This window comes from Neomonachus schauinslandi, chromosome 6, assembly GCF_002201575.2.
Source record: "Neomonachus schauinslandi chromosome 6, ASM220157v2, whole genome shotgun sequence".
In the NCBI taxonomy this organism is placed as follows: domain Eukaryota; kingdom Metazoa; phylum Chordata; class Mammalia; order Carnivora; family Phocidae; genus Neomonachus; species Neomonachus schauinslandi.
In genome coordinates, this window is record NC_058408.1 from 116,905,072 (window position 1) to 116,967,997 (window position 62,926).

Sequence of the window (62,926 nt, forward strand, 5' to 3'; positions counted from 1 at the left end):
GGCAGTGTCAAGGTCAAGGTCTCACTGTGCAGCACGCCAACTGCCTGCATTGTCCCCTCGGCTGCAGCCAGGCTGGGTACAGAGCTTCGAGGTCACGCTCACTGTGGTCATCTTTCTGCTGTGGCCCCAGCTTAGTCATGACGGCTCTAACAGTCAGCTGTGCCAAGTGTGGGCCCACTGCTAACTCACAGAGATGCCACACAAATTAGAACAAGGCAGCCGTTCTTCACAATACTTTCCTGCCATCTACTGGAAAACTGTTATAATAATAAACAGATCCACCCCAACTATGAATTTGAGTAGCACCTCCCTTGGAGTTTTCCAACAATCTTTTGCTCAATTTAAGCAGTGGCCCTGAGTTCAGGATATACAGAAGGGGAAGCAACTAACTCACAGGAGTTCCAGAAGATATCATGGAAGTGACAAAAAGATCTCTCTTCCACAACTTTCTAGAACCTGTCAGAAAGGAGGCAGAAGGGAGAAGGGAAGCAAGAGATCTCATTGCTGTTCTTATCCAATCTCTGCAGAATTAGACAGGAACTCTGCCCTACGCTGAAGGCATTCTGCAAGCAGAAAGCCTTTCTCAGGTAAATGGGAGTTCCACAAACTTGCCTCGGACTCCGGAGAGACTGAGAAGAGAACAGATCATCAGCATCTGATGATTTGAGCACCTTTCTAAGGGGCTGCGGTGCACACAGCACTGAGGTTCTCTTAATTTTGAAAGGACTCTGAGCTGAGGGCCCGGAGAACCTGAGTAAGGCTGAGCTTTTCTACTGCCTCGGTGACCTTGAGTGAGCACCTGGCCTCCTCCTGCCTCGGTTTCTTGGTACTTTCAGTAAGAATAACACTACTAATGATGCTATCTCACAGAGGTCATGTGACAGTGGTATGACCACCCTTTGCACGGCATTATAATTAGAATGTACAATCTTGTGACCAAAAGGCTGGAGTGAGAACGGGGAGTGAATGGAAAAGGTCTGGTTCTACTTATATTAAGTGTAATCGAAAAACCAGGAAACACTGCAAGATAGGAGATAACATGACTCCAGGCTTTCAGGACCTAGCAACATATCCCCAGGTGTTCAAATGAAAAAGGAAAAGGGTCAGAGACTGAGACCAAGGCATATTTGCAAAGACTATAAGGTCCATCATCTCTAATTTAAAACCAAAACCTTTGCTATTTACTCTAGGGGAGCAGGGAAGAAAGAAACAGGGGGTGATCTGTTTCACCCTGCCCCCAAGACTCCTGACATTGCCAGCACTCTCAGGCAAGGAGAGAAGCCAGGTCAAAAGTTCCCACAGCAAAACAGGTGTGGGCACAGCGAAGGCTCAGGAAACCCAAGGAGTACGTCAGATGGAACCTGAGGGGGCCTGGGATGCAGAGAGCCCATGTTAGGCCTGGGGTGGGGAGCGAGCATAAAGTGCAAACATCAGACCCAGATCTGGTAACAAAACTGTCCAAGGAGGAGCCAGGGGATCCCCGTGTTGTGACAGCTGCACGGAGGCAGCTCAGCACTGAGGATGCCTGTGTGGGGACAATGGGTCCTTTGTGGGTGCAAGGCAGGGGGGCAGGGCAAGGGGGCTAGGGAGCCCCTCCAGTACTCTCCAGGACCCCGGGAAGGGAATGCTGCATGGGAAGGGTTGAGTATTACAGTTTACCAAACCCCGTGTCTACCATGAACTGACAAGGCCCTTGACCAGCTTTAAAACCAGTTACCATTTCCTCATCCACACACCATGACTAACCTTCCATGTTGAAGCTACTGTCTGGAAACACGGGGTTTCTCTGGGCCTGGCATGTTGTAGAGACTGCCTCCTTAAGGCCCAGAAGAGCACTCAGCATAACACGCATGGCACACAGAACATAGACCATGTCCAATTGCACTCTAACCTGAATTAGGAAGGCAGGAGCCCCCGTGGGTTCACCAGCCAGTGCCTTCTACAATTACCTCAAGAGACTCAAAGCCGGACCCAGCCTCTCCTCCTCCCTTCATCTCTCATTGCTCCCATCTCTCACCACCCTTCACCACCAGCAGCTACCATGAGTCATGTCCACAGGGCACAGCTGCCCTTGGCCTCCATGACTCTGTCCACAGGGAGTAGGCACTGTGTCCTGTGCTGCTCACCACCAGCACAAAATCCTCCCCACTCCCAAGACCCCACCATAATCTGAGCCCAGCTTGTAAGTTTTGGGGAATTTGAAGAACTTGGAATAAGCCACGGGAAGTATAACAGAGAATAACTTAGAAGTAATCCCATATCTGTCCCCTAACAGACACTGTCTACCTCACTCAAGACCCTCTGTATGGCCAGAGGTGACCATCCCCCAGAATAGTAAGGCCATGCTTTGACCTCCACTTGCCACTCTTCTGGGAAATTTCTCAATGTGTTCAAAATTCAGACACTGGGGATACCTGGATCTGCTGAGAGACCCCAAGTCCCATGTCCTGCCCTAGAAGCCACCACTTCCCAGGATGATTAACAACAAAGGCCCATTCTCTTTAAGAGAAACCCCCTCCACTCAAGGTTGAGCCTTGGGGCCTTGACCTGACAATCCCTCCTGAGGCACAGAGGATGGAGTGAAGGTACGGATGATGATAATGCTTGGACAGAAGTGCTCTTGTGGCCCAAGGACCTTTCCTTCCCCAGATAGATGGACACAGATTCACCCAATGCTTTGAGGAAAGAGAGTCACCTGTGGAATCAAAAAATAAAGATGATACAAACTTAGCTTCTTACTTTAAAGGTACCATCCAGGTATGAAACCAAAGATTTGAAAGGCAATGAAGCAGAAAGATACAGAGGTTTGTTATCTCCCACCACAACCATCTTCATCTAAGTGCACCCATATATGTAACATGAGAAGCAAAGGACATATCTTCTTTATATATAACCTACTGTCTGTGTGTCTGTGTGTGTCAGAGTTCTCAGTGTGTGTATGTGTGTGTGTCTGTATGTGTCTGTGTGTGTCTCTGTGTCTTTGTGTCTGTATCTGTGTGTGTGTGTGTGTGCACATGTGAGTGTGTATGCACCCTCCAAGCTGGGTGGTGGAAGAAACTGATGGGAAAGGAAGCATGAGGCTCATGAGAAAGACACACTCTCTCCCCTTCCCTCCATGGGCTAACTACAGGGCAGGTGGGTGATAGACACACAGCAGACTGTACTTGAAGTCTGACAATCTGATCAGAACTGAAACCTGAAATCAGGACAGCAGCAGCGATCCTCTTAGAGAGGCGTATGTCCTCCAGCCTCAGGGGAGTAGTGGGTCTGGGTACATCTAGGCATCAGAGGACCCAAAATAGCCCTACCTGACCCACCTGAAAGGCATGAGAGGCCGCCCCTAAGTTCACAGGGGACCAAGTGGGACTTGGAAGTTAGATAACCCAGGTGGATCTACTCAGAGTCTTGAAACTGGAATGTGGGAAATTGCATCAAAGAACCCACTTAGACAGCCTCCACTGAGGCCCAGGGGATATTCTGCTACTATCTCAGCTGACCTCTCTGTCCCAGGGAGCCAAGGGACCATAGACATCTTTCCCAGAGCCCTGCCTAGCCCATCTGTGGGTGGCCCAAGAGGACATAAAATATAAATTGGAAATAGGCAGGGATCAGCAGAAACCCCAGAGAGAAGAGGCCCAGGAGGCCCCAAGGCCTTAGAAGAGGCTGGCCACCCCGTGGTACCAGGTGGGTGGTTGTGCCAAGCCATGTGCTCCCTAGGTATAATCAGTCCAAGGATACAGTGAGTGGGAACCAGTGTGTTTTAAATCTAAAAATGGTTGAGCAATCACCAAGTCAGCAGAGTTAAGCAGGAAGCGGTTGATTCATCTGTATCAGGCATAAAAGAGAAAGAAACTAGGCTGGAATCAGAGGAAATAATGTCAGTGACATTTCTTTTATACCGGAGTCTGACTGAGAGCTTTGGACCACAACAAAGGCATTTCCAGCCCTCTGCAAGTCGGCTTAACCAGCACCCTGAGTAAGTCCCCACTGAGAGGCTGCACCAGGCAGAATCCACCTCCCCTGCCCTCCCTGAAGGCCTGTCCCCGCCCGTTGTGGGGTTGTCACACCAGCCTGACAGATGTCCAAAGCAAAGGAGAGAAAGCAAGTTCCATCCAATCCACATGATTGTAATCTATGCTACTGCTTTTAAGGGATTCCTTCGGGCTGGAATGATTCGTGTGGAGTGAAAGTCAATAAACTTCAGACCATAAAACAGAGATCAAGCTGCTCCAAACTTTTCCACGATTTTGCAATGTGAAGTTCAGCGCAGTCGGGAAAAGTTCCTAAGCGTGCCTGCACTGCCCCCTGCTGGAAACTTCCGGCACCAACGCGCCACGCCAAGGGCTGTCGGGGCGCCCCGTGAGCGCTCAGAGACGTCCAGGCATCTGCGCTTCCCCCATAATTCCTCTATCTTCACAAAACACTTCCTAGGAGGCCTTCTAAGTAGCACCGTCCTGAATTCTTAGGTTTCGCTGCATCCGGGCGAACTGCCCTGGGATCCCCAGCCGGGCCTGCGGACTACAGAACCCAGACCAGCCCGCTGACTGTGGGTGCCAAGCCTGGGCCATGGGAAGGCTCACGGAGGTGACACGTGTCTCCATGCCAGGACATGCGGTTTGCTGCCATTGCAGTCCCCCGTTAGCTGTCCCCTCTGCCATCAGCTGGCACATCTGAAGAAGCGCCTTCCATGGCAGGGAAGGGGACCCCTACATGAAAGGCTTCTGAGCCCAGGAAGTTACTGGGCCCAGCTTACAAAGAGGACCCAAAATCTCTAATTGGGCAGGAGTGCCTCCTGAGGCGGAGGGGCAGCAGTGAAGCCACACAGAGAGAGAGTAGTGTAAAAGTGTCATAATCAGAAAAAACAAACCTTCAGAAAGCTACCCAACATTAAATACCACATTTGAAACCTCCTAAATGTCCAACAATGTGGGAATGGTTATAATTAATAATAGCCATTTAACTGAGGGGACAATTTTTATCTACTAGTATGACCACATTGTGCCTTTAAAATGCATCCCAAAAAACCCAGAAATATTCAAGGTGATTTTCTGTTTGATAGAATTAGTAACAAATTGCTCCTCTGTATTTTTCCACATTCTTCTATTACAAGTTGTATTGTTCTTATAATCCTAAAAACATCTTTACTTTTAAAAAGAATATTTGGAAATAAGACAGGATACATGAAGGAATAAGTTCCCCAAGAAGACACGCAGGTTAGTGTCCTCGCCCTTGGGCAAAAAGAGCACTCCATCCGCTTCCAAGGTGGCGGCAGGTGGCCCACGTGATGCCTGCTCTGACAGCCGCAGTACAGGGGGCTCCGGCCTGCCGGGTCTCACTTCCTCTGAAACAGAACAGGATGCTGTCTGCTGAGGAGAGGATTGCTGGCTGAGAAGAGGACAGCAGACCTGAAAGTGGAGCCTGAGGAGTGGCCGAGAGAGCTAAAAGGGGACAGAGAAGGGACAGGGAGTCTCGTGGTCAGAGGTACGAACCTGGGGCTGGATGGCAGGGGCTGGCCGCCCCACCTCCCTGGCTTCAGGCCTATGGGCAAGCTCTTTAGCATGGCTCCCCTGACTGTTTAGGTCTGCCTTAATTTTTCTTAGCAGTATTTTGTAACTTGTAGTATAGAGATTTTGTATGTGTTTTGTTAGATTTCTTCCTAGGTATTTTATGTTTTGATGCTATTGTAAAAAATACTTTTAATTCATTTTCTAGTTATTTGTTGCTGTTATGTATGAATACAATTAACTGCTTATTGGCTTTGTGTCCTGTAACCTTACCAAATTCAAGTATTATTCTAGTAGCTTTATTTTTAGATTCCATAGGATTTTCTACATATACAACGATGTCAGTGACTAATGACAGTTTCACTACTTCTTTTCCAATCTGTATGCTTTGGCTACGCTGGGGGTTAGAATAAAGATGGGAAGCATCTTTGGGATTATTGAACAAATATTTATTCACTAACTAAATATTCACTGACTACAAACTACATGTATAACACAACTCAATAATGAAGGGGGTTCACAGACGCACTTGGTCAAGATCTTGTTCTCGTTCTAGGACCCCTGGGTAACATGAAACCCTTAGGTTCACAAAGAGCTTTATGTTTTTCACAAAGTGAAACGTAACTACCAGAAGTAACCTTCACAGCTCCATGACAGAGGCAAAGTTGTTGTCATTATTTGAGGTACTTAAAATGGTCTGCCCAAAGTTGCAGAATAACGGATCTATGCCGGGTGTGTGATTTTTATATTTGTACACTTCCCACCATTGGGCCAAAGATGGTCCTTGGAAGTTACTTAATGATAAAAACCCTGAAGCTGAAAAGGAACTTTGATGAACCTCTTTTCTAATTTAGCACTGCTACTCTAGAAGGATTGTTTGTCCTCTTGAGGCATAGACATGATCAGAGCCAGTTAATTATGCCCCTCTGGGTTTCTGAAGCCCTTTCAACACGCAGAAGAGAGGCAAAGTCCCACCTTCTCTGGCGCTCCTCAACTGGACTTTAACAACAGTCTGACCTAGCATCTATTTCCTGTTCAGCCATCTACTGCTTTTTCTCCTGGAAACTATACCAACTTACCAATTCATGCTATAAATTCCGTGTTTTTTGCTTTCCCCACAGGACCCTAGGATTCTCATTTTGATGTTCCCTCCAATGGAGGGTGAGCAAACCAGAATCTTCTTGATCCCTTCCAAACACTAGCATTTAAGATTCAAGCAGTCTTGCTCCCTGGGGTGTGTCAACAAAATAAACAGCCCAGAACTCTTCCAGGACTTCCCAGGAAAGAGAGGGAAAAAGAAATTAAAAACTACTCTGCCCTCTTGTGGTCATGAGAGAGATCAAAAACACCAAAATACGAAATTTCCCAAAAGTACTTAAGTTACAATTAATATTTGCTTATAATTTTATAAGATAAATTATACTTTTACCATAAATTATATATCTGTAAACTTTACAAAATAAATTATATCTTTTTAATAATTTAATAATGAATTGTATCTATTACTCTTCTTTTTTTTTTTTTTTTTTTTAAGTAGGCTCCAATGCAGGGCTCAAACTCACAACCCTGAGATCAGGACCTGAGCTGAGATCAAGAATCAGATGCTTAACTGACTGAGCCACCCAGGTGCGCCCCTATTCTTTCTAAATTATAGTTATTGTTTGTACATATTGATTGTTTTTCTTGATCAGATTTTTTAGTGAGCTGTCTTTTTAAGGTTCATAATTTTCAGTTTTTATTTTCTAATTTGTTTTATCCTTTTATTAATATTATTTCTGTCTTATACTTCTTTGAATTCCTTTTGAAGAAACGATATTGAATGCTTTCTTTTGCTTTTTTCTTTAGTGATGATAAAAACGCTGAATTTTCTCTTGAATATTGTTTTGATAAAAATTACACATTTTTATATGTAGTATTGTTATTTAAAAAACAGCATGTCGCTATATTCTTTAATTTCCCACTGTAGCTGATTATTGTTTGAGAGAGAATTGAGCACATTTTAAATGGCACAATTTTGTAATTCCTATTGAAACATTTATTGTTACTAGTTTTGCTATATTTGGGGCAGTCTTTATAGCCTGTAAGATTTTTCTTAAATTTTGTAATGTATTAGATGTCTTTATGTTGTAATGAATTATAACACTTTGTAAAAATTTCAGGCACTGGCAAGTTTCTAAGACTCAGATTCTATCGATTAATTCTCTTTTATTGTTTTGTAATATATACCTACATTGTGCCAGCTTGACTTAATATTAATTGATAATGGTAAAATCAAGTTTCCAAATAGCATATTTTGTCAAATACTCCTTAACTCTAAATGTTATATCTTTATGTCAAAAAGTAACAAAGTTCATAAACTTTTTAAAACATTGTCTTTAATATAATCAGAATTTTTGTTAAATGCTACATATATATAGCCAATTTCTGTTGACTAAACAATGCTTTTTTAATATTAATATTAATGTCAGTGCTGTGTTCATATCTGATTAAAGCCTTTCTGGGGTATTTTGTTTCAGGTGCCCTGACTGCTGTGCAGTGCACATCCTGTCAAGACAACCCAGTGAGTTGGAAGAAGCAAAGTGCTTGGAATAAGAACTGGGCAGAATCCCAAAGTGGCCACTTACTGGTTGTGAGACCCTGGATACGTAATGGACACCTCTCTAAGGTAGAGGGAATGCCACTGCCTGCTACATAGGATTGTTGTGAGGATCAAATTATATGTAACATACATAAATGTCTACTGAGACACATCTGTTTCTGAGAGCATCAGACTCAGGGCTGTTCTGAAGCCCATTCTTGATAGCCTTTGTGTAGTCACCATGGCTTAGGATTTATTGGGGACCTAACATTCACAATGAATTGTAATTTTTAGGCAAATCAACATTTAGGAATCTATCCTGGAAATCCAGGGGGAAAAAAATCCGGGTCACACATTGTGGGGTGGTGGAGAAGCAAGAGTGGAGGTGGCAGATCCAATAAATAGGAGTAAAACGGGGAGGACAGAGTTTGATGGAATGTGGGAGGTGAGGGGGGAGCCTCTTTGCCATCAGAGGCTGCATACTGTGAACATTCCCAATCCAAGCCCAATTTTTTAGACTTGTCTATTTCTTGTCTTTAGATGAGTGAACGTATTCCCATTTGCTTCCATCCTTTACTAAGGTGAAGCAGGAAAACAGCCCAGTTTTGATCCCACGGTTGTTATCCTGTAACAACAAACTGTATCGGCCTCATTTAAAATATCTTAAAATAGCAATAAACACACAAAACTATTTGCCATTTAGGTAAGCAGAAGACTAACGATTTTTGGCTTCTCTCAATCCACTTTCTCATTCCTTCCTATTCTTTCATTATTTAGTCTGTGATCTTAAATGCTGGTTTAAAATAATACTATCTTGGAGGTGGGTCAGGAGGTGAGTGAAACAGGTGATGAGGATTAAGGAGTGCACTTGTCATGATGAGCTCCAGGCGTTGTATGGAAGTGTCGAATCACTATACTGTACACCTGAAACTAATATAACACTGTTGACTGGGGCATTTAAAATTTAAGTTTTTTAAATTGAAAATTTTTTTAATGTTTTAAATTGAAATTTTTTTAATATTTTAAAATAAAATAAAATACTATCTTCTCTCCTAATATGTGTGTGTGTTGTTGTTGTTGTTGTTGTTGCATCCATTTCTCTTGGTCCACCAGATTTGTTAATAATATACCCTTACCTGTTGGGGTTTGGTGACTTTCTTTAATCTCCAATTCCTTCAAGTAATTTTTTTCTTTGTTTGGGTTTTGGTGGGGTTTTTTGTTTGGTTTTGGTTTTGGTTTTTTAGAGAGAGAGAGAGCACACACGTTCAGGGGGTGGAGGCAGAGGGAGAGGGAGAGAGAGAATCTTAAGCAGACTTCAAGCCCAGCACAGCGCTGGACACGGGGTTTGATCTCACAACCCTGAGATCAAGACCTGAATCAAAATGAGGAGTCAGAGGCTTAACCGACTAAGCCCCCCAGGCACCCCAAACTTCAAGTAGTTTTGAGGCCCACCAAGAGCTTTTTACCTCCCAATAAGACTGATGGTTCTGTTGTGTTACTTAGTTCATATGGTGTCTCCCACAGAAAGTAGACCCAAGACAAAGACTTAAGGGCAAGTAATTTGAGAAACACAGTTAGGTAGTGGGAATATGAGCCAGGAAAGGAAGGAAAATCAATCAAGGGTGCATGAAAGAGTGGGGTATCACTGTGGGCAAATGGGGTACAAGCCTGCTGGGGCCCTCTGAGAAAATATAGAACATACTCAGAATTGCCCAACTGAGAAGGGAGCAAGCTGGGATATTTCTCCATGAACTCCTATTCCTCATTGGTTAAAGGTGATTCCTAAAAGCACTAAATCCCCATCACTTGAGGCCTACCACACTCAAAGAGCCAGGCAAATTCCTACGGCCAAAGAAAGTCCTCAGGCAAAGAACTCAGATTCTTGAGGTAAGGAACCTTCCACATATGGGAACATTGTCCACTAAAACTTAAGAAGAACTCAAGATATAAGAGTGTTTATTTGGGGTCCATCACATAGACATGATTAACTGCCCAGGTAGCTGATCTCAATCTCCATGTGACCCAAAGCTCCCACCCTATGTCATACTATTACTACCTGGAGTGTCCAGGCTCTATCCTAAGACTATCTAGTGTGGCAGCCCACACTGTAAATCACATTTTTAGACTACCCAGTGTAATCTAAAGCCTCCATGCTGATGAAGACCCTCCTATCAAGCATGAAATTCTCTTTCCCTCTGACCCTCTCCCAACTTGTACTATTAATTAATTAGTTAATTAATTAAAACCATCAGTTGCATTTTTTACTTATTTTAAAATAAATAAGTTACTTCAGTTAGCAAATAAAAATAAAGCTAATGTTTAAATTTTGCTTGGAAAGAAAAATGAGTAAGAAGGAAAAAAAGAAGAAAGGGAAGCAGATTATTTGTATGTCCTTACATTTATCTTGCATTTTAATAGTGGTAGTAGTGATGATGGTAGTCATCACTACCAACAGATTTTATTTTCTTCTTTAAAATGGGGAAGTGTCACAAATAGAAGGAAATTAATGAGACACAACTAAATGCAACATGGGACCCTGGACAGACCCAGGAACAGAAAATGAACACTAGGGGTAAAACTGGTGAAATTTCAGTAAGGTCAGTCATTTACTATTAAGTATTACCCTTGGGTATTGTACCAATGTTAATTTCCTGGTTTTCATTGTTGTTATAATTCTCTCAGTTGTTACTATTAGGGAAAGCTGGGTGAAAGATGAATGTGAAAACCCCTTTACTGTTCTTGCAACTTTTCTGTTAGTCTAAAATTATTTCAAATTAGAAGTTCAGGGTGCCTGGGTGGCTCAGTCGGTTAAGTCCGACACTTGATCTCAGCTCAGGTCTTGATCTCAGGGTCGTGAGTTCAGGCCCGGCATTGGGCTCCATACTGGGTGTGTAGCCTACTTAAAAAAGAAAAAGTTAAAAGAAAAAAGTTTAAAATGATCTATCTCTGTTTACTCAAGGATTATCTAAAATAATCATTTTAATCTTTTTGGAGTTCAACCAACTCTTTGATGAAAAGTAAGTCCTATCTGTTCCAAAAGTTCACTTATGCCATTTTGCAAGTTCAGAGACCCATGTGGTGCATATCCATGGGCCCCCAGTGAAGAACCCTGGCTCCCAGGGCTGTAGCTGGGACTTGGGTATAGCAGGAAGTGACGTGCAACAGATATGCTGAGCAGGAACAACTTCTAGCTCTCACCTGCAGCCCCGTTCATGCCTTCATCATCTGGCTGCCCAGCAGGCCTTCCTACAAAATGGGCTGACATCATGCTCCCCCTTAACATCTCCTCAGAAGGGTCATTATGACAGGACTACACTCACCCACACAACAAAGGGCACCTCCTCTTTCTGGGCCAAGCAGCACCATAAATATATCCTAAAGGGATCCCGAAAGGCAGCCCCACTAAGTGCACCAAACAGAATAATCAGCTCTGGGCATTAGAGCCTCAGCAGGAAAGGAAGTCCTGGCCCCTAGCGCTGGAAATAGATGCAAATATATACTAAGTGTGGGGCATGAATCCCCACTCCAAACTTCCCCTCCCATCTTCTGCTTTGTAAGCAACTCCACCAAAAAACTGAATGAAGAAAGGTGTAACCAGTTACATGGTAGAAATAAATGGCAAGAATAAAAATCTGTCTGAACCCTGCACAAATAGTTTCCACAGAGATGAATGATTTAGATTTGAATAGCTGCAAGAGTTAAAAAGTTACAAAAGCTAAGATGCACACACTAGACATTATTAATGCCAAATTATTAGTATCAGGTAAGAATAATGAGATCAAACACAAGACATATTTGCTCAAAGGGACAGAGCAGCTGCAGAGAACAGGAATGGCTTGTCCAAGGAGAGGCCAGGATGACTTGCAGCCCTGGGAATTAGCTAGCAAGTCAAGAGACACTTGGATGGCTATAGCTCAGAATTCAACCTTTCCAAAGAATTGCACTAACACACAGATCCCTTTCTTTCTGGTAGATCCAGCTCCTCAAGTCTGGCCACTGGGCAAAAAGGCCTGAGAGACAGCCAGCTTTCTGCCAAGCACTGGCCTCCATGATGGACATAGTGGGATGGTTTTAGAGGGATGGGAAGGCTGGGTAGTTCAGTGAATGTACAGAATAGTGGTATGGAAGACATAAATGTTGAAAATGACTAAATGGGCTTGCATTTCTGACAGGGACTAAAATAAACAGACTTGAAACATAATGAAAATTGTTCTGATAAACTCTTCCAGGAGGGCAGATTCTACCACTCTAGACCCAAAGACTGTCCAGAACTATGGCAGCAAGTGAAGGACTAGAGCTTTCCTTGAGCATCATGCCATCTCATGGAAACTTCTGGGGCAGCAACTCCCTTCAAAGAAACCAGAAGTCCTTACCAAGTCAATAATTCACTTTACAAACTTAGATGCTGTGGCTTTCATTCCACATTTAGGATACAGTTATTTGATTTTTTTTTTTCCTGGAGAAAATATTCTAGATGTAATATGCACATTTTTAGGACTTTTTGATACACATTACCAAAAGTCTAATCAGAATGACTGTCTCAATTTACACATGGATGAAAATGTCCATTACCCTAGTCCCTTCCACAATTTTTGCCATTCAGTAGTTAGGGAAAAAAATTTCCTGTTTCTCCTGGCATTTTAAAAAGATTAATAGCAAATCTGAGTATTTTCTTTAATTCTATTTTTTTCTTTTGTGAGTTGCTGTCCTTTGCCAAATTTCTATTGAAATGTTTTTGTATGTTATCTTTAAATATGACAGTTATAATATTTTCCCAGCTTGTCATATGTTAACTTCATAAATGGTGTTGACACACAGAAGTGTTGGATTTTAATGCAGTCAAATCCAGCAATCTTATTCTTTATTGTTTCTACCTTTGTTATCATGGTTAGGAAAGCCATTCCTATGCCAAGATTATAAAAGTATTAAGCCATACATTCTTCTGGGCCTTTTGTGGATCTGGGTTTTACATTTTACATTTAATCTATCTAGAGGCTATCTTGGCTACAGTAAGGTAAACATTTAAATTTATTTCTTTCCCAAATGGTTAGCCTTTTGTCATAACACCATTTATTGAATTATCTGTCCTTGCCTAATGTTTTGAAATACATGCAAAGTGGAGGAATAGTGCTTTGGCAATTTTTCAAATCTACACTACTGACACCATCACCCTGCCCCCCCCCACCTCCTGTTGAGTGTGGGCCTTAAATTGCTGGTGGTGGTTGAAGACTGGGCCCCATTTAGGATCTGGGTGAAGGCTGCTCAATGTCTGTCTAGGGAGCATTAGGTCTCATCAACTGCTGCCCTGCTTTCTCCCCATGTCGATTCAATATGCCCACTTTCCTGAGACCCCTTAAGAGAATTTATGCATATTTGTGTGAGAAAAGTAACTACAAGTCCCCTTTTACAGCCACCTTTTCCCACCAAAGCTTTGTCATCTACTTGTCCTAATGTCCACAGCTGATCCTGACCTCAACAGAACCAATATGCCCGGAATGACTTCTAGGCACCTTGTGCTGTTTACCAGCAGGAGAAATGACTCCTGGGGTTTGGGAGGTGACACACACAGCCCTACTGACACAGCCTTGGGAGAGAAGAGAGCAGAGACACTCATACAGCACTCACGAGGATTGGCCTTTGCTGTGTGCTTCCTGGGCTTTGAGAAAGTAAAAGTATCTGGCTGTTCAGCAAGGAGAGAGAGAATAGTGATTGTGCCCCGTCCCCCTGGTGTCCTACCCCTTTCTCTCCCTGACTCTGGAACGAATGACAGAAGGAGGCACCACAGGGAGCTCCGCAGTGGTGCTGAGGGGGCTTTGGGGGGAGAGGGGGGCATCAGATCAGTTTCCACTGCACACTCACGGACCTCTCTGTGAGGCAGCTGCCAGCCCAGGTTTTAAGAAAGGTGGTGTGTTTGTTTCCCAGCTAGACTCTCAGCTCCCTTCCTAGAAGGGAGTGTGTCTTGTTCACATTTATGTCCCCAAACCCAGCACAGTACCTGACACTTAAAACGGGCTCAGCACATACAGATTCAATTGAACTTAAGTAATGATGTGTTATTAGTAATAGTAATGACTAACATTTAAGAACCAACTTATTACTTACACTTCGTATACTCTGTGAAATTAATTTTTTTGTTCTGTTTTGCTTAACAAGTGGCTGTCGGGTAGAGGACAAGGACAGAGCAAGAGGAATTTTGCTTTATGAAGCCCTCTATTCAAGAGGCCAAACCAATCTCCAAGTGAGAGCTCTGGAGCAGGGAGCCTGAAGAGAAGTACAGTGAGCAAAAGAGCCCCAGGAAAAAGGACAGCAATGGTGATTCTAAGGAGGAAGGAGCCCCAGGCAACAGTAGCCTCAGTCATCAGGAACTTTAAAGCCATTCTTCCCTGTCCAAATTCCCTCTCGGGGAGAGGCCAGCATCCTATAAAAATGCCTTTGAAGGAGGCTGAGGGCATTTTTAAAGAATCTTTATCTTACAGATGCTCAAAAGCAACCTTACCCCCTTGCATTATCGCACAACAGGACTAAGGCCTTGACCACCTGTGTTTGAGTGGCTCCTCAGTGATGCCCCATAAAAAAAGAGCTCTTGCCCCATGTGCTGAGTGATTTTCAGGGCTTACAGTTTCTCCACGTTTCAATCACATCTCCAGTTAAGAAGAAAAATTTAATTTGTTACCCTAGAAAATACTGTTTTCTCTCCATAATTCATAGGGTACATGAAGAACGACTTTTTCTGGGTTCACTCACATATCTGCCTTTACTCTGAAGGAATAGAATGGGGGTCGCCTGGCCAGAACCCTGGCTCTCCCAAGAAACTCACCTGTCCTGTCACCTGACCATACCACCAGGGTAAGAAGGGCTCACCACCAGGGTAAGAAGCCTAACCAGAGCCCCGCAACTAGCCAGCTAGTCAGAGGTGGAACCGACGTGCAAATTCAAAACAAGTATCTTAGTAAAGAGATCTGAAAGGAATAGCTCTACACCAGACAAAAGTATCCTCCTCCCAGCCCCTCGAAATTCTCTGGTTGTGTCAAATTCTTCCCCACAGTCTCTGCTTGAAAGATTTGCTCCTAGCTTCAGAGCCTTAACTACAGAACACTAAGTCTTTGCTCAAGCAGCGGCTCAACACATAACCCCTAAGCACCCAAGGCTTTTCTCCCCCAAGACTTTGTTTCCTTCCACGAAACCCTCAAGAACCCTGGATTCCCGATTTCCTGGCCCAGCGGATTGCTTTACCAGGCTGCTGCTATTCCAGACCTAGCTAATCTGAGCCGCAGCGTGGCTCCCTCACTCCCCGGACTACGTCCGCGGGCAAGGGCGCCTCCGCCTAGAAGCCGAAGGGGATTCGACAGAGGGCCCCGCCCGGTCGTGACCCTCAGAGCCCGAGCAGCAGCGCGCGCCGCGGAACTACGTTTCCCACAGTGCTCCGAGAAGCCCGGACGGCCAAGGCCCGGGACCCGGCGGGCGGGCTCGCGCGCAGCCTCTTGGGAGTTGTAGTTCGACCCGCTCACGCCGGCGCTGCTGTGGGCTCGGCGCCGGCCTTTGTCTGTCTGCGGGCGCGCGCCGCTGCGGTGAGTGAGGCCGCCGGCCGGGTCAGTGAGCCCGGCTAGGCGGGGCCGCGTGAGCGGGCCGCCGCCTCCGGGCGCTCCGTGGCCCCCGCGGCCCTGAGCAGGCCTGGCTGGCCTGAGCCCCGAGGGAGGCCACCCGCGAGGGGAGAGGCGAGCGGCCCGCAGAGAAGGGTCCAGCTGGACCGGAGAGCGGGGTGCTGAGGTCCAGCACGCAGGGCGGGCCCGGGGGAGCCTGAGGCGGGAGGGTAGAGTGTGCCCGGGGGAGCAGGGGCCCCTCCGACCGCCGCTCCGCAGGACAGAGCATGGGGGAAGGCCCCGCACCCTGGAGATGCGGGAGGGGGAGGCCACAGGCAGGTGTGCCCAGGGGCCTGCAGTGAGGATTTCACAACACGGTCGGGGGTGAAAATTCGATCTCTCTAGGGAGGGGGAATGGGAGAAAGGGCAGACTTGTCAGGGTGGAGAATGGAAGAAAGGACAAAATGGATTCAGATATGTGGAGAAAATAATCACCCCTACCCTCATCTCCTAAACCTGAGACTGTCGCCCAAGGGGTTCCAGAGACAGCAAAGTTTACCCCCTCTGCTAGGGCTCTCCTGAGGACTCTCAGCTTTAAGGCCTTCAGTCTCTAGGTCGTATCAGAGATTCTTCACATTTGGTTCTTTTATTCTCCCAAGAGCTGCCTGAAACGACAGTGTTGTTAACCTATTTAGTTCGTAGGGAAATAGAGCCAGGGCTGTTGGTTAGTTGTCCAAGGTTGTATGGGGGTAGGGGAGATTAAAGGCAAGAATCCAAGTCTCTCCAGACCTAATTCTGAGTTTTTCCAAAGGATAAATAGCCTCTCTGATAGGAAAAGCAATTTTCTATTACTAAAGCCACTTCAAAATCTTCAGGAAATTATTTCCTCAGATTTATGACCTAGGGAGAAAAATAAAACAATCTCGCTTTATTAACCAAGGCAGTTCCTGAGACACAGCTGAGTTGTTACTTGTTGGAAGATCTCATAGCATGTGGAGAGGCAGAGCTATAAATTCTGCCCACTTATTCTGACCAAACTATTTGCTGGATTCCCCAGGGACCGAGTCCAAACTTGGCAGCAGGTTTCATGCACTTTCAGGGACTCTTGATGGATGTGCAGTTGTGGAGGAGTAACACCTTGAACTAACAAATTACCTGTAGCCTCCTGGCAGTCTCATAGAAGAGTCCTTTGTAGCTTCTACTCCAAATTGGAGGTGACACCTCCAGATACAAGTTTAAAATGCCTCTTCAGTCAAAACAAATGTGGCAGAAGGTACAGTTGTCAAGACCAAGTGCTTACGTTAACAAAACAATTGTAGCATCATCCTGCTATTTCATTAAATCAGGAGGCCAGCATTTTGATGAGACATATTTGAGGGAAATAAAGATTATGCACTGAACCACTGCATAAAGTGTACGAATTTTAATAATTAGGGACCTAAAGTAAGAAGAAAATACTCAAAAAAATGTGGAAAAAATAATATGGAGCAAGAGGATTCCTAGGATCTTGAAGAGTAGTAAAGTCTGGTCAAGCACTGTTACATTCTGTCCCATTTTATAAAAATTCTCACCAGCTCTTTAGTGAAAAGAAATTAGAGAATTGTCTAGTTTAAGGGCATAGACTCTGGATCTCAAAAGTCTTGAATTTGATCCTTTGCCCACCCTGGACTCCTTATTGGCTCTGAGAATTTGGGCAGGTTACTTATCCTAGTTGGAGTGCCTTGGGCTTGGTTTCTGAAGAAGGTCTTCGTTTTCCAAGAATTGACAAGTATTTACACTTAGAATTGGTATTCTCATATCTTGAAGAATAGGAGAGGGGTGGGTCTGGATCTGGAGCCTCCTAAATATTGTTCAAAGGTAAACATATGAGAACTCTTGTCCTTATAACCTACGGAGAGCTGGAGGGGGAGAGCTGAAGCCATTTTCATCATAGAACAAATCATGAAGGCTGAAATGTTGGGTTTTTAAATTCTGAATTCCTTTGGAGGTTTGAAGGATAAAAGAGCAAGTGGTTAGGTGGGGGAAGGAAGTGGAAGATCCCAATCACATGCCAAGGCTAAGGTATAAACAGGAGTGACCATTATCTTGGGATTGGCAGGAAGAGATATATGTGTTCTCTGCTTTCCCACCTCATGTTTCCACCTTGACTCACTTATGTGTGGTCATGGTACCATCACTAAAACTTTGCAGTTACATTATAGGTGACTAAGATATACATCACACAATCCAGATTTCTTCCATTTACTCATACCCCAAAGTGGAGCTTCTGTTGAGTTTATCCTTCTCACTTATCAATTCTCCTGCCTTTTCCTGTTTGTTTTTGTTGTTCTGTTTTTTGTTGTTTTTTCCTCCTCAGGTGTTCAAGAATAGCCCATGGAAGAATCATATGAAGAAGTGGTGATTAAGGTCATACAGCAGGCGTGGACATGTTTGGATTTCCAACAGCTACCCTGCTGGACTGTCATGGAAGATATGCGCAGAATGTAGCATTTTTCAGTGAGTGAGTCGGTTGATCACTGAGATGCCCTAGTGTCCCTGTACTCAAGCACTGGTCAGCAGGCTGAGGAAGCAGAGGAGACATTCCTTTGGAGGAGTTCACCATTCCTGGGGGTTACAGGGGAAGCCTGCAAGCTAGAATTAGAAATAGCAGTAGAAACAGAGCAAGAGAATGATCTTGATATGGAGATAGTTTTGAGGTAGTCTCTGAGAAAATGAATGAGCAGCTTTACATCTCGGCACAATCACTGAATAAGGGTAAGGCAAGAGAAAATCTTCCTAGGATGACTCCAAGAAAACTGTTAATAGTGATGAATGGACCCATAATTAAAGTGCAGTAGGATGCAGGGCAATATGGATGCAGGGCAATATGGAAAACGCTGTCAGCATCTGCACAGAAAGTGTTTGAGAGTAACTTCCAAACCAAAATTGATTTCAGTTTCACCATAGCTTAGTAGACTGAAATAGCATGGATATTAAAGGGGAAAGTTCCTTGGATCAGATTCTATAATTATCCTAGCTTGATCTGTGGTATCAGACAAATTATTTAACTTCCTTGAGCTCCAGGCTCTTCATCTGTAAAATGGGACAATAAACTCTACCTTGCAGGGTTACTGGGACTAGAGATAATAGATGTAATGTACCAAAGATTCTGATGTATATTTTCTGATGTCATGGAGCTTACTCTACTATCAGGAAAACAGATTGGTGCAGAGATGGATTTCTCATGTATTGGTCTCTTCAGGGCCCTGTACCTACTTTTATACTTTTTCTTAATGGAGTGCCTCCAAAATTTTAAAGTTTTAGGCCCTACACAACCTGGATCCATACCTGTTTTAGAGTCAGATAAAACTTGGGTATGGGGCTCTATTTGATCCTATATATAGTTTTCTTCGTTTTTTGAGCCTGTTTTCTGATCTATAAAATGAAGATAATCATGTCTACCTTACCAGATTCTTTGGGAGGCTAAATTAAATTTAGAGGCAGTATAATACTGTGGAGCATGCCTGCATTTGCATCCCAACTCTGCACTTAGCTAACGACAAGATCTGTGACAACCTCCCTATGCTCTCACTTCCTTATTTGTAGCAATCTCATAGAATTGTTTTCAGGATTAAATTACCTATGCAAATTTCATAGTATAATGTCTGGCACATAATAAGCATTCAAAGCGTTGTTTCTTTTTTCCCTATTCTTCTCACTCAGCATATTGGTGCATCTTACATGACTTCCCTCTCATTTTACCAGATGTGATGACAGAAGCCCACCACAAATATGATCACTCTGAGGCCACAGGATCCTCAAGCTGGGATTTCCAGAATTCTTTCAGAAGAGAGAAGCTGGAACAAAAATCCCCAGATTCTAAGACACTACAGGAAGATTCACCTGGAGTGAGACAGAGGGTCTATGAGTGTCAGGAATGTGGAAAATCCTTCAGGCAAAAGGGTAGTCTAACCTTGCATGAGAGAATCCACACTGGTCAAAAGCCCTTTGAGTGTACCCATTGTGGAAAAAGCTTCAGGGCCAAAGGCAATCTTGTTACACATCAGCGAATACACACAGGAGAGAAGCCCTATCAGTGCAAGGAGTGTGGGAAAAGCTTTAGTCAACGAGGTAGTCTGGCTGTTCATGAAAGACTCCATACTGGACAGAAACCCTATGAGTGTGCTATTTGTCAGAGAAGCTTCAGGAATCAAAGTAACCTTGCTGTTCATAGAAGAGTTCACAGTGGTGAAAAGCCCTATAGATGTGATCAGTGTGGAAAAGCCTTCAGTCAGAAAGGAAGCTTAATTGTTCACATCAGAGTCCACACAGGCCTGAAACCCTATGCCTGCACACAGTGCAGGAAGAGTTTCCACACCAGGGGCAATTGTATCCTGCATGGCAAAATCCACACAGGAGAGACACCCTATCTGTGTGGCCAGTGTGGGAAAAGCTTCACTCAGAGAGGGAGTCTGGCTGTGCACCAGCGAAGCTGCTCACAAAGACTCACCCTTTGACCACCCTCTTCAAAGGAAGTTCTCTTTATGAATTAAAAGTTAAAAAACCCTCAGATCAAGCAACCTATCCAATTCTATGGAATGAATGGAGACTTTCAGAAAGACCATCATTGGGTAGGGAAAACTGACTTTTCTCCTTTCCCCCAAATGAGTATGAAAAATAAATGTCTTGTTTATTATCATTATCACATATGTTTCATAATTTGTCAATTTATTTTGACCTAAGTTCCCAAAGTATCTCCATTAATCTAGTGCATACTTGGGAGATTGTTCTATGTATAACAGATACAGATTTTAAATCTGTAGCTGACATCGTTAGTTTTTGTTTTTTAAATCAACCCTTCATGAATCCCAAGGTCTTTTCTTTACATATTCAAAGCAATCTTGTATTGGATTCAAGAAGGGAAGAATTCATCCCAAAGAGCTTGGTAGCAAATCTCTATCATCTAGAGGTAAATTACATCAAAGGTCTTAGGGTACAGAAATGCTTTAGAAATACTATGGGTTTGAATAGTGATATAATATTGCTCCCAAAGATACCCTGATACCATATGAGGATATATACAAGAATGTTGATATCATCCCGATTCAAAATAGTCATAAATTGGACAAAACCCAAAATATCCAACAATAGGTAAGGTAATATATGGTGGTATGTTCATATGACTCAGCAATAAAAAATAACATACAACTGATACATGCAATAATATGAAGAATCTCAGAACTTTACGTTGAGTGAAAGAACACACGCACACCAGGAAAAACTAATCTAATAGAATAGAACTAATAGAATTCAGATAGTGGCTAACTATGAACAGAGGGAACTGGGTAAGGACTGACTTAAAAAGGGCACAAGGCAATCTTATAGAGTGAAAACATGCTCTATACCTTATTTCAGGTGGTGGATGCATGGGTCTGTACAATTGTCAAAATTCATTGAACTCAACAGTTAAGAGTCTATGCATTTTCTTATCTGTATGGTATACTTCAGTAACAATGAGGCAGTTTAAAAATACTGCACACAAGTTCTTTAACACTTATCTCATGAAGAGATGGGGGTCTGTCACCTCCACTTGAGTTTGGGTAGGCTTGTGGCTGCTTCACACACAAAAAAACAACTGATGCTATATGATTTCCAAGAATAGGTCTGAAGAGCTCTTTAAAGGTGTGAAAAGTTTCTGCATGATAATCTTGAGACACTTATTCTGGAGAAAATCAGCTGCAATGTAAAAAGTCTATCTTGAGGCCACTATGATGGACAAGCTGTATATAAGTGCTCTAGTTGACAGCTTCAGCTGAGCAACAGACAGCCAGCATCAACTACCAGCCATGTGAGTGAGTTATTGTAGATATCCAGCCAAGTGCAACCTTCAGATGACTGGAGCCCCATATGACATCTGTCCAAAACTGTATGAGAGACCCCCAAGTAAGAACAGCCTTCCAAATTCCTAACACACAAAGTCATTAGAGAAATCAAAAGTTAAGGTTTTATATCACTAAATATTTGTTATTATACAGCAATAATAGAACATAATATATTTTCTAAAAGGATAAGATACTGTGAAAAGAAAAGGAAAAATCTGGGAGAACAACTCGAGATTTACTTACTGATTAAACCAAAACAGGAAATTGATTCATGATTCATCAGAAAGCTTAAGATTTAAAAGTAAACATTTCTTTTGACAAAACAGAAGGCAAGGTATAGATTAGTTAACCCAAATACAAGTTACGTGAAGTAAATGCTGGTCTCCAGCAGTCCTGCTCTGTAAGAAATTTATTAGATAGATACTTCAGTAACAATGAGGCAGTTTAAAAACACTTCCCACAAGTTCTTTAACACTAATCTCATGAAAAGACGGAGATCTGTTTCGCCTCCACTTGAATCTGGGTAGGCTGTGACTGCTTCAGACACAAAAAACAGAACTGATGGTACATGACTTCCATGAATAGGTCTGAAGAGCTCTTTAAAGGTGTGAAGTTTCTGCATGATTAGATAGATACATACATACATATCTATATATAGGTATCTTAGAAACCTGGTTCTGCAGAAATGAGTAAAGAGTAAATAGGTCAGAAAATATAAAAGATCTTTAAAATTATTCTTCCTATTTTTTATACATATATTATTAAATTTCTTTAAAGATTATTGGCTGCTTCTATTAAAGTAACAACAAAACAGAGCTAATTTAAGAGGACAATGTAGGAAGATCCTGGGTTCACACAGATACAACCTAATCTACAGCTACCTATGGAACAATTTCCTCTAAAAAAAACAAAAACAAAAACCTAAAAACTTGCTGAGTGACTCCTACAGATAACACAAATAAGAAAAAACTCATACTGAAGCTGGTAGGAGAGGCTGAGACAATTGACATAAATCCTACCCCGGGTCCAGCCAACCCACAATCAGGAGGGAAACAACCTGGAGCTTCTTTCTGAGGAGCAAAGAGTTTGAGCCCCACATTGGCTACTCCAAAGTTTTAAGACTTGAGACATGAGTCTCCAAAACAACTAGCTTTGAAAACCAAGAGGATTCATTCATGAGACCCACAAGGCTAGAGTGAACTGAAAAACAGCTCTTAAGGAGTTCTCATGCTTGGACTCACCCCAGGGACCAGCACAGGAGCAGCCAATTGAGAGGCACTCAGACTTCGTGTCAAAGAAGCTTATTTTCTTAAAGTGATGGCCTGAGGCACAGGCATCTTAATTTAACACACACCTAGGGGCCTTGCATCTCGAGGGATGGAAGATGGCTGGCACCATCTATCCATTCTCCCTCTGCCTCACTTCAGCTCACTGGTATCTCCCAGAAAAGAGCTTATACCCTCCTCTGGCACACCAATTCTTGCAGCTGTGGCCCAGGGGAACAACTCTAGTCACCTGGCTCTGGTAGCTAGCCAATGGGGCTTATGCTCAGGGGTGCACAGGACTGTAACCAATGGAGAAATAAGTTCTTAACTGGCTACCACCCTCAAAGCACAACAAGAGACAACAGACCAAGGCACTCAGTCTTTCTATGAAAGAGGCCTATTAGCTTATCTCCACAGCTGTGGCCTGAAGGGCAGGATTCTAATTAAACATCCAAGTGAGGGCACACTATAATTCTCTCCGGAGACCTCAGAGGGCAGTCATTATCTTCATTCTCCCTCTGCTGTGCTCCACAGTATTTCCCAGAAACATGCTTCCCACAGTCTCTGGTATGCTGGTTTTTATGGGTGCCATCCAGAGGACACCCCTTAGATTGTCTTTCTCTGGTGACCAACAGGGCTTGTGTTCCTGTATCCCATGGGACTGTAACAAACAGACAATTCTTGGCTGGCTACCAACCCTAAGGCACTGTGCAGAGAGGGGACTGAAACACACCCCCAGTCTTTCTGGGAAAGAGACCTATTTGCTTGTCCTGGAACATCAGCCTGAGGGGCAGGCTTCTGGTTTGGCACACAACTAGGTTCCTACTGAGATACACTAAGGGATGGGTGCCAGTGGATGCCATGTTCACACTTTCTCTCTGCCTCACTCCAGGTCACTAGTATCTCCCAGAAGGAAACTTGTATACTTGCCTGGCTCTTAAATATAAGTGACTGCCACCCAGGGGACACTTCTAAAGCATCTAGCTTTGGTGGCCAGTGGGACTTACACTTGTGGCCCCACAGGACTATATATATTTGCATAAGTTAGAAGCTACTGCTTGAGCTGAACCTAAGTGCTCATTGATATCCTACTCTTTGGGACACTGACAGGTCTTACCACACCATCAGCTACTAGGAGTCACTAAAATAAAATAGGCTACTTGGACAATCATGAAGGCTTTAGAGAAAACCAAGAGTTAGGGCAGGGTTGAATGATAAGGTTCATCTAGTTCACAAGTCCACTTCATCAGAACTGGGAAAGGTGGCTGTTTTATCCAGTGCACAGAAACCAACACAGAGAGATGAAAATGAAGAAACAGAGGAATATGTTCCAAATGAAAGAACAAGATAAAACCTCAGAAAAAAAGTCCTTAATGAGACAGAGATAAGTGATTTACCTAATAAAGAGTTCAAAATAATGGTCATAAAGATGCTCACTGAACTTGGGAGAAGAATTCATGAACACAGTGAGAACTTCAAAAAAAGGTACAGAAAATATAAAAAGGAACAAAATAGAAGTCACAGAGATGAAGAATACAAGTGAATGGAAAAATATTGTAGAGGGGTTAAACAGCAGACTAGACAAAGCAGAAGAAAGACTGTGAACTTGAAAACAAGGCAGTAGAACTCACCCAATCAAAGTAGCAAAAGGAGAAAAGAATGAGAAACAGTGAAGGTACCTTAAGGAACTTATGGGACAACATCATGTGGACCAATGTTCACATTATAGGGGTTCTAGAAGGAGAACAAAAAGAGACAGACAATTTACTGGAAGAAATAATGTCTAGAAACTTCCCTAACCTAGGGAAGGAAACATATATCCAGAACCAGGGATCCCAGAGTTCCAAATAAAATGAACACAAAAAGACTCACACCAAGACACATTATAATTAAAGGGTCAAAAGTAAAAGACAAGGAGAGAATCGTAAAAACAACAAGACAAAAACAACTTGTTACATTAAAGGAACCCCCCCATAAAGGTATCAACAGAAACTTTGTATACCAGAAGGAGGTAGCTTGGTATATTCAAAGTACTGAAAGAAAAAAAACTGCCAACCAAGACTATCCTACCCAGAAAAAGGAAAAAAAAAAGTCCTTCATAATTGAAAGCGGGATAAAAAGTTTTTCAAACAAAAAAAAAAGTTTTCCAGACAAGCAAAAGCTAAAAGGAGTTCATTATCACTAGACCAGCCTTACAAGAAATGTTAAAGGGACTTCTTTAAGCTGAAAAAAAAAAACAGACACTAATTAGTAACAGGAAAACATGAAAGTATAAATCTCATCAATAAGGTAAATAAATACATAGTAAAATTTAGAAAAATCTAATGTTGTAAATGTGGTGGATTAATTGATTATAAAGCAAGTATGAAGGCTAACAGACAAAAGTAGTAAGAATACTATAACTACAATAATTAGTTAAGGGATACACAAAATAAAAAGGTATAAAATGTGACATCAAAAACAAAATGTGGGAGGAGTGAGCAAAATGCAGAGCTTTAGAATACATTCAAACTTAGGTTACTGGGGCGCCTGGGTGGCTCAGTTGTTAAGCATCTGCCTTCGGCTCAGGTCATGATCTCAGGGTCCTGGGATTGAGGCCCACATCAGGCTCCTGGCTCAGCAGGGAGCCTGCTTCTCCTTCTACTTCTCCCTCTCCCCCTGCTCATACTCTCTCTCTGTATCTCTGTGTCTCAAATGAATAAATAAAATCTTAAAAAAAAAAAATGTTAGACCAGATAGACTTAACAGATATATAACTTATACATAGGATTATAACAGATATATACAGAACATTCCATCCAAAAGCAATAGAACACATTCCTCTCACACATGGAACATTCTCTAGAATAGATCATATATTAGGACACAAAACAAACCTTAATAAATTTAAGAAGACTGAAATCATATCAGACATCTTTTCCAACCACAATGGTATGAAAGTAGAAATCAATTACAAAAAGAAAATTAGAAAATTCACAAATATGTGGAAATAAAACATGGTACTGAACAACCAATTGGTCAAAGAAGAAATCAAAAGAAAAATAAAAAAATACATAAGGCAAATATAAATGAAAATACAGCATACCAAAACTTATGGGATGCAGCCAAAGCAGTTCTATGAGGGGGAAGCTCATAGCATTAAATGTCTACACCAAGGAAAAAACAGATCTTAAATAAACAATCTAACTTTACACATGAAGAACTAGAAAAAGAACAAACAAAGCCCAAAGTTAGGGGCACCTGGGTGGCTCAGTCAGTTAAGCATCTGCCTTCAGCTCACATCATGATTCCAGGGTCCTGGGATTGAGCCCCATGTCAGGCTCCCTGCTCAGGGGGCAGTCTGCTTCTCCCTCCCCCTGTTCTTGCACTCTTGATATCTATCTCTCTCTCTCTCTCCTTCTCGAATAAATAAAATCTTTTTTTAAAAAAAAAAGCCCAAAGTTAATAGAATAAAGGACATAACAAAGATCAGAGGAGAAACAAATAACATAGAGACTAAAAAGACAATAGAAAAGATCGATGAAACTAAAAGTTTGTTCTTTAAAAAGATAAACAAAACTGACAAACCTTTAGCAAGACTCACCAAGAAAAAAGATAAGAGGATTCAAAATCAGAAATGAAAGAGAAGACATTACAACTGATACCACAGAAATGCAAAGGACCACAGAGACTACTATGAACAATTATAGGCCAACAAATTAGACAGCTTAGAAGAATGGATTCTAGAAACATACAACCACTAAGATGGAATCATGAAGAAATACAAAATCTGAACTGATTACTAGAGATTGAATCAGTAATCAAAAACATCTCAACAAACAAAAATGCAGGAACATATGGTTCACTGGTGAATTTTACCAAGCATTTAAAGGCTAACAACCAGAGCTCCTGGGTGGCTCAGTTGGTTAAGCGACTGCTCAGGTCATGATCCTGGAGTCCCGGGATCAAGTCCTGCATTGGGTTCCCCGCTCAATAGGGAGTCTGCTTCACCCTCTGACCATCTCCCTTCTCATGCTCTGTCTCACTCTCTCTCTCTAAAATAAATATAAATAAATAAATAAATAAATAAATAAATAAATAAATAAATAAAGGATAACAACCAGTCCTTAAACTTTTCAAAAATGTAAAAAGGAAGGAATATTTCCAAACTCATTTTATGAAGCATTACCCTGATACCAAAACCAGATAAAAATACCACAAGAAAACTATAGGCCAATATCCCTGCTGAACATAAGATACAAAAATCCTCAACAGTATATTCACAAATCAGGGGCACCTGGGTGGCTCAGTCAGTTAAGTGTCTACCTTCAGCTCAGGTCATGATCCCAGGGTCCTGGGATCCAGTCCTGCATTGGGATCCCTGCTCTGAAGGAAGTCTGTTTCTCCCTCTGCCCCTCCTCCCACTCATTCTCTCAGTATCTTTCTCTTTCTCTCTCTCAAATAAATAAAATCTTTAAAAAAAAACAATATATTCACAAACTGAATTCAACAATATATTAAAAGATCATACACCATGACTGAAGGGATTTATTCCAGGGATGCAAGGGTGCTTCAACATCCACAAATTAATCAATGTGATACACCACATTAACCAAATGAAAGATAAAAATCCTATGATCAGGGGCGCCTGGGTGGCTCAGTCATTAAGCAGCTGCCTTCGGCTCAGGTCATGATCCCAGGGTCCTGGGATCGAGCCCCGCATTGGGCTCCCTGCTCGGCGGGGAGCCTGCTTCTCCCTCTGCCACTCCCCCTGCTTGTGTTCCCTCTCTCGCTGTGACTCTCTCTGTCAAATAAATAAATAAAATCTTTAAAAAAAAAAATCCTATGATCATCTCGATACAGAAAAACATTTGACAAAATCCAACATCTGTTCATAGTAAAAATACTCAACAAAGTTGATAAGAGGAAACACACCTCAACATAATAAAGACCATATATGACAAGTCCACAGCTAACATCATACTCAGAGTAAAAAGCTGAAAGCTTTTCCTCTAAGATCAGAAACAAGACAAGGATGCCCACTATCCCCACTTTTATTCAACATAGTAATGAAAATCCCAGCCAGAGCAATTAGGCAAGATAAAGAAATAAAAGGCATTTTATTTCAAATCAGAAAGGAAGAAGCAAAACTGTCACTATTTGCAGATGACATGATCTTATATATAGAAAACCCAGGGGTGCCTGGGTGGCTCAGTCGGTTAAACACACGACTCTTGATTTTGCCTCAGGTCATGATCTCAGGGTTGTGAGATCCAGCCCTGCACTGGGCTCTGTGTTGGGCATGGAGCCTGCTTAAGATTCTCTCCCTCCTGCCCCCTACATGCATGCTTCTCTCTGAAAAAAAGAAAAGAAAACCCAAAAATGGGCGCCTGGGTGGCTCAGTCGTTAAGCGTCTGCCTTCGGCTCAGGTCATGATCCCAGGGTCCTGGGATCGGCCCCGCATCGGGCTCCCTGCTCAGCGGGAAGCCTGCTTCTCCCTCTCCCGCTCCCCCTGCTCGTGTTCCCTCTCTTGCTGTGTCTCTATCAAATAAATAAATAAAATCTTTCAAAAAAAAAAAAAAAAACCCAAAGACATCACCAAAAAACTGTTAAAATAAATGAGTTCAGTCAAGTTGAGGGTAGAAAATAAATATACAAAATCTGTTACATTTCTGTACACCAATAACAAACTATCAGAAAGAGAAATTGAGAAAACAATCCCACTTACAATTGCATCAAAAAGAATAAAATATCTAGAAATAAATTTAACAAAGGAGGTGGAAGACCTGTACACTAAAAACTATAAGACATTGATGAAAGAAATTAAATAAAACAAATAAATGGAAAGATATTCTGTGCTCATGGATGGAAGAATTAATATTGTTAAAATGTCCACACTAGCCTTTTACCTCATTGCATCCGAGAGAGCAAGATGGGTCACCAGCAGCTGTACTGGAGCCATCCGAGGAAATTTGGCCAGGGTTCTCGTTCTTGCCGCGTCTGCTCAAACCGGCACGGTCTGATCCGGAAATACAGCCTCAATATGTGCCGCCAGTGTTTCCATCAGTACGCAAAGGACATAGGCTTCATTAAGTTGGATTAAGTGAACTTCCTTGAATTGGTCATCCAGGATAACCTACCTTAACTGCAGATACCCAAGATACCTACTTTAATGCCAACACATTGTACATAAAATAAAAATACTTCAATTATGAAAAAAAAAAAAATGTCCACACTAAGGGCGCCTGAGTGGCTCAGTCAGTTAAGTATCTGCCTTCAGCTCAGGTCGTGATCCCAGGGTCCTGGGATCGAGTCCTATATTGAGCCTGCTTCTCCCTCTGCCTCTGCCTCTCTCTCATGAATAAATAAAATCTTAAAAAAAAAAAAGTCCTCACTACTCAAAGCAATCTATATATTCAATGAAATCCTTGTTGAAACTCCAATGGCATTTTTCCCTGAAATAGACAATCCTGGGGTGCCTTGGTGGCTCCGTAGGTTAAGTGTCTGCCTTCAGCTCAGGTTGTGATCCCAGGGTCCTGTGGTAGAGCCCCACATCAGACTCCCTGCTCAGCAGAGAGTCTGCTTCTCCCTATTCCCTCTGTTCATGCTGTCTCTCACTCTCCCTCGCTCAAATAAATAAAATCTTTTTTTAAAAAATAAAAGAAATAGACAATCCTAAAATTTGTATGGAACCACAAAAGACCCCAAATAGCCAAGGCAATCTTAAAAGAACAAAGCTGGAGACAATATGCTCTCTGATTTCAAACTATATTACAAAGCTATCGTAATCAAAACAGTATGTATTGACATAAGAGACACAGAGATCAATGGAACAGAAAAGAGAGCCCAGAAATAAACCCACAATAAATTAATCTATGACAAGGGGGATTAAATGGGTGATGGGGAGCCAAAAGGTACAAACTTCCACTTACAAAAATAAATCACCTTGCCAAGGCGCTCCCTTCACAGAGCACCCTGGGAAACCCCAACGGGTGATCCACCTCAGCTCCAGCCACCCAGCCAGGGCACCCCCTCCAAGTAGACCCCAGAAACCCCTGGCCCATACCTGCCTTGACTCAAGCCACCCCACTAAGGTGTCCCCTATGCTGAACACCCCAAGATACCCCAGCTTGTACTCACTTCAGCCTCAGCTGTCCTGCCAGAGTGCCCTTTGTACAGAAGGCCCTACCTGAGGTCTCGGCCAATAGCATCAACCACCAAACCTGTAAGCAGGCTTTCAGATCAGTATTGACCAATAGAAATATAATGTGAACCCCAAATGTGGGTCTCATATGTAACTAAATTTTCTAGCAGACACATTAAAATCATTTTAAATAATTCTAATATATTTAATTTAACCTATATATCCAAAATATCATTTTGACCTGTAATAACATTTAAAAATTATTGAGATATTTTAGTTTCTTCATACTATGTCTTCAAAATCCAATGTATGTTTTACACTTATAGCACATCTCAATTCAGACCAGCCTCTTTTTAACTGCTCATTAGCCACTTGTGGCTACTGTACTGTGACAGCATCAAATGATTCAACCATGCAACTGTTAAGTCCATTCCAGCCTTGAGTTTTCCCAGCTGAGACCCAAATATCATAGTTAGAAAATTGTTCCTGCTATGCTCTTTCTGAATTGTTGATACAAAATCTGTGAGCATAACAAAATGGTAACTAAATCTGGGTGGCTTATTATGTACCATTAGCAACTGGGATACCAGTCTATGAAAGTTCTATAACTTACTTAAACATTTTCCTATCCTAGGTGTTTTTCCCACCTCTTTCCAGGGCTTTATTATAAACAATGCTATGATGAGCAATACAATCTCTGTAAGCTAGTCGAATTATTTGAGAGTGGCTTTTCTGGGTCAATGGGAGCATACATTTAGATTTACATTCACATTGTCAAACTGCTATCCAAAGCTTAACCAGTTTTCACTAATAACACACATATTCCCAACTGTGCTTCTAATTAATACTAGCCCTTTTCTAGTTTAAGTTGAATGTTTAGTTCCTTTCTGTTCCATAAAATTCATCAATAATCTTGCTTTATCTTATATTTTAAACTACCAGTGATGTATTTGTGTAATAAAAGATTGAACTAATGCACAAACTATATTAAATGGATCCTACATCATTACACAATTTGGCTCTTTTCCCACTTAAGTCTTAGACATCTTTCCCTGTTAATTAAAAAATTAATTCATTAAGGGCACCTAGGTGGCTCAGCCAGTTAAAGGTCTGACTTCAGCTCAGGTCATGATTTCAGGATCCTGGGATCGAGCTCCACTCAGCAAGGGAATCTGCTTCTCCCTCTCCCTCTGCCCCTCCCCCCGCTCATGCTCACTCTCTCTAATAAATAAATATTTTAAAAATTAACTCAGGGTGCCTGGGTGGCTCAGTCGTTAAGAGTCTGCCTTTGGCTCAAGTCATGATCTCCAGGATCCTGGGATTGAGCCCCGTATTGGGCTCCCTGCTCTGCGGGAAGCCTGCTTCTCCCTCTCCCACTCCCCTGCTTGTGTTCCCTCTCTTGCTGTGTCTCTGTCAAATAAATAAAATCTTTAAAAATATGTATTTAAAAAAAATAAAATAAAAAATTAACTCATTAAATGTTAATTGATTAACTGAATGACTGCTTTGTAATTGTTATATATTAAATGACTGCATGGTAGTCCAATGAATGCATGTATCTTAATTTAACCATTGCCCTGGTGATAGATACTATGGTGACTCCGACTTTTCATTACTATAGTGCTCTAAAGACCATCTTTACTCTTTATTGGATTTTAAGAAGTAGAAATGTTAAGTCAAAGAGTAGCTTTCTAAAAGTTGGTCGATATAGTCAAATTATGCTTCTCATCACCAAACACTTTATTAATTCACAATTCCTTCAACGACATGTAGGTGTGCCTATTTTCTTGCACCTTCAAAAGCACAAAATATTTTTATCTTATAAATTTTTGCCAAATAGGACAAAAAAATTTTGATCATTTTCACATTTCTCTAAAGCTGGTTATCCCTTTTTGACTACTTGTGCTTGTTTTTCTGACAACTGTATATTCATATTCCAAACCATTTCTCCACTGGGATTTTTATATTATTCTTTTTTTAAAGATTTATTTATTTTAGAGAGAGTGAGTGCATAGGGGGGAGGGGAAGAGGGAGAGCAGGGGAGAGAATCTAAAGCAAACTCCCCGCTGAGCAAGGAACCTGAGGCAGGGCTTGATCTCACAGCCTGAACTGAAATCAAGAGTAGGACATTTAACCCACTGAGCTACCCAGGCGCCCCTGGGATTTTTATATTATTCTTATGTATCTTTATGAACTCTTTAGATATTCTAAGTATTATTTGTTATAATATGATGATGGTAATATTATTCTCTCCAAGTCTGGTTCTTTGTATTTTAACACCATGAAGCCTCTGATCATACAAAAGTTTTTAGTTTTTGTGTGTGTGTGTGTGTTTTATGGCTTCTGAATTTCCTTATTTAGAAAGACAACTGTGTTAAATTATAGAAAATATATGAATATATATGTGATTAAATATTTCAAAAAACAAAGCCAAAGTCAAAATTTCACTTCACCATACCAATAAAAACATTCTTCTCAAAGATAACAACTTTTGGACTTTATTGTACCAGCTCTTTTTGAATACACAGGACATATATGTACAAATAAAAACAGCTTCATTTTTTAAATTAGACCACAATATGTAGATTTTCTGCAACTTGCTTTTTTAACTTGAACAAGGTATCATGGGGATATTTCTATGGTTCTATATAGAGTTCTACCTCATTCTTTTTACTTCCTACATAGTGTTCTATAGTAACTATTTCCATATTGATAGACATTTAGGTTCTTCAAATATTTCACTAATACAAACCATACTACAGTGAACATCCTTACAAGTGAGAAGTTCTCCAGGATAGAGGTACACAGACTATTTTTCTTAAATGTGTGATTTGTTGAGTGTTTCCTCTTTGATGATCAAAAGGAATAAACTACTTCTGCATGATCTACCACACTAACTACATTTGATGGCTCTTTCTTCATTATGCATTTTCTTATGTTGTTTAAGGGCTGAACTCTGGGGAAAAGCCTTCCCACATACATTACATTCATAAGGTTTTTCTCCAGTATGGATTCTCTGATGTTCAACAAGGCCAGAGCTATGCCTGAAGGATTTCCCACATTTCTTACAGTAATAGGGCTTTTCTCCAGTATGAACTCTCTGATGTCCAATAAGGGTTGAGCTCTTCATAAAGACTTTCCCACAGTCGTTACATTGATAGGGTTTATTTCCACTATGAGTTTTCTGATGTCCAGCAAAGGATGAGCTATACCTAAAAGATTTTCCACATTTACTGCAGTGATAGGGTTTCTCTCCTGTATGCATTCTTTGATGACTAACGAGAGTTGAGCTCTTCCTAAAGGTTTTTCCACATTCATTACACCGATACGGTTTTTCACCAGTATGGATTTTCAAATGTTCCAACACAGTTGAGTTATCCCTAAAAGTTTTCCCACATACATTACATTCAAAAGGCTTCTCTCCGCTATGTATTCTCTCATGACGAGTAAGGGCTACATTCTGAGCAAAGGCTTTCCCACAGTCATTACATTTGTAGGGTTTCTGACCAGTATGAATTCTCTGATGACGTAAAAGGATAGAGTTCTTTCCAAAAGCTTTTCCACATTCATTACATTTATAAGGTTTCTCTCTAGAATGAATTTTCTGATGATTAACAAATGTTGAGTACTTCTTAAGGAATTTCCCACATTCAATACATCTATAAGGCTGCTTGCCTGTGTGAATTTTACGATGATTTAAAAGAGATGAACTGCTCATAAAGGCTATGCCACATTCGTTACATTTATGGGGTTTCTCACCAGTATGATTTCTCTGGTGGCTAATAAAGGAGGAATTATATTTGAAGACTTTCCCACATTCCTCACATTTATAATGTGTCTTCTCTGTGGAACTTCTGCCCTCCCAGTCCAGGCCTCTCTCCATCACGTCACTTTTTGTTTGCTCTCCCAGATCAGATCCTTCAGAAGTATGTTGCTTTAGGGGGGACATCTTTGTTTCAAACCAGTACTCCTGGACTGAAAAAATTTTTTTTAATTCAAACATTCTCTATGTTGAAATACTGAAAGTGAGAGCTGCACAGGATAAAAATTTTCTATTCTACACAACTAAGGGTTATGTAAAATTAATTCATCCCACTTGTGATTCGTGTTAAGAAAAGATGGCAAGAATAAAGATAAAAGTCTAGAGAAATGGAATGAAGTTATATAATAAACACTGTATTTAAAGAATGCAAGGAGCATCTAAGAAGTTGGCAAGTTAGGAAGGTAACACAGAAAACACACCTCCCCCCCCCCAAAATAGATGAGAATGTGAGAATAAACACAAATTTGGAGAGAAAACCAAATATCCCAAAGCAAACCATGATTGCTAGGGCAGATTCCTATAGGGTGGTACATTTGAGAACACCTTAATGTCTCCAAAAACTTAAGAATAACATTTCTCTGAGAATTTAACAGAGAACCAATACTTAGTGTCTCACAGAAAAAAATAGACAAAATATTTAAGGAACCAAAACAGTTCTCAGGCCAAAAAATTGTACTGTAATCTATGTTTTTTAACATATCTTAAAAAGAACATACCAATCAAATTGTGATCTTTTTTACAAAGTACACACCTATGACCCAACAGAAAATAGGTAAGACGATTATGACAAGTAGATTCTCAAAAACTAATGGAGCTATATTTATGATAAAACAATCATTGATCAATTCTTTTACTGAATGAATTTTTCTTATATACACACATATACATTTACATTCATATATTTTATTATTTATATTTATTAGCCAGGGGAGAGATTCCATACATCTGATACTAGAGCTAAGACTTATTTCTTTTTTAGGAAAACTCAAGTTGAAAATGAAGCCGTGAGAAACAGCCCAGATCCTTCAAATGGCCTTTGATGGGATATACATTTAATGTGTAATGGTTAAACTAGAGAAAACTTTAAGATACTGATTGTAAAGGAAGGTGGAGGCAAATTAGTCATATGAAGAGAAACGCAAGCATATGGACACTTGTTCTGTAACAAAGGTAGCTTGCAGAGCATTGAGGAAGACTACACTGGCACTTGTGAGGTGTGGAGGGGGTGGTTAAACATGAACCCTACCTCTTCCCATGCACAAAAATCAATTCTAAGAGGATGATAAATCTAAAAATAAAAGACAAACAATAAAACTTCTAGGAGTTGGGGCGCCTGGGTGGCTCAGATGGTTAAACGTCTGCCTTCGGCTCAGGTCATGATCCCAGGGTCCTGGGATCAAGCCCCACATCGGGCTCCTGACTCAGCGGGGAGCTTGCTTCTCCCTCTCCCTTTGCCTCTCCCCCTGCTCATGCTCTCTCTCTCTCTCTCTGTGTCTCAGATGAATAAATAACATCTTTAATAAAAAAAAAAAAAAAAAACTTCTAGGAGTTAATACAGAAGAATGTTTTCATGAATGTGGGGAAAGGAAAGATTTATTTAAAAGGACACAAAAAGCATTGACAAGAAAGGGAAAGATTGATAAACTAGAGATCATTAAAATTAAGAACTTCTATTCATCAAAAGACCATTAATAGTCAAAAGCAAACCACAGAGAGAACAGTGATACCGCATATTTAATCAACAAAGGGCTCTCTGAATTGATAATTCATAAAAGATGATATATAATGGCCAATAAACATTTGAAAATGTCCTCAACCTCATTATATATAAGGGATAAGGATATTAAAACCACATTGAGATACATAACACACCCAAAGAATGCCTAACTTCAAAAGACTGGCATTATCAAGTGTTCATAGATACAGAAAAAATGAGTACTCTCACACAGATGGTAGAAATATAAATGGCACAAACCTTTCAAAAACTATTTGGCATTATGTACTAAAGTTGAACATATGCATATCCGATAAAATAAAAATTCCACTCCTTAGGTATATGTCCAGAAGAAACGTATCCACACATGAACCAAAAGATAACCTATAAGAATGTTCATAGCAACTCTAACAGTGAAAAGCTGGAAATATCCCAAATATCCATCCACATATATGAGATAAGCTATGGAATAGCCATACAATGAATAAAATACTCCAGCAGTGGTTTTCCAAGCATGGTCCCCAGCCCAACAGCATCAGCATCAGCATCACCTGGGAACTTGCTAGAAATTTTCAGTTCACACTCCAAACCTACTGAATAAAAAACTCTGAAGATGGCAGAGGAGTAGGAGACCTGGATTTCGTCTCCTCTCAGGAATTCAGCTGGATAGAGATCAAACCATTCTGAACACCTACAAACTCAACAGGAGATCGAAGAAAAGAAGAGCAACAACTCTCTGAACAGAAAAGCGACCACTTTCTGGAAGGTAGGACGTGCGGAGAAGTGAATCCGAGGCGATATTCGGGAGGATAGACAGCGGGGGAGGGGCCTCCGTCGGCCGCTTCTGGCAAGTGATGGAGCCGCGGAGCACAAAATCGGAACTTTTAAAAGTCTGCTCCGCCGAGGGACGTCACTCTGGTGGCTAAGCGGGGGGTGGAACCCTCCGGGACAGTGTGGTCTGCCCTCGGGGTCACAGAAAGACCGGGGGTGCCTGAGTGTGGCAGAGCTCCCAGGTAACGGAGCAGGGAAGCCAGCTGCAGAGGCAGAGCCCAGGCGCAGGCTCTCAGCTCGGGGTTGCCATAAACTGTGATCTGGGGCACAGTCGGGCCCCTGCTCCTCCAGCAGGGACCCAACAAGCGGCAGATCCGGGGAGGCTCACCTTCCTCCCCCGGGGAGAAGCCGCGCGGGAGTGCGCCGCAGGGATCTGCTGGGTTTGGAGACTCCACCCGGGGCCGGGTGCCAGAGATAGAAACGCGCAGTCACAGGCCGGGTGAGCACGGAGTGCGGCCGGAGACCGGGGAGACGGGAGTGACTGACGGCTTTTCTCTGGGGGCTCACTGAGGAGCGGGGCCCCGAGCTCTCGGCTCCTCTGGGGCAGAGATTGGGAGGCTGCCATTTTCACTCTCCGCCTCCAAAGCTGTACGGAAAGCTCGCAGGGAACAAAAGCCCCGGAGAGCAAACCCGAGCAGATTACTTAGCCGGGAGGGGGCAAGAGCGGGGCAATTCCGCCTCCGGCAGAGACATTTGGAAACCACGGCAACAGGCCCCTCCCCAGAAGATCAGCGAGAACAGCCAGCCAAGACCAAGTTTACCGATCAATGAGAACGGCAGAACTCCAGCGCTAGGGGAATACTGCACATAGAATTCATGGCTTTTTTACCATGATTCTTTAGTCTTTCAAAGTTAATTTTTTTTTTAACTGTCTTTTTTTCCTTTTTTTCTTTTTGAATTTTTCTTTTTCCCTTTTTCAACCAACATCTTATCAATCCCTTTTTTTAAAAAAAACATTTTTATCTTTCATTTTTAGAGTCATATTCTATCCCTTCATAGTAGTTACCCGTATTTTTGGCATATATATATAAGTAGTTCTCTCTTTAAAATTTTGAGATAGTTTCTTCTAACAGATTAAAATATACCCTAAATCTCTAGTATATGGTGTTTTCTATTGCCCTGCCTGATCACATCCTCTCCCTTTTTTTTTCTTTTTTCTTTTTTTAAATCCTCTTCTTTCTTTTTTCAAACAACTTCTTATCAATTCCTTTTATAAAATTTTTTATAATTTCCATCTTTACAGTCATATTCATTCCCTTCATTATATCAACCCTTATTTTTGTACATATATAAGTTTTTCTTTCTTTAAAATTTTGGGAGGCACTTTCTTCTAAAAAGACCAAAATACACCCCAAATCTAGTGTGTGGCACTCATCTATATACCAGCCTGATCATATTTGATCACATTCTGTTTTTTGTTGTTGTTGTTGTTGTTGTTGTTTTGTCTGTTTTTGTTTTTATCTTTATCTTTTTCTTCTTTCTCTTTTTTCTCTCTTTCCCTTTCTTTTCCCACTGCTTCAGGTCTTTTCTGATTTGTTTAGAGTATATTTTCTGGGGACGTTGTTACTCTGCTAGCATTTTGTTCTCTCATTAATCTATGCTCCTCTGCACAAAATGACAAGACAGAAAAAATCACCTCAACAAAAAGAACAAGAGGTAGTACCGACTGCCAGGGACCTACTCAATACGGACATTAGTACGATGTCAGATCTAGAGTTCAGAATCATCACTTTAAAGATACTAGCTGGGCTTGAAAAAAATATGGAAGTTATTAGAGAAACCCTTTCTGGAGAAGTAAAAGAACTAAAATCCAACCAAGTAGAAATCAAAAAGGCTATTAATGAGGTGCAATCAAAAATGGGGGCGCTAACTGCTAGAATAAATGAGGCAGAAGAGAGAATCAGTAATATAGAAGAAGAAATGATGGAAAATAAAGAAGCTGAGAAAAAGAGAGATAAACAACTACTGGATCACGAGGGCAGAATTCGAGAGATAAGCGATACCATAAGAGGAAACATTAGAATAATTGGGATCCCAGAAGAAGAAGAAAGAGAGAGAGGGGCAGAAGGTATAATGGAGCAAATTATAGCAGAGAACTTCCCTAATTTGGGAAAGGAAACAGGCATGAAAATCCAGGAAGCACAGAGAACCCCTCTCAAAATCAATAAAAATAGGTCAACACCCCGACATCTAATAGTAAAACTTACGAGTCTCATAGACAAAGAGAAAATCCTGAAAGCAGCTCGGGAGAAGAGATATGTAACCTACAAGGGTAGAAACATTAGATTGGCAACAGACCTATCCACAGAGACCTGGCAGGCCAGAAAGGACTGGCAGGATATATTCAGAGCACTAAATGAGAAAAATATGCAGCCAAGAATACTCTATCCAGCTAGGCTGTCATTGAAAATTGAAGGAGAGATAAAAAGCTTCCAGGACAAACAAAAACTAAAGGAATTTGCAAACACAAAACCAGCCCTACAGGAAATCTTGAAAGGGGTCCTCTAAGCAAAGAGAGAGCCTAAAAGCAACATAGACCAGAAAGGAACACAGACAATATACGGTAACAGTCACCTTACAGGCAATACAATGGCACTAAATTCCTATCTTTCAATAGTTACCCTGAATGTAAATGGGCTCAATGCCCCAATCAAAAGACACAGGCTATCAGACTGGATTAAAAAACAAGACCCATCGATATGCTGTCTGCAAGAGACTCATTTTCGACCCAAAGACAGCCCCAGATTGAAAGTGAGGGGGTGGAAAACCATTTACCATGCTAATGGACACCAAAAGAAAGCTGGGGTGGCAATCCTTATATCAGACAAATTAGATTTTAAACCAAAGACTGTAATAAGAGATGAGGAAGGACACTATATCCTACTTAAAGGATCTATCCAACAAGAAGATCTAACAATTGTAAATATCTATGCCCCTAACATGGGAGCAGCCAATTATATAAGCCAATTAATAACAAAAGCAAAGAAACACATCGACAACAATACAATAATAGTGGGGGACTTTAACACCCCCCTCACTGAAATGGACAGATCGTCTAAGCAAAAGATCAACAAGGAAATAAAGACTTTAAATGACACACTGGACCAAATGGACTTTACAGACATATTCAGAACATTCCACCCCAAAGCAACGGAATACACATTCTTCTCTAGTGCCCATGGAACATTCTCCAGAATAGATCACATCCTAGGTCATAAATCAGGTCTCAACCAGTACCAAAAGATTGGAATCATTCCCTGCCTATTTTCAGACCACAATGCTTTGAAACTAGAGCTCAATCACAAGAGGAAAGTCAGAAAGAACTCAAATACATGGAGGCTAAAGAGCATCCTACTGAAGAACGAATGGGTCAACCAGGAAATTAAAGAAGAATTAAAAAAATACATGGAAACCAATGAAAATGAAAACACAACTATTCAAAATCTTTGGGATGCAGCAAAGGCAGTCCTAAGAGGAAAGTATATAGCAATACAAGCCTTTCTCAAGAAGCAAGAAAGGTCTCAAGTACACAACCTAACCCTACACCTAAAGGAGCTGGAGAAAGAACAGCAAATAAAGCCTAAACCCAGCAGGAGAAGAGAAATAATAAAGATCAGAGCAGATATCAATGAAATAGAAACTAAAAGAACAGTAGAACAGATCAACGAAACTAGGAGCTGGTTCTTTGAAAGAATTAACAAGATTGATAAACCCCTGGCCAGACTTATCAAAAAGAGAAGAGAAATGACCCAAATCAACAAAATCATGAATGAAAGAGGAGAGATCACAACCAACACCAAAGAAATACAAACAATTATAAGAACATATTATGAGCAACTTTATGCCAGCAAATTAAATAACCTGGAAGAAATGGATGCATTCCTAGAGATGTACCAACTACCAAAACTGAACCAGAATGAAATAGAAAACCTGAACAGACCTATAACCACTAAGGAAATTGAAGCAGTCATCAAAAATCTCCCAAAAAACAAAAGCCCAGGTCCAGATGGCTTCCCAGGGGAATTCTACCAAACATTTCAAGAAGAATGAATACCTATTCTTCTGAAACTGTTCCAAAAAATAGAAATGGAAGGAAAACTTCCCAACTCATTTTATGAGGCCAGCATTACCTTGATCCCAAAACCAGACAAAGACCCCATCAAAAAGGAGAATTACAGACCAATATCCCTGATGAACATGGATGCAAAAATTCTCACCAAAATACTAGCCAATAGGATCCAACAGTACATTAAAAGGATTATTCACCACGACCAAGTGGGATTTATCCCTGGGCTGCAAGGGTGGTTCAACATCCGCAAATCAATCAATGTGATACAATACATTAACAAAAGAAAGAACAAGAATCATATGATCCTATCAATAGATGCAGAAAAAGCATTTGACAAAGTACAGCATCCTTTCTTGATCAAAACTCTTCAGAGTATAGGAATAGAGGGTACATACCTCAATATCATAAAAGCCATCTATGAAAAACCTACAGCGAATATCATTCTCAATGGGGAAAAACTGAGAGCTTTCCCCCTAAGGTCAGGAACGCAGCAGGGATGTCCACTATCACCACTGCTATTCAACATAGTATTGGAAGTCCTAGCCACAGCAATCAGACAACAAAAAGAAATCAAAGGCATCCAAATTGGCAAGGAAGAAGTCAAACTCTCACTCTTTGCAGATGATATGATACTTTATGTGGAAAACCCAAAAGACTCCACCCCAAAACTGCTAGAACTGATACAGGAATTCAGTCAAGTGGCAGGATATAAAATCAATGCACAGAAGTCAGTGGCATTCCTATACACCAACAACAAGACAGAAGAAAGAGAAATTAAGGAGTCGATCCCATTTACAATTGCACCCAAAACCATAAGATACCTAGGAATAAATCTAACCAAAGAGACAAAGGATCTTTATTCAGAAAACTATAAAATACTCATGAAAGAAATTGAGGAAGACACAAAGAAATGGAAAAACGTTCCATGCTCATGGATTGGAAGAACAAATATTGTGAAGATGTCAATGCTACCTAGAGCAATCTACACATTCAATGCAATCCCCATCAAAATACCATCCACTTTTTTCAAAGAAATGGAACAAATCATCCTAAAATTTGTATGGAACCAGAAAAGACCCCACATAGCCAGAGGAATGTTGAAAAAGAAAAGCAAAGCCGGCGGCATCACAATTCCGGACTTCCAGCTCTATTACAAAGCTGTCATCATCAAGACAGCATGGTACTGGCACAAAAACAGACACATAGATCAATGGAACAGAATAGAGAGCCCAGAAATGGACCCTCAACTCTATGGTCAACCAGTCTTCGACAAAGCAGGAAAGAATGTCCAATGGAACAAAGACAGTCTCTTCAACAAATGGTGTTGGGAAAATTGGATAGCCACATGCAGAAGAATGAAACTGGACCATTTCCTTACACCACACACAAAAATAGACTCAAAATGGTTGAAAGACCTCAATGTGAGACAGGAGTCCATCAAAATCCTAAAGGAGAACACGGGCAGCAACCTCTTTGACCTCAGCCGCAGCAACTTCTTCCTCGAAACATCGCCAAAGGCAAAGGAAGCAAGGGCAAAAATGAACTATTGGGACTTCATCAAGATAAAAAGCTTTTGCAAAGCAAAGGAAAGTCAACAAAACCAAAAGACAACCGACAGAATGGGAGAAGATATTTGCAAATGACATATCAGATAAAGGGCTAGTATCCAAAATCTATAAAGAACTTATCAAACTCAACACCCAAAGAACAAAGAATCCAATCAAGAAATGGGCAGAAGACATGAACAGACATTTTTCCAAAGAAGACATCCAAATGGCCAACAGACACATGAAAAAGTGCTCAATATCGCTCGGCATCAGGGAAATCCAAATCAAAACCTCAATGAGATATCACCTCACACCAGTCAGAATGGCTAAAATTAACAAGTCAGGAAACGACAGATGTTGGCGGGGATGCGGAGAAAGGGGAACCCTCCTACACTGTTGGTGGGAATGCAAGCTGGTGCAGCCACTCTGGAAAACTGTATGGAGGTTCCTCAAAAAGTTGAAAATAGAGCTACCATACGATCCAGCAATTGCACTACTGGGTATTTACCCCAAAGATACAAAAGTAGGGATCTGAAGGGGTACGTGCACCCCGATGTTTATAGCAGCAATGTCCACAATAGCCAAACTGTGGAAAGAGCCAAGATGTCCATCGACAGATGAATGGATAAAGAAGATGTGGTATATATATACAATGGAATACTATGCAGCCATCAAAAGGAATGAGATCTTGCCATTTGCAACGACGTGGATGGAACTGGAGGGTATTATGTTGAATGAAATTAGTCAAACAGAGAAAAACATGTATCATATGATCTCACTGATATGACAAATTCTTAACTGTAGGAAACAAACTGAGGGTTGCTGGAGTCGGGGGTGGGGTAGGAGGGAGGGGGTGACTGGGTGATAGACACTGGGGAGGGTATGTGCTCTGGTAAGCCCTGTGAATTGTGCAAGACTGTTGAATCTCAGATCTGTACCTCTGAAACAAATAATGCAATATATGTTAAGAAAAAAAAAAAAGAAGAAGAAGAAGAAGGTAGCGGGAGGGGAAGAATGAAGCGGGGGAAATCGGAGGGGCAGACGAACCACGAGAGACGGTGGACTCTAAAAAACAAACAGGGTTCTAGAGGGGAGGGGGGTGGGAGGATGGGTTAGCCTGGTGGTGGGTATTGAGGAGGGCACATTCTGCATGGAGCACTGGGTGTTATGCACAAACAATGAATCATGGAACACTTCATCTAAAACTAATGATGTAATGTATGGGGATTAACATAAGAATAAAAAAAAATGGTTAAGCTGGTAAAAAAAAAAAAACTCTGAGGGTGGGATCTAGTAATTGAACTTAAGCATGCTTTCTGATGCATATTAAAGTTTTAAGAATCACTGATCCACAGCAAGAACAATGAATTAAAGTGGCCAAATAAACTTTAGTGTTAGTTTAGGGGGGTGGAGGGAGGATGGCTAATTATTGGGAGGGATCAACATGTGATTTAGTAGTATTGCCAATGTTCTTTTCTTTGACCTGAGTGCTGGTTACATAGTAGTGGCTTTAAAAACACTAATTCAGACTGGGTATATATATTTATCAACTTTTCTATATATATATTAAATTTTTAAAAGGCTTTAAGAAAGAAAAAAAGGAAGGGTAGCTTATGAGTCTCTTTTTTTTTTTTTTTAAAGATTTTATTTATTTACTTGAGAGAAAGAATGAGAGCGAGAGAGCATGAGATGGGGGAGGGTCAGAGGGAGAAGCAGACTCCCTGCTGAGCAGGGAGCTCAAAGCGGGGACTCGATCCCAGGACTCCAGGATCATGACCTGAGCCAAAGGCAGTTGCCCAATCAACTGAGCCACCCAGGCACCCAACTTATGAGTCTCTTAATACTTGATCAGAGAAATCAAAACACAAATTGCAAAATATCTAATAATCATGAAAACCATATCAGAATCTATTGAATACAACCAAAACACTGCACAAAAGTTTAAAGCTCTAAATATTTATATTACATAAACAAGAATGAAAATCAATGAATTTAAGTAAACAATTAAGAAGGTTAGAAAAAGTAAATAAACCTAAGAAAACAAAAGGGAAAAGGAATTAAATATTAAAAAACAAAAAATAATAATACATAAATACATCTAAGAGCTCTTTTAAAAAGCAGAAGAGTTGGGGCGCCTGGGTGGCTCAGTCAGTTGAGCGGCTGCCTTCGGCTCAGCTCGTGATCCCGGAGTCCTGGGATCGAGCCACGTCGGGCTCCCTGCTCAGTGGAGAGCCTGCTTCTCCCTCTCCCTCTGCCTGCCTCTCTGCCTACTTGTGCTCTCTCTCTCTGTGTCAAATAAGTAAATAAAATCTTAAAAAAATAAAAATAAAAAAATAAAAAGCAGAAGAGTTAATAAATCTTAAAAAGACAAATAAATAATGTAAGAAATCAGTAGAAAGTAACCATAAATGTAGAGGATATTACAAAAAGAATCAGAGGGGTACCCGGCTGGCTCAGTTGGAAGAACACACAACTCTTGATCTCAGGATCATGAGTTTGAGCCCCGCACTGAGTGTAGAGATTACTTAAAAAGATAAATAAACTTTTAAAAAATAAATAAAAATCAAAAAGAATCATAAAGGCAGGGTACCTGGGTGGCTCAGTCAGTTAAGCATCTGCCTTTGGCTCAGGCCGTGATCCCAGGGTCCTGGGATCAAGTCTCATGTTGGGCTCCCTGCTCACTGGGGAGTCTGTTTCTCCTCTCCTCTACCCCTCCCCCCCAGCCAGTGCTCCCCCCTCCCCCGCTCCTCAAATAAACAAATTAAATTAAAAAAGAAAAAAGAATCATAAAGGCTACTTTGTTCAAAACTATAGAGATAATTTGAGAACTTGAATTACTGGATATTTTTTGTAAATTGTAAATTATCAAAACTGTTTTGAGAGAGAGCAAAAATCTACTTGGACAAGCTACCATAAAAGAGAGATTATCATCAAATAACTACCCCCTAATTCCTCTCCCCTGCTCCCTGCCATTAAAAATAAGTAAAAACCGGGGCGCCTGACTGGCTCAATTGGTTAAGCATCTGCCTTCGGCTCAGGTTGTGATCTCAGGGTCCTGGGATCGAGCCCCACATTGGGCTCCCTGCTCAGTGGGAAGCCTGCATCTCCCTCTCCCTCTGCCTGCATCTCCCCCTGCTTGTGTTCTCTCTCTCTCTGTCAAATAAATAAAATCTTTAATAAATAAAAAATAAAAAAATAAGTAAAAACAAAACAAGGGCCAAACTTCCAGGGAACCAGCTATCATGTGAATTAAACTATACCAGAGGATGAAAATAGGAAAGATCCAAAAAAATTTTTAAGAGGTATTACAAAACTGAAATCAAAACCTAATGAAAATGGCCTGACAAAAAAGAAAAATGTAAATAAACTTTTTATAAATATCAGTGCAAAAACTTACATAAAAGATTAGCAAACAGAATCATTTACTGTCATAACCAAGAGGGTTCTATTAAGAATGCAAAGTTGTTAAGATAACTGAAGATAAAATTTACCATATTAACAGATCAAAAGGGAAAAGAAAGATACCCTCTCCACACAGGCTGAAAAGGCGTTTGATAAAATTCAATGCCCGTGCTTACTTTATATATATATATTTTTTTTTTAAGATTTTATTTATTTGACAGAGAGAGACACAGTGAGAGAAGGGAACACAAGCAGGAGGAGTGGGAGAGGGAGAAGCAGGCTCCCGGCCGAGCAGGGAGCCCGATGCGGGGCTCGATCCCAGGACCCTGGAATCATGACCTGAGCCGAAGGCAGACGCTTAACGACTGAGCCACCCAGGCGCCCCCCGTGCTTACTTTAAATAAAGTAATTTCTTAATGAAAGTGAATTAAATACTTCCTTTACATAATAACATTTACGTATCCCAACCCAATAACCAGCTAAATGGGAGAATCCTAGACACAATCCCATTAAAGACACAAAAAGACAAGCATATCCATTTTGTATTGTTGACAATACAAAAAAGTCAATATAAAACTTTAAAAAAATCCATCCTCAACTACACTCCTGATAAGAGGAATGCAAATTAAAATTACAATAAAAGTTTTTAACTATCAGATTGGCAATTATCAAAAAGTACAAGACACTGTTGACAAGGTATGATCAGACTGGCAGTCGTATGTTGTCAATAGGAGTATAAATGTATGGATACTAGTATTATCCACTAAATTTTAAAATATACTTACCCTTTCATGTATAAATTCTTGTTCTAGAATTTATCCTATAGATTTACTTGTACTTGAGAGAATTGATATGTGTATCAATAATCACTGCATCACTGTTCATAGCTACTATGTCCAATAGGGAACTGATTACATAAGTTACAATATAGCCATAAAATGGAACACTATACAGCCATTAAAAAATAAAACAGCACTCTAAATGATGTAGCTATGTGAAATGATTTCCAAGATATGACAAAAGCAAGACATAGAATAGTGTACTACCATGTACTTAAAAAAAAAAAAGGAATACATGTATACTCTTGCAAAGCATACATTATACCTGGAAATTTCCACAAGAAATTTATATAAAGATGCCTCTGAGGAGAGGAACTGGATGATTAAGAAAGGTATATGAAGGCTGCATACCATTTGAACCATCTGAATTTTATACCATACGCATTTCTAAAAACCAATAGAGTGGAATATGCAAAAAAGGAGGGGGAAGTGTGAAACATGGAATTATTGTGGAATCTTTGCATAAAGATGTATTACCTTCCAAATGGATGGAAGAAATATCAAAGGAAACACTGCTAGCTTTTACTACATCTAAATTCTAAACATCTTATATCAAAAAATACCAAAATTAAAACAGAAAGAACAAAGAATAAGGAAGACTGAGTTACTGTTGTTACCCTATAAAGAATCTACACAGGGGTGCCTGGATGACTCAGTCCGTTAAGCATCTGCCTTGGGCTCAGGTCATGATTTCAGGGTCCTGGGGTCAGCCCGGGAGTCAGGCTTCCTGCTCAGCAGGGAGTCTGCTTCTCCCTCTCCCTCTGCCCTTCTGCCCCCTGCCCCCTGCTCATGCACACACTCTCTCTCTCTCTCAAATGAATAAATAAAATCTTTTTGGAAAAAAAGAATCTACACAATAATTTAGGGGAAAATTTAGTTAAACGTAGTAAGAACAAAAAGAATTACTGAAAAGCATTAAAAAACAAAAGAAAGCCAAAAACCTAGGTTAAACAAATTATGTATCCTTGGTATTTTCCATGAAATACAGTTATAAAAGTTTCTCTGAGGATGATATAGGCAAAATGACAGAGTTTTTTAAAAAAGGAATATTGGCAGGATAAATATTTTAGGTGATAGAAACATTCATGTTTAAAGATTTTGAAATGAATTATGACACGAAGAAAGTGACATACAGAAATTTATGCAAAGTATATGTAAAAAAAAAAAAATGAGAGTCAAGAGTAAAGCATAACAGAGAAGAGAAATTTAAAAAGACTACAGGGAAGAAAATGCTTCCCCATCAGTTTGTTTGCCAAAAATAGTAATTATCTGATAGGAAACTATGCTTACACTTGGAATCTGCCACTGTCACTATATGATTAGAGATAATGGATATTAAAACTAGAAAGGGATATACAGGCATTTACGAAGCTAACCATGACAGAATTTGAAAGGAATTGAGAATGCGACAGAAGACAGAAACAAAGTATAGCCTGACAAGTGCCTGAAAATGGGGAGGGGAAAAAAACACATAAAGAGACTGAGGATTTCAGAGCAAGACGTCATGGGCCTGAGGCCCTCGAGAAGGGAGCAGCTCTCCATAGGAATGAAGAGAAAAATGGGAAGTCATTTGACACGACAATGACATTAAAAAGAGGAAACTTGTGTCAAGTGCCCCAGCCCTGCTGCCCAGACATGGGCCCTCTAAGATGAGCCTTCTGACCAAGAACCCCTCCTCACCATTCAATGTATTCAGCTGCTGCTTGAAATGGCTCCCACCTCACTCACCAGAGCAAGTATCTGATGGAATCTGTTGTACTTCCATCCATGGCTCTGCCCCTTGCTCCAACTGGGTGATTAGTTTGGGTTTGGAAGAGAGAAGTCCTATTAGTACAGAAAGAAAAGGAATGTGACTGTGGTGATGAGCAAAAGCAGTTATCCCAGACCTCCATCTCAGGGTGGCCTATAGGGTGGTATCAGGATGTCCAAATCATGTAGTTATAGACATGTACATGGAAAAATTTAGAGAACTGGGCTAGACTGCACACAAAGCTACCATCTTAAACTCTGTATGGCTCTTTCTGAGGGACAGAATGAGCATTAACTCCAGCCTCTAAGTCCATGTTAAAAACAAACAAACAAAACCTCCCATTTAAGATTTTTAAATACCCCATATACCCTGTGAAAACCCACAGTTGCCCAGGAAATCAATTTTGAGTTAAAAAGACATCCTTACGGGGTACCTGGGTGGCTCAGTTGGTTCAGAGTCCGTCTTCAGCTCAGGTCATGATCCTGGGGTCCTGGGATCAAGCCCCCTGTCAGGATCCCTGCTCAGTAGGGAGTTTGCTTCTCCCTCTCCCTCTGCCCCTTTCCCCTGCTCGAGTGCACCCTCATGTTCTCTCTCTCTCTCAAATAAATAAAATCTTAAAAAAAAAAAAAAAAAAGACACCCTTACCCACAGACACCAGATTCCCGTAGTTTTCCAGCATCACATCCCTGTACAGGGCTTGCTGAGTGGCATCCAGGTGTTTCCATTCAAACTGGGTAAAGGCCACAGCTACATCCCCAAATGTCAGTGATCCCTGCAAAATCAAACCCAATTCTGCTCATCCAGGAACTGTTTACACCCTTGACCCTGAAGTAGAGAACCAGGAAGTCCTCACTAGAAAAGGAAAATAACACATTCAAGGCCAGCTTCTGATATTTCAGATTGTTTATGCAGAGGGAAGTGGAACACAGTTAATGAAAGGATCAAGGGGGAAAATATATGACAGACTCAGAAATCAGACTTGCTACACAGGAACAAAAAATTAAAAGATAAGAAGCTGGAAAATCCAGCCAGGGATAAAGGGAGGTCATGGCCCCTCATCTGAACCACACTGCCCTCCTCATGCCCTTCCAACACACCTATCATGCTTCCTCCTCTGCGCGTGGCATTTGCTCATCTCTCACTTTGTAGGTCTTTACTTAAATGTCACCTCATCAGAAAGTTCTTCTCTTTTCTCTTTTCCCATCCTCTCCCACCGTCTATCCCATGACCCACTTCACTTTTTTCACAGGATTTCTCACTTCCTGGCAAGATTAGATTTATTGTTGGTATCATCTATAATGTGAGCTCCGGGAGGTTAGGGACCAGTTGGGTCACTGCTGTCTCACCAGCCTAAAATACTGCCTGGCACATTTCGGAAGTGTTCAAGGATTTGTCAATTAACAAATGAACTAAAACTCAAAAAGACATGCAAAGTGATACTGGCTTCATCCTAGCATTTACTGGGAAATAATATATATTTGTCAATAGCCTTTCACAGCAATAGCAACTTAATATGTACCAGGCACAGTGCTAAGCCCCAGGCTATACATCACCTCTCTGAATTTCTACCATGACTATTCATAAAGTAAATCTATTTTATCATTAAAGGTAGTAAAGCTCAGAGAGTTGAAAGAACCTGTTCAAAGTCACCAGGCTGGTTGACTACAGTATAAAAAGGAACTATAAAAATGGTAATGAGACTATGGAGCAAATTGGAAGAAATGGCTATGACAAATTAAAAGGAAAAAAATGGGTAAACCTAAAAAATACATATGTGAAAGTGTTTCAAATGAAATAATTTGACTTGTTAGTGTGATAGGAATACAGGTAACCTTTAATTTTTAAAATTTTCTGTACTCTTGGGGCGCCTGGGTGGCTCAGTCGTTAAGCATCTGCCTTCAGCTCAGATCATGATCCCGGGGTCCTGGGATCGAGCCCCACATCAGGCTCCCTGCACCGCAGGAAGCCTGCTTCTCCCTCTCCCGCTCCCCCTGCTTGTGTTCCCTCTCTCGCTGTGTCTCTGTCAAATAAATAAAATCTTTAAAAAAAAATTTTTTTTAATAAATAAAATTTTCTGTACTCCTAATTTGTGTAATACTCATATATTACTTCCTGTCAAAATGCTAATTACTTCCTGTCAACTTTTCAAATCCTTCAAAACCCAGTTTTCTCCAGGATAAAAACAAACTCCAGCCTGGCATTCTAGACCCCAAATGTTTCCAAATTTCTCTGGGACCAGTTTGTTCCTGGTTTAGATGTGATGGCTTCACTCATGTCCTAGCCTTCCCCTAGTCATCCCATCTTCTGCAATTATGCAAACTTCATTTAATCTTCAGGAAGAACTAAAAGGATTACCACCACCACCACCACCACCACCCATCCACCCTTTAGACTCTGACCCTGAACATCAAAGGCACTACCATCACTGTATCATGTGTATCACTCACTAACACTTCAGCCTCTGTCGTTATATGATAAATGAGTCTGTTTTTCATCTTCTGTGAGTTGGCAACCCCTTTCAGGCAACAGCTATACTTTACCTACAAAGTATTCTTCAGCTTCTAGCACTCTAGAAAGCATGGGTAGCAAAAATCGATTTAGTGAACAACTCTGTAATGGGTAGAGAGGAAATGAAGGGACAACAGTGGGGAGAGGGCTTTCTCTGTAAAGCTGCACCAATCCAGGATAGGCTCAGGCAACCTAATTTGGTCCATACACACGGCAGAGCATCTTCCAGGCAAGAAGCATAAACCCGACTTCACTTTGAAACAGTGGCCATTTCTCGGGAAAAGCTGAAATCAAACTTGCCTGGATTTGGGGTCTTGGTAGTCTTGGGGCCATCTGTCTCCTGAACTGTTCTCCCAGGCAAGGGCAAAGAATCCTGAATAAGCCAATCTGGGAAAAAAGAAAGGAAATATGAGGAAGTCCCTCCATGTCCTAAACTAGCTAGAACTTGCTCTCTGCAAGCTGGACAAGACCAGTCCTCCACCCTTCCCACTCCCCACAAAGGTGGGTGGACACGTGAAGGTGGTTAAGGTCAGGGCCAGCTGCCTGGAATCTGGCCCGGCAGCAAGGCCAAGCTCTGGGTGTGAGTCAGTCAGGCACCTTCGCCAAGACGGGTGGAAAGTCTCGTAGGTGACTCAATCTCTGGGCCTCAGCGCAAGCCTTTAAACTTTCGGTCAGGCGCCATATTCGGGCGGTAACTCGACAGGGCACCGCTCCTCGGGGTGGGGCCCCGGCCACATTTGCCCGTCCCCTCCTCAGCCGGCTCCTTCCAAGGCCGGTTCCCTGAGGAAAAGAGGGGTGCACCAGGTCTCAGGGCCCCAGCCCGGCGGCAGCGTTCCAGGACCAAGCTGGGCGGACTGGGCCGCGAGGCTCAGCGCGCGCGGAAAAACGGCGACCACCCACGGCGGTACTGGCCGCGCAGATTCGCGAGCTTCCAGGAGCCTCGCTCTACGCACGCGGAGGCGGGCAAGGCCGGAAACGGAAGCGGCCGCGGGGGCCTCTGGGAAATGTAGTCTGGGATTCCGTCCAGGGTCTCAGTGTCTCCATCCTGTGCCTTTCTAGGCATCACTTGGGGTGCTTTGAAAAGCAGTGGGGCCTTGGCCCCAGCTTCAGAGATTCTGGAGTAATGCTCTGGGTAGTCCTGGCATCGGGATTTTTTTAACCTCCCACGTGATTCTAATATGCAGCCAAGACTGGCACCCAATGCTAGAAACATGCAAATCTATGAGACATGTTTTATGTTACTTTGGGACAGCTCTTTATGATTGATCCGTTTGCTTATTTGTTTCCAAGCAATCCCATTTTGATTTTAAGCAAAGAAAAAGCATGTTAGAAAAGTAGAACACCCAAAACACTAAAAATTTCCTATTTGCTGACATAGAAGATGGAACAAGATTGAATCCATTTTTTTAAATGTGTTATTTTCTAGCAAAAAAAAAAAAAAAAAAGTACTACTTATAAACTCCAGGAATTGGATAGCTTAGTAAGGAAAGTGTATCTCTTTTTTTCAATTAGGACTTTTTATTTGGAAGACTATTTCTCAGAACGGGGCATTTATTTGCCAAATTAACAATGATTAACCAGTGCCCTGCTAAATGCCACTCATTATTCTAGATGCTAAGGACAGAGCACTTGATAAGGACTCCTTCCTCAACCAAACTTTGGTCAGGATCCTCTGAATCCTCTTCCATAAGACCTGGTGTTTGGCGTAGTAAGTCCAATTTTATCGAAGAATCCTCCTAAGCCAGTTCATCAAGAATTCCCCCACCCAGGGGGGCCTGGGTGGCTCAGTCAGTTAAGCGTCTACCTTCGGATGGGGTCATGGTGCCAAGGTCCTGGGATCAAGCCCCGCGTCGGGGTCCCTGCTCAGTGCGGAGCCTGCTTCTCCCTCTCCCTCTGTCCCTCGGCTCGTGCTCACTCTATCTCAAGTAAATAAAGTCTTTAAAAAGAAAAAAAAAGAATTCCCCCACCCTTGGAATCCAATCAAGCTCCTCCTCCCCCACCCTTGATATCTAACCAAATTCCTATTCTGCCCTCCCCCTCTTTTGATACCTAACCAATTTCTTCATAGTCCTTTTCCATTTATTCCCTCACCCTGTCAGTTGGCTATAAATCCCCACTTGTCCCTCTTGTACTGGGAGTTACAAACTCTCTTCCATATTGCAATGCAATAAAGTCTTGAATAGTCTTCTTTGCAAGTTTCAAAAGGTGTCAGTGTAATTTCTCTTTAACACAGTGAACCAAACAAATAATGTCTGTCCCCTCAAAGATCTTACATTCAAATGGACATTTGGAAGAGAGAGATTCAACAAAATCAGGGTAAAGAAGTGAGAAGAGGATTCTTATTTAATCTAGAGCTGTAAGGACTGGCCCCTTTGATAAGAGATCATATGTGCAGAAGTCTTTAGGAAGTGAGGTAACAAAAAGGGGTATATCTGTGGGAAGTTAGTTTCAGGCAGATAAAACAGCAGATGCAAAGCCCCTACAGAGTGTACTTGGTTTATTTGAGGAACAGTAAAATGTCAAGGGGTTAGAACACCAAAGACAGGTAAAGGCTAGATCATGTTTGTGATGATTAATTTTACATGTCAACTTGATTGGGCTAAGGGACACCCAGACAGCTGGTAAAACATTAATTCTGGTTGTGTCTGTGAGAATGTTTCCAGAAAACATTACCATTTGCATCAGTAGACTGAGTAAAGAAGATCTACCTTTACCAATATGGACAGGCATCATCCAATCCATTGAGAGTCCAGTTGAACAAAAATGTGGAGGAAGGATGAATTCTCTCTCTCTTTCTTCTTGAGCTGAGACATCCATCTTCTCTTGTCCTCAGACATCGGAGCTTCTGGTTCTTAGGCCTTCAGATTCTGGGACTGCCTCCAGCACACCACCCCTCCCTTCTCAGGCCTTCAGCCATTGGCTCCCCTGGTTCTCAGGCCTTCTGACACAGACTGAATTATACCTGCTTGCAGATGGCAGATCATGGGACTTCTCAGCCTCTATAAACAAATGAGCCAATTAATTAATTAATTAATTAATTACACATATACTATCATTCTGTTTCTCTGGAAGACCATGACTAATACAATATTGGTCCATTTAGTCCACTGCAAGGACACTGGCTCTTACTTTGAATGAGATAAGAAGCCATCAGAATGTGGGGAATTACAATCCTCATTCATTGTTGGTGGAATGATAAAATGGTGTGGCCACTTTGGAAAACAGTTTGGCAGTTCCTCAAAACTTTAAACATGGAGTTATCATATCACTCAGTGATACCATTCCCAGGTACCTACCAAAGAGAAATGAGAAATACATCTACACAAAAACTTGTACATAAGAGTCCATACCAGTGTTGCTCATAAAAGTCAAAAGTCCATCAACTGGCAAATGGATAAAAAAGTATGGTATATCCAAACAGTGGGATATTTGGCAATAAAAGGAAAGTATTGATATATGCTACATAATTGATAAACTTTGAAAACAATACTAAGCAAAAAAAAAGATAGTCACAGTCGTTAAGCGTCTGCCTTCGGCTCAGGTCATGGTCCAGGGTCCTGGGATTGAGCCCCACATCAGGCTCCCTGCTCCAAGAAAAGCCTGCTTCTCCCTCTCCCACTCCTCCTGCTTGTGTTCCTTCTCTTGCTTTGTCTCTCTCTGTCAAATAAATAAATAAAATCTTAAAAAAAAAAAAATCTATAGCAACTAGCAACAATTCACAATAACTAGCCCAGGAAGCCAGCCTGCCTGTAGACTGACTTGTAAGAAATCAAAACATCATCTCTAGCCATCAGCCCAAGCAGCCAAACTATTAACCAGCCCCTAAGAGTCAGAAGTTAATAACTGACAGTATCCCTTAGTTTTGTCCCCACTTCCAATCAGAGAATGTCAAATATACTCCCCTAACCAACCATATAGGACGCCCTCTTCTACTTAGCTACCTCCAGTTTCCCTTCCCAATGGCCTGCAATCAGGGCATACCCAAAGCCTTCCCTTTTTTCCGCTCTGAAGCTTTACCACTCCACTGCCTTTGAGTCTCTGCCAAAATGCAAGGGATGGTAGCTACCTTGCTACAGCATGCTTTGAATAAATAGCCTTTGCTTATTCCCATTTGGTTAGTCTTCATTTTTTCCACAAATTCTTTTATATCTAATATCCAGTCCAAATCTGAATATCTCTAAGTGTCCCATAGATTTCTTTTATACCTAATTTGTTTGACTCAAAGGGGAACGCTTCAATCAGGCCTGGACCCTCTTTGGAAGTTTCTTGCTCCCTGGCAGACAAGTTGTCCGAGGCCTACACTATGCTTTGCCACAAACCAGCCCTGGCTTTTTCAGTTTCCTGCCATCTTTTGGATTTAGCTACAAACTGGAGCTTGTGAAGGAGCCTATGGAGCCTTAGCCCAGTTTCAACGGTGTTCTCAGCTTCCTGTTGAGGAGTCCACTCAGAGTGGAGTTCTCTTCTTTGGGGACTGTGTTATGTGGTGGTAGTTTCTGTGTTCTGGGTTCCAGGATTCTCACTATTTTGAAACAGCTGCTGAAGCCCCACGGTGCTTTGACCTCACCTCTTCTGGTTGTGGGGCCCTGACTTTGGCTTTGTTGAAGATACTGTCCAGTGGGATGTTTCTCCTGCTATCCTAGGGACTCCGTCCATTTTTATGAGTGACTTGGAGAAATTCAAAAACTCTGCTGCTCCTGTTTCTCCCTCTCCCTGCACTGTTTCCCCTGTTTGTGTGCTCACTCTCTCTCTCTGTCAAATAAATAAATAAAATCTTAAAAAAAAAAATTTTTTTTTAAGGGGCGCCTGGGTGGCTCAGTCAGTTAAACATCTGCCTTCAGCTCAGGTCATGACCCCAGGGTCTTGGGATCAAGCCCCGCATCAAGCTCTCTGCTTGGCAGAGAGCCTGTTTCTCCCTCTCCCTCTGCTGTTCCCCCTGCTTGTGTGCTCTCAAATAAATAAATAAAATATTTAAAAAATTAATTAAAAAAAAAACTCTGCTGCTATAAGGATCTCACCCTGCTTCTCATTTTTTTTTTTTAACAGATGAGGAAGGTTTAGAGAGGCCAAATAATGTGGCCTCGGTGTGTTCACATACAAAAAAGTTAATAATCTCTGCTCCCCTACTTCCCAGGACTGTTGTGAGAAATAAATGAGATAAAAGAAATGAAAAGTCAGAGATACAAGGACACAACAGGGCACAAAGGCAGACATTCCTGGAGCAGGTCAAACATCCTCCCACAGCTCCTCTGTCTCCAAGGGCATGCTGCTAGCAACCGCCGCCCCCTAAATGTCAAAACACGTAAATTAACTTTTACAGGGCACTGTGATGCAGGCCTTCCGCGCCTTATTTCCTGCAGTTCTCATGACAGCCTGAGAGGGGTAGCTTTCACAATCCTCATTTTACAGAGGAGGAAATCAGCACTTAGTGACATTGATAAACCTGCCCATGGTGTCTTGTTTTCTGGTAGCGGAGCCTGTATTTACACCCAAGCAATCTCACTCCACGGCCCCTGCTTTAGCAATCTCATTCCACAGCCCCTGCCTTAGCAATCTCATTCCACCACTCCTGCCTTTAGCTGCTCTTGGTGCCTGAAGCGGAGAAGGTGTGGGTTTTCATGGAAGATGAGGGAAAGGCAGAGGACAGAGAAGGTGAGCCAGGAGGAGCTGGTAATTGAGCTGTTGAGAAGCTCTGTGCAGCTATTCTCAGTATTCTCTTTCTCTGAGGTAGGTGGCTAAGCCGAAGGCCGGGATAGCTTACCAGATTGTAATTACCCACTTAGAGTCTTTTAAGGCATTCTTGGAAACATGTCACTCTTCTAGGGTTTCCAGATAAAATACAGGATGCCCAGCAACATTTGAATTTCAGACAAACATTACAAGGGACACACATCTCCTAAAAAAAAAAAAAAGTCATTCGTTGTGTATCTGAAATTCTAATTGAGCTTGGCATTTTCATTTTCATCTAATTGAACTGGACATTTTCATTTGCTAAATCCAGCAACCCAACCCTGCCCGCTCCACACAGATCTTTTTTCTTTTACATTTCTATCATCCTAATACAACATCTAAATGGAACCTTTTTTTGGTTTTAAAGATTTCTAGATCTTTAGGGATACTCTATGATACATTTAACCTTGGATTGGGGTATGCTCCTTAAGTTAGCTACTCATTAGTATCCCTTAGTTGGCTGTGCCCCGTATCTTAGAGAAAGTCAACAGATACAGTCTGAAGAAAGGTGGGAAGTACAGCAACAACAATCAGGATGGAGAGGCTGATGGGGGAGAAGAGAGGATTCATAAAGCTGAAAACCGCTAAAACCCTCCCCCCCAGTGCTGGTGGAGCCATGTGGAGAAACAGCATTTTATGTGATGAGGTACATTGAATATAGTCGCTGAACGCTTCTGAATGAGTGAGTGCAGGAATCATGCTGAGGTGCATCTAGCAGCGTGTACACTATAATGATGAGTTTCCACAGCCCTGGGGCCATCTCCCCCTCCCCCCTCCACCCTTAGCAGGCAGCACCAAGAGCCCTTTATTACTGGGCAGGATTAACTTCCCTCCTTGCCCCTCCCTGCTTGCCTGGAGGCACTCGACCAATTGGCTTCTTTTCTCTGGGCCTTGATTCCCAGTCTGAAAAGAGGGCTGGATGAGACCCCCCTCATCACCCTCTTCATTTCTATGATTATACATCATTTGAGCACACCCTGGGGACAGTTTGGGAAACAGACGTGGAGACATTCTTAGAACTCACAGGGATCTGGACAGAGGGAGCTCTGTGATCCCCTGCTCCAGTCAGGAGCCAGCCTGGCTGGGGAAAGGGCTCAAATCCACATGGAAGCCCTGACCTCCCTTTTCCAGCTCCAACAATGATTTCTCCAGCTTTCCTAGGAGTCCACTGTGACCGGACCTGCATCTGCCACCATCTTAATTGGCCTGCTATTTCTATGTTGGATTGATTCCCCCAGCAGGCTGGACTGGGAGGCAGAGCCCAAGGGGTCCAACAAAAGTTCCTTTCTTCATCTCTGTTCTGGCCTGTTGCATCTCTGATCCCCTGAAAAGATGAGGTGACAGATAAATGTGCTATAGTGAAAGTGCTTCCAATGCAATACCTAAGGTAATGAGTTTCAATCCTGACTCTGCCATTTACCAACAGCAGAATCTTGCGCAAGTCATGGCCCCTTTCTCTTTCATCCTCTGTGCCTTCAATTTAAGACAAGTGAGGAATAACCCCTATTCCCCAGTGCTTTAACAGGCAAGGATGAACGTTGGGCCCTAAGCCCAGTACAGGGCATCCAGGAGGAAATCTGTAAATCGAAGTCCCTCCACCTTTCTTTCTGTGTGTCTCCCAAGGGCTTTCCAGCTGAGGCCTAAAGACTGAGGTGCTCCCTGGCTGATGCTCCTCCAGGTCCCAAGACCACAACAGGCAGAAAATGTAGACCCCAGATGGAGACCTCACAAGCTTCCTCCCAGAGCACCTGGCTCTCGCAACATGGAGAGCATCCTGGAAAGGAGGGCTTAGCAGGGCCTCAATGGCCTCGGGGGCCACATCATTACTGCCCTTCTCTGGGGTCCCGGTTGGAATCAGCTAAGGAGAGATGGCAAAAGGGTACTGGATAGGGGTGGGGCAAGACTAAAATAAGATAGAGGGAAAAAAGCACTGTTAGATCATCCACACAGCAGATCATTTACCTTGGAAAACAGATACAAACATTCCTATAAGCCTCAGTCCTGCTATTTAGGCAAAAGGCTCCTTACCATACTGTGAGTCCCCCAAATAGGGCTCAAGAAGGAATACTACTAACAACTCTACATTCATAAATGTGACAACTTGGAAGCAATGAACCTATTCCCTGAAAACCATAACCTACCCCGCCCAAAAATAGACAATCTGAATAGTTATAGAACTATTACAGAAACTGAACTTGTAATTTAAGATAAAATCTCCAGGTTTACATTGTTTCACTGGAGAATTCTATCAAACATTTTTTTTAAAGATTTTATTTATTTATTTGACAGAGAGATAGAGAAAGAGCACAAGTAGGCAAAGAAGCAGGCAGATGGAGAGGGAGAAGCAGGCTCCCCGCAGAGCAGGGAGCCCGATGCGGGACTCAATCCCAGGACCCTGGGATCATGACCTGAGCCGAAGGCAGCCGCTTAACCGACTGAGCCACCCAGGCGCCCCTATCAAACATTTAAAGAAGAACTAACATAAAATTTTATACTATCTATTCCAAAAAATAAGAGGAAACATTTCCCAGCTTATTTTATGAGGCCATCATTACTCTGATAACCCAAACCAGGGTGAATCAAAACAAAACAAAACAAAACAAAAACTACAGAGCAATATCTCATTAATTTAGATGTAAAAATCCTCAAGAAAATATTATCAAATCAAATCCAGCAATGTATAAAAAGGATTATATACCTCAGCCAAGTGGAATTTATTCCACATATGCAACCAATATTGGTTCAATATTTGAAAACCCATTAGTATAATCTACCATATCAATACTAAAGAAGAAAAATACTAAGATCATTAAATTGATATAAGAAAAAGCATTTCAGGGGCACCTGGGTGGCTCAATCAGTTAAACATCTGCCTTTGCCTCAGGTCATGATCCAGAGTCCTGGGATTGAGCTCCCCATCCCTCCAGCTCCCTGCTCAGCAGGGAGTCTGCTTCTTCCTCTCCCTCTGCCCCTCCCCCCACTCATGCATGCACATGCAGACTCTCTCTCTCTCAAATAAAGAAAATCTTTTTTTAAAAAAAGGAAAGAAAAAGAAAAGGCATTTCATAAAATCCAACAACTATTCATGATAACAACACTCAGCAAACTATGAATAGAAAGGAATTCCTCAAATTGATAAAGACCTAAAGTAACACCAAACTTAATGTTAAGATCAAACGCCTTCTCCCTAAGACAGTAACAAACAAGGATGTCTGCTCTCATCATCTTATGCATCATAGTACCGGAAATGCTAGCTAGTGCAATAGGTCAGAAAAAACATAAAGGGGATACAGATTGGAAATAAAGAAGGAAAATGATCTCTAATTATAGATGATATTATTCTCTATGTGAACAATGTCAAAAAAGCATTTAAAAAAGAAAGCCCTCCGATAACCACTAAGTTCAGCAAGATCACTGGGTCCAAGATCAACATAAAAATTAATCAATTTTCTATATACTAAATAATAAACATGTGAAAACTGAAAATAAAAAACAATATCATTTATGATCTTTCCTAAGAAAATTACTTAAGTATATACTTAACAAAACATCTACAGAATCTATATCCTGAAAATTACAAAATCTAAGACACTGCCATTAGAAGAAACTAGGTGAAGGATACCGGGACCTCCATTTTTTCCAACTTCCTGTGAATCTATAATTATTTCAAAATAAAAAGTTTTTAAAATATATGAACTGAAAAAAATTTGAGAATAATAATGTACTCTCTCATGGACAATAATGGGTGAGAGTGTAAGCACATGCTGTGTATGAATATGGTTGTGTGGGAACATGCTTGTGAAGGGGTACAGATTGTATTTATGTATATAGTTTGTGTGAATGAGTATGGGGTATATGTTTGTAGGCAGGTTGATCACTGTCAGCAGAATGCCATTCAGCATACATCCCAAGGTCTCAGCACCACCCTGGGAGGAAATTCTCCAGGGATCATTCTCCAGGGATTCTAAACTGTGCAGAACACAACGTGAATATTTTTGTCCCCATAACAACCCCTGCTGAGGCCTCTCAACTCATCCCTACAAACACCTCCTGACATTTTCTAAGAACAATGCACCACATTTCAGTGATAATTATCTTCAACCATATAGAACCCTGGAAAGTTCCTGGAACAGTTTAACCCCTTTTGCCTTCCTGGCGGTTTCCTTGAAAAGGGCTGTGACTACTGGGTCCCTTTCATAAATGAGAAAACCAAGTCTTGAAGGGGAAAATTACATGGAAACACAGGATAATTATAAAGGGAGTCAACTGTGAAAAACATGTGCTTTGGAATATTTTTTAAAAACCCAAAATCTGGATTTGAATCCATACTCTACCCTTATTATGCGATTGGAAAACATATTATGAGACACTAAATATGCTTCTTGAAACTTTTAAAATGTAAAACCTGTAAAATGGGGTCACACTACCTACCTCTCAGTAAAGTGTATGGAAAAAATACTTAAGATAAAGGTATGGTATTTGGCATATATATGCTAATATTTGCTTAATTTGTTAAAAGACATAGACAGAACCAGGATTTTCGCTGGTATCTGGGCAGGCTGCCATTCTTGTCTTTCCTCTTCCTCATCACATTAAGAACATGTTCTTCCAAGTGGGCCTTTTCCTGTTCCAAGCAATCAGCAGAATCTGAGAAGAACTGTTGCCCTGTTAGTCAGGATGTAAGTCTCAGGTCTGTCCCCATATCCTTCTGTTAACCATCTGACCCTACCTCCCTCCCTAGAACTTTAGGCTAGACTTCTAGATGGTTCCATCCACACCAATCCTACCCCGGGGGTGGATTTTTAGAGGAAAAAAAGCACTGCCCTGACAAGAGGCAATATCTTAGCTTAACAGGATTTGCCAATAACAAGTTGAGTGACTTCAGGAAAATTCCATTTTGTCTTAGTTTTCTACATCTATAAAATGGTGATAGTGTCAGAAAGATAAAGTTCTTCATTGCACATTATAAAAGTCAAAATAATCCAGGTAACATATAGTCTTAGGTTCTTGGAAAGTAGGAATCAGAGTCATAAATGATACATTTCAATGCTCTAATTGGTTTTTATATGAAAGCACAATAGATGGTTTACATACTCCAAATAGCATTACTTCCAACTGCAGGCCTTTCTCAGATGGCTGCCATGTTCTTTACAGGATTGGAGATCAGCTTTTGCTGTTGAAGTAATATTTGAGAACCTCTGGATGGACAGAAAAAAGGTTCAGCACTTTGGTAGGTGATGTCAGAAATCCTGTGGACAGCAGATTCATGGGCTAGCATCTATAGAGAGAGTCCATCTAAAGTCCATTTTGATAACTGCAAGTTGACTATATAATATAAACTCTGTAAAATTTGTTGACATTTTATCATTTTTAATAGGATTTTTGTGACTTTTTCATGTTTTTTAAAAAAACAGTTATTTTCTGCTTTGGGGGTCTACTATTCTATATTTACCTACTAAATCAGGCTTAACTGTATTTTTCTGATTTTCCATATCCCAAGCAGATTTTTGCTGGCTTGATTTTTTTTTTTTTCTGTAAGAGGTGTGTCAAAATACCCAAGTTTTATAGTAATTTGTCAATTTCTCCCATTCTAAACATTCTTCATTTATAGATTTTGAACACAGGATATTGAAATCTAATGGTGACTTTTCCATTAGATTGATGGGGAAAAACACCTAATTGCAGTGGATTCAAGAGAATGGGAATTGGAAACATCTCTTAAAGACAATTTTTTAAGGAGTTTTGCAATAAAGAGAATCAGAGAAATGGGGTAGTAGCTTGAGAAATGGGATGAAGGACAAAGGGATATTTTATAGAAGATACTACAGCATATTCATTAGTATGTTGATGATTCGGTATGGAATGAAAAACTGGTAATACAGAAGAGAGAGAAGAATGCCCTCATGTGTGAGAAAGGGGATACAATTCAGGGTGCAAATGGAGTTGTCTTTGGAACTGAGGCTGTTCATTCAGAATGGGAAGTAGAGCATACAGATTCCAGTGGAGAAAGGTGGGCAGATGGACTTGTAGGACAGTATAGTTCTCTTAGTTCTCTTTTCTCATAGAAAGCAAAGTCATCAGCTGTGAGTGAAATGGGAGAAAGAGTTGTCAGAGGCTTGAAGAGTGAGGAGAAGCTGTGAAATTGTTAAAAGAATGTATGGACTAAGCAAATGGAGTAGGATAGCTGGGCAGCATTAAAGGCCCACTTGACCTTAGTGGTCATAAATTGAAAGTGAGACCAATCATCATGGCCATGTATTTCTCTCAGGCCACATCTACTACACAAGTGCAAGCACAGAACAGCCAGAGAATTGGATTCAACCAGGTTTGGTGTTTTATCGGCAGAATATAACCAAGTGAGACATGGGCAAGAGAGTTGACAGTATATGCAAAGGACTAACCATAGTGATGAGCCATGGCCTCTAAATTGGATGAGGAGGTAACTGAGAACATCAGAAAGTGAGAGTCAGGGCAAGGGTGACAGAATCAATGGATCAGGGAATATTTAGGAGAGCACTAGGGCCCTGATACTTTGTGTTCCCCAGACAAAAGGTAGGAAAGCAACTCAGAGGAGGAGCCTCTCCAAACATGGTAGGTCACCCAAATGTGTCCCTGTCCTAATCCGAAGAAACTGAATGTTACCTCATACAGCAAAAGGGACTTTGTGAATGTGATTAAAGATCATGATGTAGGGCAATTATCCTGGATTATCCAGGTGGGCCTGATGTAAGTCCTCACATCAGTCCATAGAAGAACACAAGAAGACTCAGTGCAAGAGAAGGTAATGTGATGACAGAAGCAGAGA

The 62,926-nt window shown here is 41.4% G+C and overlaps 3 protein-coding genes across 3 annotated transcripts; 2 read left to right on the forward strand and 1 right to left on the reverse strand.

Moving 5' to 3' along the window:
- Positions 1 to 15,567: 15,567 nt before the first annotated feature.
- Positions 15,568 to 20,344, forward strand: ZNF32 (zinc finger protein 32). The gene is made up of 3 exons (XM_021700241.1): positions 15,568 to 15,650; positions 18,019 to 18,158; positions 19,407 to 20,344. Exons 2-3 carry the CDS (start codon positions 18,089 to 18,091, stop codon positions 20,156 to 20,158), a joined length of 822 nt encoding a protein of 273 aa, XP_021555916.1. The 5' UTR covers positions 15,568 to 15,650; positions 18,019 to 18,088; the 3' UTR covers positions 20,159 to 20,344.
- Positions 20,345 to 28,692: 8,348 nt separating this feature from the next.
- On the forward strand, positions 28,693 to 28,947 carry LOC110589685 (40S ribosomal protein S29-like). Its single transcript, XM_044916543.1, has one exon. The coding sequence runs from the start codon at positions 28,700 to 28,702 to the stop codon at positions 28,868 to 28,870; it is 171 nt and encodes a 56-aa protein (XP_044772478.1). The 5' UTR covers positions 28,693 to 28,699; the 3' UTR covers positions 28,871 to 28,947.
- A 3,698-nt stretch (positions 28,948 to 32,645) lies between these two features.
- ZNF485 (zinc finger protein 485) lies at positions 32,646 to 49,090 on the reverse strand. The gene is made up of 4 exons (XM_021700240.2): positions 49,055 to 49,090; positions 48,532 to 48,658; positions 47,865 to 47,960; positions 32,646 to 33,886 (listed from the first exon to the last, which is right to left on the reverse strand). Exons 1-4 carry the CDS (start codon positions 49,088 to 49,090, stop codon positions 32,805 to 32,807), a joined length of 1,341 nt encoding a protein of 446 aa, XP_021555915.2. The 3' UTR covers positions 32,646 to 32,804.
- Positions 49,091 to 62,926: the final 13,836 nt, after the last annotated feature.

Excerpts from the sequence above, each read along its gene's own strand:
- ZNF32 (XM_021700241.1), top strand. The coding sequence starts at position 18,089 with ATGTTTGGATTTCCAACAGCTACCCTGCTGGACTGTCATGGAAGATAT. Across the intron at positions 18,159-19,406 it reads GCAGAATGTAGCATTTTTCA|ATGTGATGACAGAAGCCCAC; the intron begins GTGAGTGAGTCG and ends TCATTTTACCAG.
- LOC110589685 (XM_044916543.1), top strand. The coding sequence starts at position 28,700 with ATGGGTCACCAGCAGCTGTACTGGAGCCATCCGAGGAAATTTGGCCAG.
- ZNF485 (XM_021700240.2), bottom strand. The coding sequence starts at position 49,090 with ATGGGAAAAGAGAAAAGAGAAGAACTTTCTGATGAG. Across the intron at positions 48,659-49,054 it reads GAGAAGAACTTTCTGATGAG|GGATCACTGACATTTGGGGA; the intron begins GTGACATTTAAG and ends TTGATTTTGCAG. Across the intron at positions 47,961-48,531 it reads CGGGAATCTGGTGTCTGTGG|GACTTCTCTCTTCCAAACCC; the intron begins GTAAGGGTGTCT and ends CTGTACTAATAG.